Below are 72,089 nucleotides of genomic sequence, written 5' to 3' on the forward strand. Positions count from 1 at the left end.
ACCTGGGAGGAGCCTGGTTTCCAATATATTCTTTCCTTCTTCCATTATTCATTCATTTACCAAATTTTTATTTCATGTCTACTACGTGCCAGGCATTGCTCCTGATACTGGTAATATGACAGAAAACAAAACAAAAAAATCAATCCATGTCCTTGCGAAACTTGTATTTTAATTTGTTTATAATAAAACAACGAGTAAGTCAAATACCTAGGATGTGAGATGTTGATAAAGGCTATGACGAAAAGTAGAATAGGGAGGTGGTTAAGGAGTGTCTGTTAAGGGGTGCTTTGGATTTTATATAGGGTGATTAGGAAAGTTCTTGATGAAGAGCAAAGAACTGAGGGAGAGGAGGGGTTAGTAGATTGGATATCTGGCAGTGTTTCCAGGCAGAAGCAACAGCAAATACCAAGCCCTGTGGTGGGAGTTTGCTTGGCATGTTGGAGGAACTCAAGATGGCCAGAGTGGCTGGAGTGCAGTGAATAAGAGGATGAGTAGGAGGAGTCCGAGTTGGAGAGGTGATGGGGGCCCAATGGTGTACGGCTTTGTGGGCGTTTGTAGGGCTTTGGCTTTTACTCTGGGATGGGAAAGCACTGAAGGATTTTAAGCAGAAGAGTGATACAATCTGAGTTAACATTTTCTTTGAAAGTTGGATGATAAGTATTTTAGCAGAATTGACACCTTGACACAGATTTCAGGGCCATGTACATTCCCCCCCCCTTTTTTTTTAGTTAAAAAGTTGTGTATTTGCTAATTATAAAACTTCAATGCTCTGGGTGTAATCTGGACAGTATAGTTTTTAACCATGTTCTTCTCTTAACTGTGACTGAAATTTTCATCTTCTCTTTTGTAAGCCAAATCACAACTGACTTAGAGTTAAGCTTTGTGGTCTTTTATCTAAGAATTGCTTCTAAGTCAGTCTTTTATCTATCTAAGAGTTGTTCCGAGAACTCCCTATCCTGAGCCAATGCCTTCATTTAAAAACTAAACCAAGCGTAGGATTTTCTTTTTTTTTTTTTTTTTTAAAGGTTTTATTTATTTATTTGACAGAGATAGAGACAGCCAGCGAGAGAGGGAACACAAGCAGGGGGAGTGGGAGAGGAAGAAGCAGGCTCATAGCAGAGGAGCCTGATGTGGGGCTCGATCCCAGAACGCCGGGATCACGCCCTGAGCCGAAGGCAGACGCTTAACCGCTGTGCCACCCAGGCGCCCCCAAGCGTAGGATTTTCTGCATGTATTTATTTTAAATTATACCTGTTTTGCAAGGTTCTTTAGGTATCTTGAATGCCAATCTTTACAGATATAAACACACACACACACACACACACACACACACACACACACCCCCATACACCCATAGAAGTGTTTTCTAGCCTGTGGCTGTCTTTCCTCTGTTTATGGTGACTAAACATTTTAAAGGATGACTCTGGCTGCTGGGATGAACTAAATTAGGGGTTGAGGGAGGAAGGAGGGCACATAGAGAATTATTGCAAAAAGTCATTCAGTCAGTGATGGTGGCTTAGACCAAGAGGCAACAGTGTGAAGGTGGTTGAGAAGTTGTCTGATTCTGGATCTCTTTTAAAGGTAGTCCTGACAGGGTTGATTTGTTGATGGATTGGGTATATGGTCTTAGAGTTGGAGAGGAGTCAGTGATGACTCTAAGGTTTTTGGCCAGAGCAAAGGAAGGATGGAATTGCCATATATTGAAGTGGGAAGATGCAGGAGGGAAAGATTTGGTTTTGGGTAGTTATATTAGAGATGCTTGTTATAAATGTAAATTAGGCAGTTGATTTATAAGTTGAGCTACATGAAATCACACAATTTTGACCTATAAGAAATGGCAGTTTTGTACGACTCAACCTATATAAGTCTGAAGTTCAGTGGAGAGTTCTGAGTTGGGTTTGTACATTTTGGAGTCATCAGCATTTGATGTTATTTGAAACCATGAAACTGGATGAGATCATTGAGGATATGGGTGTAGATAGATAGGCCATGCCAAACTGAAAACAGTATGCCAGCAGAATGGCCCTCATCACCATACTGGGAAAACATATTCTTGTGTCTTCCTCAAACCTTGAGAGAGAATGGTAGAATTTTGCATCTGTGGGCATCATCATAGTTTGGTACTGGTATTTGAATGGCTTCAGGATGGAGCTGCTCTCTGCTTGGCATGTCACATGAAGTCATGTCCAATTGGCAGAAAAATAGTGGCGAATGTTGGATTTGTTTCAATTCATTTACTTTCTGAGCATCTGCAAGCATTGCTTCCTTTTCATTCTTTGCCTCTTTTATCCCCAGTATTGAAAACTTCTTAATGAAATATAGCATAAAAATGGAAAAGTATATAGATAATGAATGAATAGCTCAATGAATTTTCACCAAGTGAGCTTTGAAGTGTAACAGCAGCCACATCAAGAGTATACCTTTTACTGGCATCCCAGAAGTCTCCCTTATGCTCCCTCTCAGTCATCACAAGCCCTACAAACATAATGGCTGTCTGAACAATTAACACCATAATACAGTTCTCCAATGTATGAATTATGCTGTTGATCAGTATTTGGGGATTTTCCGAATCATGTTCTTGTGATTGTTCTTGTCCATGTCTTTTGATGAATATTTGTATTTATTTTTGTTGGATATCTACTTGGGGATGGATTACTGAATCAGAGGGTATGTGCTTGTTCAGATTTAATAGATACAGCCAGTTTTTTTTTTTTTAAGTGATTGTATCATCTCTCTAGCAGGTATGAGAGAGTTCTGGGTACTCCACATGCTTACCCCTCACCAATAGTTGGCATTTTTGGTGTTTTCCATTTTAGCCACGTTGTGGTTTTAATTTGCATTTTTTTAAATGACTCATGGTGTTGAGCATTTCTTCATGTGCATACTGGCCATGTGGATATCATTTTTTGTGAGGTGGGCTTTTTATTGGGTTACCTACTTCCTTCTTGCAAGTATTCTTTAAGTGTGATATGTGATATGAGTTCTTTGTAGAATATATGTATTTGAAATATTTCTTCCCACTCTATGGTTTACATTTTCACTGTCTTAATGATATCTCTTGATGAACAGAATTTCTTAGTTTAAATGGCATTCAGTTTTTCAATTTTTTCCTCATTTTACAGTACATTTTTGTCTTGCTTAGGAGATTTTGCTTACTTCAGGGTTGTGAAACTATTGTCCTTTTTTTTTTTTTTCAAAAGATGCATTATTTTATTTTTTATGTTTGTACGTATAGTCTATCTGCAGTTGATTTTTGTATATGGTGTGAGTTATGATTCTAGCTTCACTTTTTCTCTTTATGGATACCCAATTAACCTAACATCATTTTTTGAAAAGACCACTTTTTCTCTTTTGCACTTTGATGTCATCTTTGTCAAATTGAGTGAATGTGGACATAGGGTCTGTTTCTATATTCTGTTTCGTTATTCTGTTTTTCTCTGGTCGCATCTATACCACACTGTTAATTACTGTAGCCTTATAATGCCTTGCTATGGTAACTTTTAATATCTGATAGTATAAATCTTGTAATATTGTACTTCCTTTTTGTCATTATTGTGGCTATTTATAGCCCTTTGTTTTATATATAAATTTAAAAACTAGATTGTAAATTTCCAAAAATAAAGCTGCTGAAATTTGGATTTAGATTTTGATATAGATTACATTAGATTTACAGGTCAATTTGTGGAGAATTGACAGATTTTTAATATTGGGCCATGCAATCCATGAGCCAAATATCCCTCGATTTATTTAGGTCTTACTAAATTTCTGGTAGTAATATTTGGTAGTTTTCTTTATAGAAAAAATCTTGTATATGTTTTGTTCGAAGATAGTCTTTGTCACTTGAGTCTTTTTATATTATTGTCAATAGTGTCCATTTGAGAATTTCATTGTTTCCTCCTTTGTTCAACCTCTGGTCCAGACCCTGAAACCCCAGAGGGTAGGGTTTCATTCCTCCATTCCTTATACTGTGGCAGGAAGTGAGGGTAAAGGAGAGGGAGATACAGAAGGCAATTTCCCCACTAGGATAAAATATTTAGCCATTTGGAAAATGGACTGAAATGATGCAGGATCAAGTGAGGGCACTTGAAAACTCTTCACAGTGACTACTGTTTGCAAAGTTCCAGACTCGATGGGTTCCACACCTGTGATATTGTGACCATGTCTTTTAATACAGAGCTGGTTAGTTCTGCTAAGACCAAGCAACTTCTCAGAGCAACCTCTTAAGGAATGACCAGCCCTGAAAGTGTTTTGTTTTTTTTGGCTTAATTTTTACTGCTTTTGATTTTTTTTCTGCTTGAGTTCTTCCGCAAACTCCCCATGGTCAAATTTTAAACCTGTTGGTCAGATCATTTCAGCTTCAGAGACAAATGCTTCTGACCCTCAGCGTAAACCAGGGCCCTTCTCTGCCTCATCCTGATAACGTTTGAGAAGCATGGAGGCTTCATCCTTTCCTCTCGTTCGCTCCTCCAGTCAGTTAATTATTCTTAAGCGGTTGGATAAAGAATGGCAATATATATTTGTCTGTTTCTTTGAATACAAATATGACCTCAAACTTCAGAATTTGTGTCTTCTTGTTCCTATGCCAGATTGCCTGTGCAAACGCTGCCCAACAGGAAGTAATCAGGATGATAATGCAGTCTTAAAAGACCTGGAACAAGACACTATACTTAGGCAGTGGTATGAGAGATAGTATCATGGTACTGAATAAGTTCTTGTTCTCACTCATGAATGTGGTAGATACATTAATCTGTGTCTCCCTGCATCTAATCAGCCATTTTTTTTTGCACAGAACTCTTTCTCATCTAGGCAACCATTTCTCCTTCACTATTAATCTGTTTGCTTTGGATGGAGTTGACTGACGCTCTGGCCCCATGGGTAGGCATTTTTTTTTAAAGGTCTTTTTAATTTATTTGAGAGAGAGTGAGAGAGCACAAACAGAGGCAGAGGGAGAGAGAGACAGGGAGAAGCAGGCTCCCTGCTGAGCTGGGAGCCTGATGCAGGACTTGATCCCAAGACCCTGGGATCATGACCTGAGCCGAATGCAGACATTTTTTTTTTTTAAAGATTTCATTTATTTATTCGACAGAGATAGAGACAGCCAGCGAGAGAGGGAACACAAGCAGGGGGAGTGGGAGAGGAAGAAGCAGGCTCATAGCGGAGGAGCCTGATGTGGGGCTTGATCCCGGAACGCCGGGATCACGCCCTGAGCCGAAGGCAGGCGCTTAACCGCTGCGCCGAGGCGCCTCCGAATGCAGACATTTTAACTGACTGAGCCCATGGGTAGGCATTTAACTCCAGCTCAGCTGACCAGAGATATGTATTCTCATCATAGTGACTGCTTTTAGAGATGGGCGTGTTGCTGTGTCAGAGCCAAGGGGACACGAGGAGGCATTTCTGGTAATGTTGATAGAGAAGCACACTCTCCTCTGTGTTGGATTTCATACTCAGAGGTTTCGTTCTGGGAAAGATGGCTGCTACCATATCACCGCACAGAGTCTGAGAATGAAGCCAATGTGTAGGAAAACAGAGCTCAGAGATGAATAGGTAGCTATCAGGTACCAGTGACTTTCTTCGAGTCCCTGAAGTTGAGATACCCTAGACTTTCAAGTTTTGTGAGCCAGTGCATTTCCTTTCTTGCTTAAACCAGTTCATGGTTTATTTTCTGGTGAGTGTGTATGTGTATGTGTGTGTGTCTGTATGTGTAATGAAAATATTTTTTTATTTTATTTTATTTTACTTTATTTTATTTGAGAGCGAGAGAGGATGAGCAGGAGGGGCAGAGGAAGAGAGAGAAGCAGACCCCCCGCTGTGCATGGAGCCTGACATGGAGCTCAATCCCAGGATCCCATGATCACGACCTGAGCCAAAGTCAGACGCTTAACTCACTGAGCCACTCAGGTGCCTCTTTATGTGTAATGAAAATATTTCTAACTGATACAGTGTTCGAGGATGAAAACAAGAGGCTGAGCTACAAAAATTTCCCATAAGGTTCCTTTACATGGATCCTGACTCAATCCTTGCCCATATTATCATGCTATGTTAAGGTTGCTGGAAGTGTAACACAATAATTTTTAATTCAAATGTAGTGGCATTTCTAAAAGTACCTCCTTCCCCCAACTTCCTCATTCTCCATTGCTATGCTGAGGCCAGAATTTACACATAGGCCAGAGCTCTTGGGTCAGTTTGAAAAGATGCAACAGTCTCCACTGCATTTAGCAAGAAGGCGTGACAAAAGAACTAAAAAAAAAAAAAAAAGAAAAGAAAGAACTGCACTCTTGTTTTTATTTTCCAGTGTAGCCGAATATGACCTTGGACAGCTCCTTTAATCAGGGTGGGGCTCAGTTTCCTTGTCAAGAAATGGGGTTAGTAATACCTGTCCTGTCTCCAGGTTATTGTGAGACTCAAATGAGATTGATTTAGAAAGGTTTCTAATAAGGATCTATTCAAATTTAATGTGTCAATATTACTATTGTTCGTAAAAGTAAAACTCAGGAATGTCTTTAAACATACTTATGTTTCTAAGTCCCAGAGAAAAAGGAAAATTCTTTTATACTAAATTCTTGAAATGTTTACTTACATTCCTAATCTAGATAGTAGTATATTTTTCCAAAGCAAACTTAATTCATCTGGTTTTGCTTCACTGGGATTTATAAACCAACCAGAGTGGGTTTACAGTCTTATGGACACACTAAGGGCAGCTTTTCCATCAAATCAATGGCCTATTTGAATAAAAAATTAAAGAACCCATGATAATTGTTGGTGGGCTCTGTTGGCGTACTCAGCATTTATTCTCCCTAATCCTGTCGAGTCCCTTTTTTGTCTGTGTCTCCATTCCATCCCTAGCTCCAGGACGATCCCTGATTTCCAAGCTGATAAGCACATGGAATTCACATAATGGCAGTTATTAATCCGGGGTGGATGGATGTTCTGAGCTGGCCCAGTCAGGGGGAGAGGCTTTACTTCCTCTCCTACTCTGTGTAGACAGGGCTATATTTAGCCCCAAGCCTCTGGCAGTCATGTTGCTACCATGAGGGAAAGCAGCCCCAGAAGAGAACAGAGAGAATCCGGGATTTTATGGCATCGTTGTGTTTTGGGGCTTCCAGTTGTAGGCTTTCCAGCATTTCCTTCAGTTTGAGTCTGTCTTTTCTGTTACTTGCAGCCAAAGATATTTTCAATGACCCCGTATATTTTTAGAGGCTTTCTGGGAATTCTTGAGATGGGATTACATTAAAAACTGTGTTGGGGTCCTGTTTTACCATATTTGCTAATCTGGAGTCAAACTTCTTTTCCTTTCTTAGGAAGACCAGAATGAAGACGTCAGTAATCACTTGAATTCAGAATTGAGAAGGGATTGATCATTGGCATATTACTATGCCAATCTGTTATTGCCATTTGAAAACTTGTCAATGTATTTTAGAAGGTACTTATTTAATCTGGGGACTGCTAATAGGCAGTGAGACTGGAAGCACCAGGGAATAGGGTTTCCAGATTTAGCAATTAAAATACAGAATCACCAGCAAAGTTTGAATTTCTGATAAATAATGTATATTAAAAAAATATAAGTATGTGCAAATACTTAATTGCAAGTTCCTTGCAATATTTGGAATATACTTATACTAAAAATTATTTATTATTTATCAAAAATTTTGCAGCTAAATCAATGACTGAAGTATTTTTTTAAAGGTTTATTTTAGAGATAGAGTGAGCGAGCAGGGGGAGGGGCAGATGGAGAGGGAGAGAGAGAATCTCAGCAGACTCCTTGCTGAGCAGGGAGCCCAATCTCATGACCCTGAGATCATGTCGTGAGCCAAAATCAAGAGTCAGATGCTTAACCAACTGAGCTACCCAGGTGCCCCAATGACTGAAGTATTTTTAAATCTATGTATACAATTGCGAAGAGGAAACTATAGGCTTGAAGGGCAAATCTCGTTTCCCCCAAGCTTGTGCCTAAATGTATCACTGGTGAAATACACATCAGGATTACCTAACTTTAGAAGTATTCTTAAAACAAGATGATGATTAAGACAAATCTATAATTGACTCTTTAATATGAGACTTTAAGGTACTAGGTGAAGGGGATACTTTCACAGCTTCTCCCATGTTTATTATTACATAGCTAACCTCTTAATTGTATTTTGGGGAAAGTGGGTCCAGAGCATAGAACAATTATTCTGTTATTCTTTCCAGAAAAACATGAGTCTGAGCTAAATTGCTTGATGTGTATTGAAGGGATAAGTCAGGGAATTCAAGATCAGTCAACACATGCAAAGAAGATGAGTAGGGCTGCAAATGGGAGAAAGATTCGAGGGTGAGGACATAGCACGTTGGACAGAAGCATTTAGGGAATGCAGCAAGGAAGGTCCTGCCATGGCTATAAACCTGGCAAAGCCTCCAGTATCTGGGTCACCTTTTGGGTCATTCTTATGGAGTGTGCATTATTCAGGTTATCGTTCAGGGTGCAGGATCAGAAAGGACACGGTTATACTCAGAATTCCCAATAATTGTTCCCAGTCTTTCTTAAAATAATAGATCTTATGTACGTCTCTTCCTGTTGTCTCAGAGTTTGGGCAGAGGCCCTATAGGGTGAGAAAAACACAGTTGGGTTTCTAGTAAAATGCCAACCTAAAATGAAGTGCGAAGCTTTTGATGCAGGGCTTGCCAGTGGGGTTGTGAAGGGGGTTTTGCTGGCACTGGTGACCATCCATCCGCCTCTGGCCCATACAAGAGGCTTGGAGAGAGCTGTATGTGCTGTGCATTGCCCCCACCACACGGGGTGTTGCTTCTCTTCACCTTATGCATAAAGAGAGGGGCTTCAGAGACCCTTGGAAAGCTCAACATGCAGTCTCTGCAATTTAGAAAGCCTGAGTCCCACTGAATACTCTGTGAGTGAAGATCAGAGGGAATTCTCTGGCCGGAGCTGCTAGCTTGGCTGCATTGAAGGTGAGCAGCATGAGGCAAAGGTGCCTCTGTGTGTGTGTGTGTGTGTGTGTATGTGTATGTGTTATATGTATGCATGTGTGCTTTGAGGGCTTCCTCTGTAAAGGACTGCTTGGAGGAACAAACAGACCCTCTTGGAGGGAGTCTGTGGAATAGACAGATGGAGAAGAGGCATCTTCCTCCTCAAAACAGTGTAAGAGGTTCCCAGCAGGAGGATCTCTGAAAAACCTGCCAAACTGTCCCATGGAAGAATCAGCTCCATACCCTGGGGGACCCAACACCACATTACAATGTTCTTTGCCACAAAGATTGTAACTACTGTGCCCTTCCCTCTCTCGCTCTTTCCTTCGGAGCCCAAACCTAGAGAGCCCAGGTACCATTTCTAGAAATATACTGTGTGGGGAGGAGTAGAAGGCACTAGGATAGAGGTGGCCAGCTGTGCCCCTGCCTCCACCGCAGGCTCCAAGCATGAAGCTGGGGGACAGAGGGGAGAGATTTTATGTTGAATGAAGTTTTGATTACATCGGGTAAGCTGTTTTAAAATTATCTATCTATCTATCTATCTATCTATCTATCTATCTATCTATCTATCTACTTAAGAGAGAGCAGGGGGAGGAGGAGGGGGAGAGAGAGAATCTCAAGCAGACTCCGCGCTGAGTACGGAGCCCGATGCTGGGCTCCATATCATGACCCTGAGCTGAAATCAAGAGTCAGACACTTAATGGACTGAGCTACCCACGCACCCCAGGATAAGCTGTTTTAATTGCTAAAGTGAAGTTGTTCTTGACTTGATGGGACAGGCAACCCATGACACCTGTCTGACTGCTGTTCCAGGCTGGGGATGAAGGGTTCCGAGTGAGCTTAAGTAAGTAGGCATAGGAGAAAGATTACAGTCAGTTTATGATTGTACCCTATCCCATATTGCCCATTAAGTATAGTGATTACCTTGGTAATTCAATATCCCTCTGTATAGCAATGCTATGAAGGTCAGATGTTTGCCGGAAGAGGGATTTAGGTCGGTCTCATCCCAGTCTGTGGGTCTCTATGGGTTCTTCTAAGTCTTGTTGTTCACACTCTGTTGGTGGTGAAATGGGCAGTAATTGTAATCCTGCAAACTAGAGCTCTGAAAAGACAGGACATTTCTTTATTTCTGAATTTGACTGTCATAAGAAATGAACAATTTGTAATAATCCTTATAAAGATCAACAAAGATATGCAAAGTGTGTGATCTGGGTTTGAAACAGATGCAGTACTCCCCTAAATTTTCTAGATTACATCATAGATGGCAGGAATTAATATTCACAATAATATCCACAGGATACTATAGAATCCTGAATCTTACACTTAAATACTTCTCAAAAGTCTCCCATTCCCACCACCATTATTCTGCTGAGTCTAATCCAAACTACTGTGATCTTGCACTTGCACTCTATGGCAGCTTTCTAATTAGTTTTCCTTCTTCCAAGTTTGTCTTCCTCTCATCTACTCTTATCATGGCAGCCAGGATGAAGTTATACACATACTCTTGTGGGATTGTGAGTACTAACTAAGGAACTGCTTATCACAGAGTCTGGCTCATTGTAGGTGCTCAGTAAATGCCCACTGTTGCTGCAGTCACATCCACCACCACCTGTTTCTCCTATAATGACCAATAGCTGCCACTACAGCCTACTGTTATCGTCATCATCACCATCACCACCATCATCATCATCATCATTTTTGCCTATATCTTTCAAGTCTTTTTAGGATCAAATGCAAGCTCCCTAATGGCTTACAAGGTCCTTCATGATCTTTCTCCTGCTTATTTTTCAGGACTCAGCCCTAACCACTTGTCTCCTTGTGCCCAGTACTTCAAACAAATTGAATTTAGTTCTTCAGAAATTCCATGTTCTCTTTCAAGTTGATATCTTTGTACATGCTGTTCCTTCTGCATTGAACAGTCTTAATCTTCAAGCCTTATGTTTGGACATCACTCTTTCTTGGAAACTTTTCCGTTCCCTGAATCCTAGGTTAGGCACTTTATCTTTGTGTTCCCATGCCTTGTCATGATGTGTGTCCTGCTATATTGTGATTGCTCTCTTACTTATACATGTTCCCTTTTTACCATAAACGTGGTGAGTGCGAAGACTGTAAGATATCTGTGTATATCAGTTCCACAGCTCCAGGGTATCCTGTAGTGGATGCTCAATGAATGAATGAGGAATGAATGAATGAATGGATACATAGTAGTATAAAATAAGAATTAGTATTTGTTGTGATTCGGGTGTGGCATTACAGAATTCAATGGACAGAAACACTCAACTCTTTCAGTAAAGCAAAGAAAGAAAAATTATTGAAGGAAAAAAATCATTAAGCATTGAAATAAAAAGCCATTTTCCTTGACAGTTGATCAGAAGGTCCAAATATGCTGAACTCTGCATCCCCACCATCCCCCTGCATTTCTGAGTATGTCTGCTAACTAGAGTTTGTTTATTTGTTTGTTTTCTGTGAGTAAATATGATTGGGTCTCTGATGTTTACCCCTTCAACCTCAGAGACTTTATCACTGAATTTGAATCTTTGCATGACCTTTCTCCTGTTTATCTAATACAGTTTTCTCCATTTTCACAAGATGAATGGCATGGTAAAAGCCCTTAATATAGAATCTGAGGATTTCAGATGGCATGAGACTCTTTCTTAAAAATACTGAGAAAAATAGTTGAGTACTACAGATTCATGGAGCTGGATGGGAAATCCAGTGCTCTGGCTCCCTCCCCGCCCCTCCTGCTGCTGGACACTTCTGTTTTCACACATTGGCAGAGGTGTAATGGAAAATGCATGGATCTCTGGAATAAAAAGCTATGTGTCTAAATCTTAACTCATCCACGGAAAATTACTTAATCCATTTGATGTTCAGTTTCCTCACTGGTGAAAGTGAGATGATAAAGTTTACTTCAGAGGTTAATTATGAGGATGACCAAGGTCACACAATTAGGAGGTCTTGTCCTTGTAGGGGTCTTGATTACAAGTAACAGAAACAACTTCTGGGTGATTAAAGCAACAGGGAATTTATTGGAAGGACATGGGAGGACTCAAAATTGATGAGGGACTTGAGGGGTGAGTTCAGGATGAGCAAGAATTGAAGGATTTCTGGAGAGCAAGAAACAGAACCCTTTATCTAGAATTGACTAGGTAATGCGTAGCCTCTACTATAACAAATGCTCTGTAAGCATTCCTTTTGCCCTTAGAGCACTCTTTCAAGATTCAGAGTCCCAGGAGAGAGTGTCTTATTGTCTGCATTTAAGTAATGTGCCCTTTTTCTGGCCAAGGAAAGATCTACAAGAAGAGACCTAGGCAGTGGAAAGCAGATATCTGGATTTACAAAAAATATAAATGGTGGTGATGGTGGGATAATTCCTTATAAGGAAATTAAAACTCCAGAAAGGGGATGAATGTTGGATAACCACAACACAACAAATACTAAATTAACTCCTTGTCTGTGCTATATCAATTAGGATATTTTCAGTGGAATATACCAGAAAACCTGACTCAAACTGTACTAAACAGTAAAGATGTTCTACGTCCTCATAACTGAAAACTACAAAAGTGTACCTGCTTCAATTGAGATTAGATTCAGTAATTCACTGATTGTCACCAAGGATTTGGTTTCATTAGGTCTTGCTACTCTGACTTCTAAGAGCCATTTCATCCTACAGCAGGCTCCCAGGGCTATTCCAAGGTAGCTTCCAGCAGTGTCTAGAATTTCATGTTTGCTATTTCACACCCGGTAGCAGAGACCCACCTTTGCTGGAACATTTCCCACCATAGTAGATAATAATTGTAATAGACTTGGATCCCATTTCAAGTGATCGATACCAGTGTTATCACTTGTCCTGTTATATATTCTTCTTTTGCCTTTACAATCACCACTGCTATGACCACCACTTACACCATTTCTGGGCTGAGAACTTTATGTGTGTTTTCATATTTAATCATGACCAATGACTGCCTCCAGTAAAAGTCTGATATTACATTGTTAAACACCTGCCGGTACCTTTTTATGTGTCTTTGTCCACTGCTAAAATTGTCAGCTAGTTGAGGACAGCACTTAGTCTTCCTCCTCTTCATATCCCCAGGCTTCAGTGCAATTTTATTTCCCGGAGCTAAGTCTCCTCAGGTAAAATAAAGAAACAGAGCTGAATGACCTCTAAGGAAAACATTTAGCTTCAGACGTTTTGTATCAATTTCGGGTGAGTCTTACAGTAACTGTCACATTGTCTTTTTGGCATATTGAGAGTTTATACTGATGGAAATTATTGTTGATATTATAATAAGACAACAACATTAGCCTTTATCTTTTTTCATGGCTGTTTCAGCAGCACCCAGAATATAGCTTAGCATATAGTAGGTGCCCTAATAAATATTCATTGATGACAAGAAAGAACTACTTATTACTGAGAACCTTTGGTGTTATCCTGCGTAGGGGCTTTACATACATTACCTCATTAATCCTCACAAGAACTCCAAAAGACAGGCATTATCCTACCCACTTGAGAGATCATGAAACGGGGACTAGTGAGGCTTTAGGAAACTGCCCAAAATTTCACAACCAACAATATGCAGAACCAAGATCCAGGCTTAGTTTGGACTAGCTCTGAAGCCCGTGTTCTTTCTACAGTAGCTGCCTACTTGTAGCATTTTATCTCCCTGATAATCTCCAAATTGCAGTGTAGCTGACTTCCTCATGGGGTTTCAGATCTGTACCATTTTTGTACCAGAGATGGGAGTAGGGAGAAGCTTTGGGGAGAAGGAAATAGGAGATAATAACTGTCACCCTAAAGGTCCCATTGTAAAATAAAGAGATTAAAAAAAAAAAGATGGAGATATCCGTAAAGATAACAAAGATTTAATCCAGCTCAACAACTATAAAAATCTCCTCAATGTTACTGTCTTGCAAGAAATAACTCAGATTCTCCCAGAAAAAATGAAGCCCGTATTTCTTCTGCATGTGAGAAGAGACCAAACAGACAGTTGTTGATATTCCTTATGAGCAAGCTAACAGCTTTGATACCCTTTCCTTTTTATCTCCTCTCCCATTATCCACAAGTCCGATCAGAACCAGAGCACTGGGGATATCTTTTTTATTTTTTTTTCCCTTTTACGATACTGTTGTTATCACATAGTTTATGGTTCCCCTTGTATCTGCCATGCAAGCTGGCATAATTCAGCTGCTGCATTACTTTTATTCATCTAAGGCCTTTCACATTTGCTGCGAGTTCTCCACAATGGAACAGTTTTGAAAGAAAAGAAATTAACTGAAAAAGTTTTACTTTTTAAAAAATTGTGGCAACAAGAAAAATTTAAATTACACATGGGGCTACATTATATTTCTGTTGGACATCCCTGGCCTGGACCCTGACTCGGCAGCATTCTTGGACCTACCACCTGCAACAGATCATATATTGTTTCTTAGAGATGCAGAAGCCCCCGGTTTCTCTGCCTCTGTGCCTTTGCTCATGCTATTCCATTTTGGCTGCCCAGATTGTGCCTCTTACCCACATAAGGAAATCCCGCCCCCCCTTAAGGCCTAGCTCAAATACGATCACCTTTGGAAATATTTTTTAATCCCCCCTCTTCAGACTTCCCATGGCACTTTATTGATAGCTCCAGTTTGGAACCTTTATTTTAGGGCTAACCACCCCCTGGCATCTACGCTGATGCTGTCATATTTTTTGTCCATGGCAGACATTGCTAATCTATCATAGCAACTCCTATGGAACCTGATCTTTGTATGAGCATTCTCAGTACAGCACTCTGGGCAGCAGCCACCGAAGGATCAGAGTAGAGACATGGTTTGAAATGCTGAAGCGTGTTAATAGGCTGGATCCCCCAGAGGTATAATATTAATTATATGAAGATATCCTCTTCAAGCAGAATTCTCAGGGAGGGATCCAGTATCATTGCTCTCGAGAGAAAATGGCTGTAAGGGATCATATATTTGCATTTTTTTTCTCTCTTCTGATATTCTAAGTAACTTTTACAATAAGCTTGCTGTATTCTGCATCTTTCCTTAGGTGTTTCCACAAGCCTGCTGATAATATAAAATTGAGGTAACCTGACTCCCTCTAAGCAGATTGGTTGCTGAGGAGTCTGCGGAGAACTGTTTTGGGATGTCCTGAGCAATGGAGTACCTCCTGATGATGTGGGACTCGGGTAGTACAAACACAGACCTCTCTTTGTTACTTTGTGATGAAAGGTGTCGAGGCAATGGGGAGGGCTAGAGTCCTGAGAAGACTAGAGAAGGGAGAAACGTTTTATGAAAGCTCCTTTTTTCTTTTCTTTTAAAGATTTTATTTACTTATTATTTTTTCATTTATTCCTTCATTTATTTATTTAGAGGACACATGACTTGCAGGAGGGACAGAGGGAGAAGGAGAGAGAGAATCCCAAGCAGACTCAGTGCTGAGCGTGGAGCCCAACGTGGGGCTCAATCTCACGACCCTGAGATCATGACCCGAGCTGATACCGAGAGTCAGACACCCAACTGACTGAGCCACCCAGGTGCCCATGAAAGCTCCTTTTTACAACAGTTTTGGGCATTGCTTATTTCTTCCTGTGGAGTATTATGTGGTTAACATAATTTTCCAAGATTTTTTAGCTAACGATCGACTGTTATCCTTCTGGGAGTTTAAGGTACTATAGATGCTGAGTGTCACTACCCAGTAACAGAAGCCTATTTATGACTAATTCTTATTTATGCTAATCACTTTTACAATATAGGAAACTCATGGGGGCAAAGACTATATATGTCAGCAATTACAGGTGTTTTATTTTGTTCTTTCATCTGTGTGTGTGTGAGAGAGAGAGAGGGAGAAAAAGAAAAGAGGAGGAAGAAGAAGAAGGAGGAGAAGCAGAAGTTGGAGGAGGAGGAAAAGGTGGAGGAAGAGTGAGATTTTAGATTAGCGACAGATAAAGGCAGAGAAATTCTAGGTGCTTTGGCTGAATACCACCACCGAGACCCTCAATGCAGATGACGACATTACACAATTTGTTTGTTTGTTTTTTTTTTTTTTGAGTTTGCCCTTTTTATTTTTATTTTTTTTAATAATTTTTTTTATTATTTTATGTTAGTCACCATACAGTACATCCCTAGTTTTTGATGTAAAGTTCCATGATTCATTACTTGCGTATAACACCCAGTGCACCATGCAATACGTGCCCTCCTTAATACCCTCACCAGCCTATCCCAATCCCGCAACCCCCTCCCCTCTGAAGCCCTCAGTTTGTTTCCCAGAGTCCATAGTCTCTTGTGGTTCATTCCACCTTCTGTATACCCCCCCTTCCTTCTCCTACTGATCTTCCTACTTCTTATGTTCCATAAATGAGTGAAACCATATGATAATTGTCTTTCTCTGCTTGACTTATTTCGCTTAGCATTATCTCCTCCAGTTCCGTCATGTTGCAGCAAATGTTGAGAAATCGTTCTTTTTGATGGCTGAGTAATATTCCATTATGTATGTGGACCACATCTTCTTAATCCAGTCATCAGTTGAAGGGCATCTCAGCTCCTTCCACGATTTAGCTTTTGTGGACAATGCTGCTATGAACATTGGGGTGCATATGGCCCTACTGGGTATTTACCCCAAAGATACAGACGTAGTGAAGACATTACACAATTTGATTTCCAGGAATGTAAAATCTAGTTGGTGCAGTGAGATAAATGCAAGACAGATTACCAAAGAATTACATAACAGGGTGATACAACAACAGAATGGATGTGCTAGGAAACAGTTGTGTTGCCAAACATGTTATGCAGACACTGTGTGTGGTGGTTCATCAAAGAGTTCTCTGAAGCTTAACCAGTATTTTCCAGGTGGCTGGATGAGAGTGGACAGCACTGAGAAAGTGAAATAGAGAGAGAGAGAGCTCTATCGTAAGGGAGTCCTGACACTGATTTTCTTAAGACAGAGACATTGGGGTATCTAGCCAGGGAACTTAAGGGTTGGAGGGGTCTGGACACAACTCAGTCACGTTTTCCCAATCACAGGGAGAAACGAAGTTATCAAATACCAGAGTAGCTGATCCTTGGACGGAAGTTCTGACTGGTGGATTTGCTGATCCCAGGCAGCCTCATTGCCATGTTGTGACATACTTTATGTTTTCCTCCCATTGAGGTAGCTGGAGGCTAGCCATGTCTTTCTCCCAGACCCTAGCCCTGCGGTTTTGGAGATGGACACTTGTTCTCCCTGGATCATCTCCAGGCACTCCAGGGCCTACTGGTATTCATTCTGGATGTCTCATGCCCTGGCAAGTAGTCACTTCATCCATCAACAGAAGCAGGGATAGCAGAGCATCCTGAGGGTTCACCCTTACAGTGTCTGTGTTAGTATTTGCTGGAGTTCACACTGTAGTTTGGCTGTGCACTTTAGTGAGGATGATCCAGACCCAAAGTGGATAGCACTCAAGGGGATGACGATGAATCCCTCCAGCACCGTTTCCACCTCTGCCCCCACCCATGTGTCCTAGTAGCCTTGGAGTCAGAGGGTCTGATTGATTTTTGGCAGCAACCGTGAGGATCCTTGTGTCGATGCAGCTGGCGAATCCAACTTGGCTTCGAGATCTGACAGCCTGATTCCCACCATTATTCTTCTCTATCCTGGACCCAGGAGGTACCTCTTTGTTGACTAAATTCAGGCCAGAGGCAGGGATCAGGTGACATTTCTCTTTCACAGTGGAAAACCCTTTATCTTTGACAAAATACCTGTGTTTGCCAGAGCCTTAGGCATTAAGATGAACCCTAGTTTATTCTCACCAGCCTTGAAAAGGAGGACAGCCTCTCTCATCCTGGAAGTTTCCATGACACCAGCACTTCTGCCAACATTTTTCCTTACATACAATCACTAGTGGTGTTTTATAAAATGGTGATGACTACTAATAAGAGTCTTTTATTCTGACATAACACTTTATACTTTTCAAAGCACTGATACATATATTATCGTATTTGATTCTTATGTTTTTAAATATATAGTTGTTATTCTTTTCTCACCTTCAAAGCCAAAACACTTTCACACATACAGCATATCAATGTCTCAGAATTCTTAAGCTTTCATCACATTCCTTTTGCCTTTTCCATATTCCTCTCATCTGTGTAGTACTCAATCCTTTGGTTGGCTGTTTTTTTTAAATGAATTTTACATTTTCTTGTTCCCCAAATGATTTAAGTATCTTAACAACTTCAATGCATGGGAAGCAAGGTAAAAATAAATACAGAAAGTCCAACCCCTGCCCCCCACCCCAAAACCAGTTGAAAAGAACTAGGTAAGGCTATAGTTCCTTAGACTTTGAAAATGCTTCTCTTTGGACAGAGTGATTGCCCCAGACTCAGTAGAGAAGGAAAGAGAGCAACCTAAGAAGCAAGATAAGCTGTTAAAAACACAGCTGAGTTTTCCTGAAGGAATAGGGAAATAAAAGAGGAAAGTAGACCAGAGGCTATCCTAATTCTGCGAGTAAAGGTGTGACATGTGAAAATATTCCTGCTGTCATTGAAATGGTTATTCATGGTTTAGGCTTTTGAAAAGAATGATGGCAGAGGTTTGGTTCTCACTGAGCCCTTAGGGGTACAGGCTTCTAGAACCATCTGTGATGGCTTTGGTTCAGGAATCTGTTGAAGGGGATTCTCCAGCAGAAAAATAATGTGGAGATGAGGATACAGGTTTCATGGCCTCAAACAATCCCAAAGCCTTTGGGATAGGACAAAAAGCATCTGTTTTCAAGGCTAACTCACTTGACAGAGCTCTCTCTCAATTAGCACAGAGGTGCTTGGGACCTAGGCCTCAAAGAGGAAATATAAATGAAGAGGACTCATATCTACTGAATAAGACAGTGAGCATCTCTGATGGAAAATCTGGTGTTTGGGACTGATACCATTACACATCCTCAAATTTTACACAAAGATATGAATATCTCAAATGTTATTCTCTGAGAGAACATCATCCCCCCTTGTGTGGTCGACCAAAGGATTATAGTCAACATCTTAATGTGTGGTTTCTCATACTTGAGTGTAGGGTCAAATGTAGAAATCAAAATGACAATAGACTACCTGGCATCCCAATGAGGTTGAAACCAAAGGATCATCTCTGTCCTTTCTCCTTCCCTGAGACACCCCTGAGACTCTGTTCTGGTCTTTGTCAATGGTAGCATGAGATTAGATTCCTCCAAGTATTGGTTTGGGGAATGTCAGTTTGCAACTGTGCTAGGGGCTGGGGTTGACTTGTGTTCTATTTAATGTGGGAGTATAATTTGGACTCATGAGAATTTGAGATTGAGTAGATTCAATTTCAGAAGTTCTTACGGATACCATTCCATTGGAAGGTATCAGGCAACATTTGTTGAAGGAATTGCAGCTATTTTGAGACACTTCTGGATGAGATTAACAGAAGTTCGGGCTTTAAAGTCTTTGGCCTTTAGAATTACTATGGATTTTAATTTACAAGAAATGAAGATTTTCATTTTTTAATTTAAATTTATTCCTTTAAATTTGGTAATGGACAGAGGTCGTAATTGACCTTTTGTTTGTTGATATTCCTGATATTGGAGGGTCTTTATAGTGCCTCTTGATTTCTCTAGGACATTCGAGGAGCTATTTTGAATAGAGTAACTGCATAATTTGGGATGAGAATTTAATTTAGGGTGAGGCATAGCCTTGTATTTAATTTAATTGTGATATTACTCAGCTATTGCTGTAATAATGTATATCAAACTAAACTCAAGACTCAGTGACTTGCAACAATAAGCATTTATTTCTTTTCTTCATGGGCCTGCAGGTCTGCTGGGACATTTCTACTTTGGGCTGCTGATTGGGTAGATTTTGTTCCAGGTTGAATTTGGGTCCATTCCACGTGTTGGCGTAGTCTGCCCGAAGGAAGCAACTGCCATAGTCTCATGATCAATGGCAGGTGCTAAAGAGGGAGAACGAAACAATTTGTTAAGGCTTTAGTTCAGAACTAGACACTGCTATCCTGTCCACATTCCTTGGCCAAATCCAGCGTCAGTGGAGTGGAACAATACACATTGCTCACTGTTGGGCTCTGCAAGGTCTAATAACAAGAGGCTGTGAAGAATCGAGAATAATGGTCTAATTTACCGCAGTAATATTATTGTTTTGTTGCACTTTTTTCTTTCACTTTTTATCCATTCAGAAGTACGGTCAAGAAAGTACCCAGCTTCCGTCAGAAATCTTCCATGGTATTCATGAGGACTTACCCTAAAGTTACTGAATTAGAATCTCCTTGGATGGACTTCAGGAACTTGTATTTCTTGTGATCTTGGTAGATTCTTTCAACGTACTGCTAGATTTTAGTAATTAATCCCCATAACTCAGGAACTCTGCTTCTATTCAATAATGGGGTTAGTCTACTTAATTTATCAGCTATTTTTTAAAAGTACTAACTGGCCAAAAAACATTTTTTTATTTTGTGTTTGGGATTAGCTCTACCTACATTAGACCTCTCGTAGTTCTTTAATTTTCTGCCTTGTCCATGTTGCTCCCACTCCAGAAAACCTTTCAACCAAGCATTCCTGCTTAAATTCTGCTCCAGCCCAAACCCTATATATCTCAAGGTTCATGTCAAAGGCTACTTTTTCAATTCACGGTTTCTTACTGTGTCTTCCTGTATTAAGTATCAGGTCCTGCTTTTTATTAAAGGTAATTGTATATAGATTTCAACTTCCAGATTAAAAGCATCTTGGTGGCAAGAGCATGCCTCATTTATCTTTGTGTCCTTTTCGAGTTCCTTGTATGTTACCTTTTCTCGTTTTCAAAACTTACCTGTGGTTCCCTTTGACTGCTATCCCCCCTGTGACTGTTTTCCTCACCAGCTCCCCATCCACCTTCTCTCTCTTTGATCTTGCTGATTTTAAGCCCCTGTAGGTGGTGTCTTTAGGGGTGTGAGCCATCCTTCTTCTGTTATCCCTCTGTGCCTACACACCCTCACTGGCTCTTTGATTTTCACTATTCCAGCTCCAATTTTGCCATTTTTGTCTCTTCTGGTTCTTCACTTCACTAAGTATATTGCAGCAGGGGATATAGATTTTTCTCTTTGAAGCCTCTGGCTTTAGTCTTCCCTTGAGAGCTTTCTCTATATTATTTTGAAAAACATGTTCTGATGTTCTCTACCCTTTGGAAAAGGGGGAGGCCTTCCCGCTTCAGTTTTGATCATTGGTTTTAATCATATTTAAAAGTGTCTTCCTAATGCAACTGGAGAATTTGCTTATTGTATATACATTTGTGCTAAATTCTCCAGCTCTTGAGCAGTTAATCCTTGCTATTTCCTTGGTGTGACCTGATGGGGGTTCTCTTTCACTTTGCATTTTGCTGCTTCGTTCTTGCACATCAATCTTAGTGATCTGGAAGAGCCTGTTCTTCTTTTGGTAAGTACAGTAGGGACTGTTAGGAATATGTCTTGTCTTCTGTAGTGTGAGCTCCAGATATTTGATTTTCCAAGATCACTTTTGGATCACTTCTGGCTTTGTCACTTTGCACTAAAATAGAGTTTATAACCCCTTCCCCAAACAACAGTTCTTGTTGTCCATGGGGAAAGCATCATTCCTTTAAATATATTTTATTTCTTTCCAATTTTGCATAAAGATATGTTTAGGTGGGCACAGGTTTCCCCAAATTTGATGTAATTGGTCTTTTGAACAAGACAAATGATGATGTAACACAACTACATTTTTTTTAATGATTTTTTTGTGTCTTCCATAGTCCCTTTGAAATATATTCAGTGTGGGAAAGCTTCCTTGCCTCCTTATGCCTTTGACTTTTATCCCTCTTAGGTAATAGAAGGTTCTCAGCTTGCGTAAGTTTCAAACAAGACTTGAACACAGAAATTAGAATGTCAACTGGAAGATGTTAAATAAGGAAGAGTTTATGTCAAGTTCTCTGCCTCTTTACATTGGGGGCTGCCTCAGGCTGACAGCGGGCAGGGGGTATGGTTGGCATCTTTTCTGTGTTTCCACCTTGTACTTCTTCTTTCTCCTAAGCTTGCTCGCTAGCTGCTGACTCCTCCTAAAGTCAGAGTGGTGAGAGAGAAGCATGGAAAAAGGATAGGAAAGGTGGTACTTGGACGAGTACCTCTTAAGCTGGTTTCTCACTTATTGGTGTGGTGGCTGCTTCGAGTTGATTCTTTCTGTAGGGCAATAGTGCAGTTCGTTTCAGAGATTCTCATCCTGGGGACCTTGCTCCATGGCTGTTTTGGCTGAGGAGCATACATTTCCCACTCCATATGGGGGTCCTTCTGCAGTCCTTAGAAATCCAGCATTTACTGCCAGCTTTTCAGTGGTTCCTCTGCCCTTCTGGGCAGCCCTCTTGGACGAAAACAAAGGCGACCTCAAACTGGTGTTCTCCTATGAGTGGTGCCATCTGGTCATGCCGGCCAGTCGAGTCCACCACCCATATCACTGCGGGCTGCTTCACTTTCTCAGACCTGAGTCAGGTACAGCCCTCTGCTTCCAACCTCAGAGATCACATCAAGCCCCTAGCTACTGATTGCATGGTCAGTTCAAGTGTGTGATAAAATTTCTCTTTAATCACTGGTTTTCTGAGAACAAGAACACTGATTTGTAAGGATTGTAGATCTCCATGGTGTCCGTACTCTCTCCTGGGCCAATATCAAACTACCAATGTGATAGCATTGAGCAGAGGTAGGAAGAGATGCTAACAGTTGGTTTACGCGAGCCTGTGAGAGCTGACTCCAGCACACCCCTGGCTTAGCAGTCTCAGCAGAGAGAATACACTGTACGAAAGCCCCGCTTCTTCTGTTGTTTTGTAAGGTGGTTTAGTACCAGTTTTGCTCATCTCTCCCTTTGGGACCAGGCTTTGAGCATTTCCTTTATAAAGTCACAGCAGTCACTGAGGTAGTTCCCTCTCCGTACAAACACCCACAGATGAATAAACAGACAAGAAAACAAACTGGTCTTTTCCTTAAGGTGGCTTCTGCGTCCCCTCCAGAGGTTTAGAGATGGCTTTCGATTTCAAAGTGGCACTCTGTTCTTTTCCTTTTGGGTTCTGTCCCACATGGCATCTTGCATATCTTATCTTCCACTTACCAAATCCTGGCTTGCCATTCATCTCTGCTCCAAACCCTTGACAGTCTGAGCAATGAATGGGTTAGCTTACCCTCAGTCAACTCCATGATGGAAAAAGAAAAAACGAGAGGTCCTGTAGAGATGAGAGCCTTGCAGCTCTCCTCAGGTATGAGGTCAGCGAACACCCTTTATATCCTCCACTGAGTAAAGCTGCTGTTTTTGGATATCTTCTTGAAATAATATTAAACCAAACAAGCAGGTCAGCATACATAGAGAGTCATGGACTTGGCGATATCATCAGAAACATGGGGAATTATAGTGGGTGGTTCTTCAACTATGTAAGACCGACAGTTCTTACTCTCAGGAAAGTATGCTTTTTTTCCGCCCCTGAAAGCAGACAGAATGTCAAACACAATTTACATACAGATTAGTCCATTATTAGTCTAAGTGCGAATCTTGACTCGGCAAGGTGATATTTATCATCCAATTGCTTTGCTCACATAATCCAAGTGACTTTGTAACTTTAATTGTATTGCATGTTCTGAAAATATTACCCATGATTACACCCTGTTTGAAAAATAATTAGGTGGTAATTAGCATTACAAGTTTCTTTTAAAAATACTATCATTAGAGAGATTTCTAAATGAATTACCTGGCACTGGGGACTAGGTTTTCTTGGCATCAACACCTTTCTCCACAGAAGGGGCAGTGATGTTCAAAGGCATTCTTAGGGAGAGCCTGTATTAGTTTGAAATTGCTACTGTAACAGATAACCACACATTTAGTGGCTTAAAACAACACAGATTTATTACCCACTGTTTCTGTAGGAGAGAAGTCTGGCGGACCTGACTGGATCTCTGTTTAGACTCCAGAGGCCAAAATCAAGGTTAGCAGCCTGTATTCCTTTCTGGACATGCTAAGAGATAAGCCTGTTTACTGGCTCATTCAGGTTGTTGGCAGAATTCAGTTCCTTTCAGTTGTAGGACTGAGCTCCCTGTTTGCTCACTGGCAGTCAGCTGAAGTCCATTCCAAGATTTTTGAGGACTCCCGCATACCTTGCTTCATGCATCCTGCATCTTCTAACTACCAGTGGCAGGTTGAGCCCTTCTAATGCTTTGGATCCCTCTTGCCTTTTCTTCTAGAGCATTCCTTTGACTTCAGCTGCAAAGGTTCCTCCACTTTTAAGTGCTCATGTGATTAGATAGAGCTCACCTAAATAATCCAGGATAAGCTCCCTATTTCAAGTTCTTCAACCATAATGACATTAGTAAAGTCCCTTTTGCCACATAGGGTAATGTACACAGGTTCCGGGGATTCGGACATGGACTTCTTGTGGGAGGGGTGCATTGTCAGCCTCCCGCAGAGCCAGAGACGCACAGGTGTTTCATTGAGCCTATTGCTGCTTCTCAGAGATGGTAGTAGTATAATAGTAATCTCTCGCTTTTGGGTGAGAGTACCCACCAATACCTTTTGGAGTATTGACTCACTCCATCAGAAAAAGGAGGACAACTGAATGCTTTGATGTCTAGGATATATCAAGATGCTACAATAGACAGAGAAAAGCTAATTTCTATTAAGTAACTTGTCGATATTTTTGGGAGAGGGTATGTCATAATGAGCTGTTGATTTTTAAAATATTGGCTTATATGTTGATTGCACATTTATTTATTGAAGAAATTATGAAGAAATACGTAATTGCATGTTGTGTATCTCTTGCTGGTCAAACGTTAAGTCCATGAAAACAAAGACAATGCCTGTCTCATTCACAGTCGTATCCATAGAGCCAGGAAGAGGGCCTAGCATGGAGTTGCTCAGTGATCACTTGATACATATTTATTGCTACTGATCTAGCAACCCCCTTGATAGCACTTGGCAGTGCTTGAGAGTTCAGCAGTGAAAAAGACAGACCTGGTCCCTGTCTGCCTGATTAGACATTAAACAATTATAAATGGGAACAAAACAGAAAATCTTAAAAGTAGGATACATACCCCTTAATCATTCTGTTTTAACTTAAAGGATACAATTGTCCATTAATATTTTGATGTAGGGTCAAGACATTTTCTTTGAATAAAGTTGGCTGAGTGAGTTCTACAGCTTCCTTCTTAACATAAACCATACCCCAAATGCATCTTCTGTGATTTGAGTTTTTTCTTCTCTAAAATGGAGTGAGGACTCAAGATCAGGGGTTGGCAAGCCGTGGCCCAAGCCAAATCCGGCTTACCATCTGTTTTCATGTGGCCTCAAGCTACGAATCTTTTTTAGTTTTTTTTGAATGGTTGAAAAAATTGAAGAATAATGTTTTGTAATATGTAAAAATGATATGGAATGCAAATTTCAGTGTTCATAAATATACTTTTATGGAGCATAGCTACACTCAGTCATGTAGCTATTGCCCATGACTGATTTCGTGCTATAGCGACAGAGTAGAATAGTTGTGACAGAGACCATATATATCGCTTGCAAAGTCTAAAATGTTTTTTTCTGGCTCTTTAGAGGAGAAGTTTGCTGACCACTGCTCAAGATAGGTGAAAAGTAAATTGAGGGCAGAAGATTTTTAGTAGATTCCTCCCCCAATTATTTTCTTGGTGATTTGTGTATATGGAGAGGGCGTGTTCATGGGGGGCCACCAGTAAGATAGGATTTTACCTATCAATAACTTTTTGATGATTCTTCTTTATCAAAGTTTTCCAAACATTCAGTTTATTTTTCATAGGAATAGCTTCTTTTTTTATTTAATTAATTTTATCAATATACTCTATTCTTAATTAAATTATGCAATGATGCTAACAGGTACACACTGCCATAAACCAGTTTGGAGGTATATATGTATATCAAAGCGCCATGATGGGCACTTTAAATATCTTAAAATTGTGTATGTCAATTATACCTCAGTAAAGCTGAAATTAAAAAAAAACCCCAAACTCTTAGAATTAAAAGAAAATCATTGAACACAGCTGACTCCTGGTGACTGCTCATCTCTAATGATGGGGCAGCAGCGAGCACTGTCCTGGAGCGGAGTCTGCTAGCTTTCAGTTACAGACGTAGTGAGGTCTTCTGTCTCTACATTTTATGGAGCAATGGAGAGGTCTGCTTAATAAGCAGGCAGGTCAAGTGGAGGTCATCGATGAGGTCTTCTGCCACATGTAAGATTTGGCCCAAATTAAACATAAGTTTGCATATTATAACTAAAACCATGCTTTGTAGATGGCATGTAGGTATTCCTCACTCAAGGTAACTTGCATCTAGAATTTTGAAGTTTTAACATTATTAATGTGTGGAAGTATTTCATGTTACAGAACCTCACATCTTTAAGAGAGTTTCTTGCTAGAGTTCTCAGAACTCTGATTTGACTTTCATAGAAATCCTGTCTTCTAGCCAGTACCAAAGTGAAATACTTTACCCCACTCTGTGCAGAATGCAGTCAATAATCGTAGTTGTTTTCAGTGTTTTCCTCAGAATAGTCCCCCTGTAATCTCCTAATTCATCAGGGAGTAGACATAAAATCTCCTTAGATTTTTTTTAAATATGCTCAGTCATATACTTCTGTGCTTCCTTAAATCAGTATTCTTTCTCCTGAATATTAATTTTAATTTATTGAAATGAGGACAATCACTGCAAAGTGTAACGGAGAATTAAAAGGTAACATTTCAGCCAGAAACAGGTGTTAAAAATAGCATTGCTGTAGATTTGATATCACTTTCAGTTTAGAAACTTTGTCTTTGCATCTTTCAATGGCTCCTTTAGCCCTGAAACGTCACCACTTCAATGAACAACTGGCCCATTTTTATGTTTTAAGGCCCTGGGATTCCAGAGGCAAAAGCAACCTCTATCCATCTTTTCTAATTTGCTTCAGTAGGTGCAATATGAAAAAAGCAGAGCATTAAGGAAGGATCTTTTCTTTCTTTTTCCTTTCCCTCTCAGGAGCTGAGTTAAAATGGAATACAGTCATTAAAAGGTTATCTAGTGTAACAAGCTCCCTGCCAAAGGCAGAGCAGAGGCTCTATTCCTCTGTGAGTTGTTTTATGAAGTAGCTCATGGCTGACAATCAGTGAACTAAATCCTTCGACAAGGAGAGATTTACAAGGACTTGTCTACAGAGATGAAGTGTTTCTACGGACTTGAGCAGAGCTGGGACCAGGGATTAGCAACCCTGCACATAAATACAGCTTGTGGCTTCAGGATTCTGCAGCTGGGAGCTTTCGATAGCCACTCTGTAAATATGCCTATGGAATTGAGTTCTAAATACCACTGAGTTCAAAATACTGACCGTGCTGCATACAGGATTCAGGTCTATGGATGGGTTAAAAACGTATTCTCCAGACACACATTCCAACACTGGGGTTCATTTTTCTGATCTCTTGGGAAGCTACACTGTTTAAACCTGTACCCCCTGTCACTAAGGAAGGCACTATCCAATTTAAGTTTTCATCCCAATCTCCTTTCTTCTGGCTCCCAACTATATATTGTCCTTTGTAGTAGTTGTCTCTTGGTAAGTAAGTTTGTTAGGTGTTAGGAGTGGTGATAACCCCACATGGTGCAGTGTGCCTATGGACGTTGCCTATGGTCTGAATGTTTGTGTCCCCCCAAGTTCGTATATTGAAGTTCTACCCCCAGTGTCCCGGTGTTAGGGGGTGGGGACTTTGCAAGGTGCTCAAGTCGGGAGAGTGAAGCCCTCATGAATAAAATTAGTGTTCTTCTGAGAGAGCACACAGAGCTCCCTAGCTCTCTGCCACATGAGGATATAGCGAGAAATTGCAGCCAGCAAGAGGGCCCTCACCTGACCATGCTGGCACCCTGATCTTGAGCTTCTAGCCTCCAGAACTGTGAGGAGTAAATTTCTATTGTTTATAGGCTTCCCAGTCTATGGTGTCTGTTCTAGCAGCCCAGATGAACTAAGACTACTTCAATTACACATTCTTGTCTTGGCTCTGAATATTCAAGGGTTAATTTTGTTAGGTCCGAGGGAGAGAATTGATGATCAGAGATGAATTGTACTGGGGACTTACATGCATATGACAAGACAGCTTGAAGGGGTATTAGGGCCATCTCTGTTGTTTTTTAGATGACAAGACTAAGACCTACAGAGGGTGAATGATTTGCCCATGGCCACAGGAATAGTCTAGTCCAGTATGGGGGCTAGAACCTTCACACTATAATAGACGATACTGCTTATATGGTATCTGGACGTAGTAGGTAGAAGCACATGCTTTGGAGTCAGATTATCTGGGCTTAAATTGCATCTCTGTACTAGCTGTACAATCATGGGGAATGTGTTTAACTTTTCTGTGCCTCAGTGTCCTCAACTGCAAATGGAGACAAAGGGACTACTCCATGGGGCTGGTTTGTTTATTGAATTAGTAAAGTTATGTAAATCACATGGAAGAACAATGCCTGGGAAATAGTAAACACTCATGAAATGTTAGCTGGTGCTACCATTACTATCACTGCTACCCTACTACTATACTACAGTATGTGACCGACTTCCCCCAACTCAATGCGATCTTAATTTTAAGAAAGACTTAAAGAGAAGAAATATACTCAGTTAAGCAATTGGATCCGAACACTACATACGCATATGTGTATATGTATGCGTATGTGTATTATCTAGATGTTTGAATCTACTGTGTTTATTATTTGTGAAAAACTATTAAATAAGATCATCCAATTTGTCCCTGAACTAAGTAGGAACTGATTCACATCTCATCACTCTCAAGGTGCCGATCTGCATGTATCACTAATCCATTTTGAATTTGCATGTGATCTTGTGGGGTGCACATGATGATATGTATTGCTGGGGCATGGTCTGGGGAAGCCGCTTGTTTTCAGTACATTGAGACACAGAGCAGACCGAGTTTTCATTTTGTCTATGTGTAGTAGGCATGCAACACGAACTTACAAATATTAGTTACTCTCAATGTTTTATCTTGGGAAGAGTATGAAACTGGTTGAATGAATCCGCTACTGTGCTGATTCAGTGTCCGCTGGCATAATGAATTCAAAGATGAGATCCAGTAAAGAGAAGGCCGATGGTTTATCCCAGTCTTCCTTAGTTCTAAAGACCTCATGTTTCTGCAAAAAGTATCTATTGAGAGTAGCTCTGTTAATGATCACAAAAAACTTGAAGCAACCTAATGAGCATTGAGAAAAAAAATGGAAAAACAAATTGCGTGTATTTATACAGCAAGATATTATGTAGCAGTAAAAATGAATGAACTACAGCAATATGCAACCATTTAAATGTGTCTTGGTAGCATAATGATGAGTAAAACCACAAATTCCAGAAGTCAGGTATGGTGTGCTTTTTTAATGTTTAAAAACAAACCTAAACAATGTATTATTTAAGAATGTGTATATGGTAAAACTCTCCTTATACCTATATGTACGTTTATATATTCATTTCTAAGTGATAAATAAATGAATAAATAAAAATAAAAGAAGACCATGCATTGCCCAGTGACAATATTATATCATGATTAACCCAAGGCTATGTACCTGAGGTCCAAGGGAAGAAAAAAAAAATATTTTCAAAAAGAATGATCTCATAGAGCCACTGTTTTGCGAAAAGGAAGACTCTAGGGTGCCGTGTGTGCTGAGCAAAAACCACAGAGTGTGAGCCAGGAGTGGGAAACTGTTATTTAAAAGTCCTTAAATGTTTTTTGTTTTATTTGATAACATCTGTCCTCTGTAGCCTTTTCTGCTCTGTGATTTCCTGCAAAGACATTGCTATTTGTATTTGAGTCCACGGGGTAAGGCTATGAGATAGCCTTTGTAGGACTTTGTTGAAAAGAAAGAAAGCCTGGGCACATGTCCGTTCCTTCCAGTCCNNGAAGCCCAGAGTGTGAAAAAAGGGAAAGATTCTGAGGCTCATCCTTCAGATTCATGGAAAAAAGCCCAGTTAATCCTTTCTTCTACCCCTGGCTCTTCTTTCATGTCTGCTGTTTGTTTCCTTTGCTCTGGTGAGTGAGGAGGGATGGGGCCTAGAGCCTGGGATGGGCCAAGAGAAGAGGCACAACTCAGCCCCCTGAGCCACCTGACAGCAGCAGGACATATTTGAAGCCATGTCTGGGCTTCTCTTCTTCTTAAATGCCTGGCCTTTGTGGACCTGAAGTCTGAATAATAACCAGGAACAAACTTGCATATCATAAAGTGCAAGGGTGAACTTACAGGAAAGAGCTGGAGCTCAGACGTGTTTTCTCTTTGTCCTTATCTCTTCTGATGACAAGAAAGGCATACTTGTGAGATAAGCTTGGCGCTGTGAGCTGCTTCTGATGTTTTGACTTGGAACGTTCCAACTTGCAAAACCTTGTTCTTTGGGTCTGATGCGGAGAAATTTGAACGAATTACCCCTACCTCTGTGCAATGTTGAGTGAAAATACCCTTCCCAGGGCTTAGAGGAAAATGAAGCCAGTGCCCCTCAGACTTTTCTGCCAGAGTCCCTTTAGCAGCAAAGGACAGAGAACTTGTACCTCCAGAGGTCTGGCAGCATAATAAGCCAAAGGGGTTGTTAGCAGTTCTACAGTTTTGGGAAGCATTATGTTTTATTTTAGCTAATGAAAGCTTGCCTTCCACTTCATTATACACCTTTTTTTTTTTTTTTTTTGGATGAAGTGTAATTGGCACACAGTTTCAGAGGTACAACATAGGGACTGGACAAGTGTATACAGTGTACTCTGCTCAGCACGAGTGTGGCCACCACCTGTCTTCCTACATCACTGTGCCATATCCCTCATCCATATGACTCATTCATTTCCTGTCAGCCTGCATCGTGCACTCCCCTTCACCCGTTTTGCCCATCCCCTTAACCCTCTACCTGTGGTTTAATAGAAAAACATTTTTTCCTACCAAATTTTTCAAAGAAAAACAAAGCTGCTTCTTATTCCTCCTTGGGTTATTCTGTGACTGCTGGTGTTTCTGGAATGCATCACTACTATCTCCAGGAGGAGGCATACTTCAGTTTGAAAAGTACACGGAGACTGTATCAGAAAGTGGCGATACATCTTTCTTTCTTTCTTTCTTTCTTTCTTTCTTTCTTTCTCTCTCTCTCTCTCTCTCTCTTTTTTTTTTTCTTCGGATGCCTGGTGGTTTCACAAAGATAATTTTTTAAAGTTAAATTGATTAACTCAATTTAAATTGATTAATTCCTCAATAATTATTTGACTAAGCTCAAGATCAAACCATAGATGTGTAACTGGTGGCTAATTATTACTTTGTTGTATGGATGAGATACAAAACAAACTAAATACTATTGTAATGTGTAGAAGTTCTTAGTATATGATACATTTTTGGATGTAGCCTTAAATTCATTTTTTTTTGAATTTAGAGAAGTATAAATAAATAAAACACACATAAGCATGAAAGGAACAATTACAATAATGCTATATGACAAGGATTTATTTGACTGAATTAATAATCTAAGAGCCTTACTAAAATTGATAGTCTGCTTTCCTTCCACATTTCTTCCCATTTTTTTTTCCTCTTCATCATTAGAATTATCTAAAAAAGCAGTTATACCACATTCTATTTGTATGGAGCTCCTAAATTTGTATAACCAGCTGTCACCTCTCTTCTGAGCCCCAGAGTAGCATATTCCATTTAAATATCTTTACGATGTTTAAGAAATGTCTCGAATTTAATATGGTAAATGCAGAACTCTGTTTCCCATTTCAGTAAATGGCACTACAAATTCCCAGGTACCAAAGCCTCAGACCAGATAGGCTTTCTTTCTGGACAATATCCTGGTTTGTACTTTTTGTCTGCCCATCCCTTCTCATTCCCCCAGGAGCCGGAGTAAATTTATGAGTGTAAATCACATTATGTCACAGGCTTGCTCAAAGCCCTCCTGTGGTGTCCATTCCATTGCACTCTGTGATTTCCTTATTATTCAGACAGTTCTGTGGGATCCATTCATGTCCTAGTGAGAAACGTTGACATAATAAGGTTGGAAATGTCATTTTAAAACATTTACTCTTGTCTTTGTCCAGTGGTGTCTTTCTTGGTTCTTTCTACCTAGCCAAGTCCTGCTTATCCTCCATTCAGTAAACAGAAAGCATCTTGAGCACTAGACTTTATCTTGGTGGTGATATTTAATAGAGGTTATCCAGCCACTCTTTGGCTTAACACCATATGAGCTCTAATTCAGGCTCTGTTGCTTGCTAATTTTGTGACCCCAAATCTTCAGATCTCAGTGTTCTTATCGGTTAAATGGATGTAATAACAGTATGTACTTCCAAGGATTGTTAGAAGGATTAAACAATGTAGTGCCTAATAAGCCCCTAGCCTAGAATGTAGCATTTGATGAGTCTTCAAAGCAGCCAGCTATTATTCTTTTCTGTCTTTGTGCTTCTGGTACCTAAGCACAGACCTGGCATCGTAGTCATCTAAAAATCTTGGCTAAATGAATCCAGAGGCCATGTCATCTTCTAGATCTTTAACAGATTTGAAGTAGTTTTATCCCTGTCATCAATTTCCTGAAGAATAAACTGAAATCAAGAATTGTCCCTCTTGCTTCCCCTAACATTTGTCATACATAGCCTAACCAAACCCAGTTTCAGCCCTAGAGCTATTTGGCAGAATTTCCAACATATATGGATTCTTTCAACCTTAAATTATTGCAAACATGAAATGTGTATTGTTGAGAGAACCTCTGCTTTCCGCTTAGATTTTAAATTGTCAAGTTCTTATTTATGGGATAATGATGACACCCTTTCTAAAAGCTGATCTTTTTTGTCTCAGGCCAAATTATCCACTATCAGTCTCTCTCCTGGGCATCTGCCTCTTGATCCTAGCAGTTCTGTTATCTTGTTTGCTGTGTTGATGGAAACATATCATTTTTCAATACTGCCTTTAAGCTGAGACATTCAAAGATTTGCATAGATTTTAGGAGTCAGGAGGATATATGCCATCTGCTGCCTTCTTTTGGATTTGGTGCTGCTGAAGGGGAAGCCCAGCACGTTTTCTGTTTGCCAATTAGAAGGGAAGTAATGGGGGACTCTTCGGAAACAAATGAAGTGATCATTTCATGGGCATATGTTGTTCACACAGAGAATCTCCATCTTTTATGTTATCAGTTTTTAGTATCGGGTTTGAATAAAGCAGAGATACTGATGTGGCACTAATCTGGTCAGAAGGAAGTATGATTTTGTTATCTAAGGTGCTCACCTAAAAAAAGACAAAAAAGCGTAGGGAACTTAAGTGAATCAACAGTGAATCCTCTGTAGTACAGAACCCTGTGTTTTTAACCTTTTTTTTTTGTTTATCAGTCCATGTGCTGTTTCCGTATGTGGAGTTCTTTTTCTTTACAGTCACAGGCTCTGTGGGAAGATAGCTTCTTTTTTTAGTTGGATGATGGAAGGAGAGTTTGTCAAGCGTTAGAAGAATGATACTGGGTATCAATTTTTTTTTTTTTTAAGTGGGGAGGTGCTGAGGGAGAGGGCGAGAGAGAGAATCTTAAGCAGGCTCCACGCCCAGTGCAGAGCCTGACATGGGGCTGGATCTCACAACCCTGAGATCATGACCTGAGCCAAAATCAAGAGGCAGGCACTTAACTGATTGAGCCACCCAAGCGCCCCACTGGGTAACCAAATTTTTAAAAATGTGAATAGTGACATCAGGTAAACTGGGGTATATCCACCCTTGATCTTCCCAGAATCATATCCCAGATTAATGAACTCATTTACCTGTGAGGGTAAGAGGAAGTGAATTCATCAGAAGCCCTCTTAACTGAGTTCTCCTCACTCTGCTCCCCATGTGAATTGAGCTATTTCTCCACGAAACATATCTGACCTACCACATGCTGCTCATTCCTGGGTAGTGGGCCGTTTGCTAGACCCCCTCACACCTACTGCCCCTGGATTGAGTGGTGTGTTTACCAGGACTCAGTTGTGCTTCTTCCACACCTGTATCTGCCATTGTACTTGTGTTGTATTACGAAATTTAAGGTCATGGAAACCAAAAGTATGATTTTTAGGAAAGGGGTTATTGTTTCTGTGGAAAACAAGCTGCATGATTTGAAAACCATTGATAAAATGAGTTGATAAGAAGAAAATTGCTGTTGAATTAAATGTCCGACCACTTTAAAGAATTAGAAACATAATAAAAATTAGGAGAATGTCATGCTTGATTCCTTTGCAAATGTCTTCAATCAGAGCTTTATTTCAAAGAAATCACACTGTAAGTCTTAGATGATCCCTATGATGATGTGTTGTTCAAGAAAGAAGTTCTCTAATCTATGCGTCCATCTATCTAAAGGAGCACATTGACCCTGAATAGAAGATTGGAGAATGAATGTACATCTATATGTTAAAATAAAAAGTCAAAAGTGTGTATGCATATTTTGGGGGTTTATTTTTCCCTACTTTTCCAAATAATTGACTGTCTTTAGGCACCAACCAGCCAGATAAGAGGGTTTTTACTCGTAAACCCCATGGGATTGAAGGTGGAAATGTAACAAAGAGAGATGTGAGTTGTCCAGGGTCTTGTGACTTTCCTTCCCAAGGCCTCAGTTTCCTTCTCTGAAATGAAACTGTTGGACTGAACAAACCTCTAAGTTCTTTCTCCTTCTTATATTTTATGTTTCTTCATTTCAAATTGGCAAAAGTAATGACCTTTGCTATTTTGTTGCCTGTTGGATGGTTCTGCCATTTCCTGTACTTGTATCAGCTATACTTTTTTGAACATTATAGTGACCCTAAACGTTTATTTGATTTTCATCATGATCTCTTGTTAAACATTCCCAGAGATACTTGTCTGGAGGAAAAATGCAGATTTGGTTCAGTTTGGCTTATACCCATATTGGAGCATCTTACTGTCTTGCTTGAGATCCTCCAAGAGGTCACCCATAAATACAGGGCCTTGTCCACGTTCCTTAGCATGCATCTGAATTCATCCATCATCACATGCCTGTAAGTAGTACCCATGCCTGACTCTGTACTTCTGTTACTACTGAATTGACTGTTTTATGCCTCTAAGACTTTGCTCATATTGTTTCCTCTGTCTAGAATGCTCGTCCTCTCTTTTTTAACAGGTGAACTCCTTCATGTCCTTAAAGACTCAGTTCTGGTGCTTCCTCCTTCAGGGAGCCTTTACCTGATTCCCCCAGGCCAGGCAGTTGCTCCTTGGAGATCTAAATCTCCTTCCACCATTTTAATATTCTGTTTCTTCCACTAAGCCGTAAGGTCCTTGAAGAAAAGCACAATGTCTTTTTTATGTTTGGCCCAGCACTTGCAGTTTCTAGCATGAGGAAGTGGGTCAAAAATGTTGGATCAAATGTGTTGTTGAGAACGTGGAAATTTGGAACTGGAAATAAAGAAAATATCCAGACCACCTAGCTCAAGACCTTCATTTTATGCATGAAGAAACTGAGGCCCAGAGCAGTTCACAACTTTGTCTGGTGTCTGTTATCAGCACCGGAAGCTACAATTTGTCCTGCTGTGTCTTGGCATTAGCCTCCCTCCATGGGATTCCCCAAACTCAAGAGCTTCTGGCTCACAAATTTACAGGAAAATTTATTTATTGAACAAGACATTAAAAACTGGCATCATGGAGAGGGTGTTGGAATGTTTTTATCCCAGCTCAGATTTCAAAAATGAATAGAGGTGGAGGCCTAGTCAAATAAGCCTTCCCTCAGTTATCTAAATGGGCATCCTTCTGTCTCCATCTCATAGTAGCTACCACAGCCATTACTGAGAGAGACTTCTTGATGTTGCTCTTCAGGGTCTCACTCTGGAGGCTTGAATCTTGGTGATATATGGCCAGTTATCACTTGAATGCCTTCATCTGGATCAAAACTGCTGATATTGATGACCAGGTAACCTCAAGGTTACATCAAAATCGAGGATTCTAACTTTGACTCTCTAACTATACCCCAATCCTAAATGGAAAGTTGTAAAATGTTTTAGTAGAAGGGAAGGCAGGATGTTACTGAGCAGAGGATTAATCATTAGAAAGGCAGTGCTCAAAAGGAAATTAAAGAGGGAGAAGAATGATGGGCAAGGCAAGTTTTAAAAACCCAGGCCTTAAAGGTATGTGTCACTTAAGCTTAGTGCCCATAAAGTTAGAGAAAATTTATTATCCAGACTGGGACACTTGTGAGAATGGAAAAGAGGACTGTTAGTAGTGACGCAAACATAAACCAGACTGCCCTGGTGAAATCAGGATATATGATTACCCTAAATAAAGTTCACCTCCATCTTTCTCTGGTTTCATGGCTTCAAGAACATTCTCCCAGACAAGACAAGCTCAGCAGTTGGGCCGAGGTTGTCAGATGAGCTTCTGATCTACTTTAGGCCTTTTCCCACTTCAGCCTGGTCCTGATGTTCTACTTCTGTAGGTCTCCACTTCCTGGCTGCCCATGGCTTCATTCTTGCACTTGTTCCACGGTTTCTGACCCCAGTGATTTTCAGACTAGTTTTGGGGTAATTCTACATTTTAGGTCTTTTATAAGTGCCTGATTTACATTTAAGTTTTGGAAAATATGTTTTAAACTCATCATTACTTAACCATCACAGCCAAGGAAAGACTGGGAAGAGGAAACATTCAGATTAAAATGGTGCTTTTATTTTTAAAATTTTTTTAAAATTTAAGTTTTAGGTAGTTAACAGGCAGTGCAACATTGGTTTCTGGAGTAGAATTCAGTGACTCATCACTTACATACAATATCCATTGCTCCTCACAAGTGCCCTCCTTCATACCCATCACGCATCTAGCCCATCCCCCACCCACCTCCCTCCATCAACCCTCAGTTTGTTCTCTGTCGTTAAGAGTCTTATGGTTTGTTTCCCTTTCTCCTTTTTTTCCTTTTCCCCCTTCCCTTATGTTCATCTGTTTTCCTTCTTAAATTGTACATACGAGTGAGATCATATGGTATTTGTCTCTCTGACTTTTTTCAGCGTAATATGCTCTAGCTCCATCCATGTCATTGGAAATGACAAGATTTCACTCTTTTTGATGGCTGAGTAATATTCCATTGTGTATTATATATTAAAATGGTGCTGTTTTAAATCACTACATTTTGGAGTAACTTGTGCAGCAACAGATGACTAACATGCTGTCCCCTCCATAAGGCCAATTTCAGTCACAGCCTTGGTCCTTTTTCTTTTAGCTGGGGGTGGTGGACAAGTTACCAAGATTGCATAGTTAAGGGCACTATGACTGAAATTTGGTCTTCTTACTCTTAGATCCAGGTTCACTTCTGTATCTCATTACTTACGGGCAGAACTCTGATAGTTTCAGAGAACCCTTGCTCAAATATTTGAACTAATTCAAAACTACTGATTAGAGACAAAACAAAATAAACTTTGGCTTTTCTCTTCTTGCCATGTACCGCCTATATCTGAGTCAGAGGACAGTTTAAGATTTTTAATTCTTTAGTGAAATACTAGTGATGCTGTCTACATTGAGGAACTTATGCATTTCCTTTCAGTGAGCAGCACAGGGCACCTGCGTGGAAGGACCTCAGTGTGAATGTGACTGTTACACTTTGCTCCACCAGAGTCCTGCTGAGAAAATTGGTATTCCAATATCAGAGACAGTTGAACTGTTTGTTTTGCCAGATTTTCTAGGGTTTATCATGGTATCAAAGCACACCATGAGTTAGCTACCTACTGGAATTTGTTACTCTGATTTTGTGTAGAAATTCCTTGATGAAACTACAATTTGAAATTATTCCCTAAACTTTGAAATGAGGAATGGTCATGAGTAGAACTACCTCTATTAACTTTTGTGAAATTGTTGTCAGCGGCGCCATCAGTTTGTTTTTCAGTGTTCTTTCCTTATGATAAATTCTTTTCCGTTCAAAGGCAGGAAATGGATATATTTCCCTAGTGAACTGGGCACATATCCTTTTAATAAACAATAAGAAATTTGTAACATATTTTTGCTTTGCCTGCTAGGAAGCACAGCCATTTTGTGATTGGTTATATAGTAACTATCTTTTTGTTTGCTGCTATGTTTCTTTTTGGAACTATATTTTATTACTTGGAATTTATTTAATTAATTTTCTTTTAATCTTTTTTTTTTTGGTGGTTGCTTAATTTCTTTCAGTAGTTCTGTGGTTCTGTTGTTTTTATGTTTCTATATTTTAAACTGCGCCATTTTTGGAAGTAAGTGGCAAAATGCTATTTCTTAAGGGTTTGAGAAAAGGTTTTTGCTAAATTAAACGGAATATTTATTTCATTTTTTTTTCACCTGTATTGTGAAAACTTAGTTACAGGAGATTGAAATAGTTTCCTTTGATAACTTTAGAATAAAATAGGTAGGTATACCTTATTTGTCTTCATCCATGTTGTTGAATAAAATTTTGCAGCTGGGACCAGGGCCTGGGATCCTGGTTCTGCCAAGCAGAACTGGAGTGGGAAGTGAGCAAAGTAAGACAGGGGCAGCATGAGGGAATCCAGCTTGCGCACGGAGCCCTGGTGGGCATGGTGGTTTCTGGAGGGGAGCAGGATGGGGCCACATGTGCCGCTCTGGGCACTCTTGCTGCTAAGTGGGGTCTGAGTGGTGTTTTTAGTGGAGAAGCCCCGTTCTGTGGTTGGCATTGTTCCTGCTTGAGGAGCTCCTCAGTCTGTGCCTCTTACCCTCTCCCTCTCAGTTATTCTATGAAGTGCCCAGTATCCTTTAACAAATGCTGTTTTATTTCTTACTTAACCTGTCACAACAGATTTTATATTGTGTAGTTAAGAAGTTAAGAAGCTTGACCAACACAGGCTTGTCAACCTCCATGTCTCAGGGGCTAGTCAAATAACAAAAGTGACTGACGCGGGTCAGTGTAAGCCATCAGGGAGCAGGGGTGCAGGTGGGCAGAGGAAAGTGCATGCCTTCCTATAAAGGCATTCAAGTCCAATTTTTAAAAACATTCTCGTCACCAAAACAAACTTGGTTGCATCTGCTCCCTGCATTTGGCTCATGGGGCTACCAGTGTGTGACCCTCAGATTGAATGGAGTGGAGATTATGTTATTTATATAATTCCTTACTCATCTTCTTTTGAACTTTGTGTTTTTCCACCTCTGTATTTTGCCCTCATAGCAACATGACCTGTGATTCTGTGGATACTCTGGAATTTCTCAGAGATTAGCTTGCACTGATTTTCCTTGTGGTGAGGTCAGTCATGATCCCAAGTAAGAAGAAAAGAATCATCTCCTATGTTGTTGACCAATGACAGCAACTCTTTTCTCTGGAAAATCCTTGTCTCTATGTCCTAGAGAAGGGGCTCCCTGGAAAACTCTGTGTCCTAAGTGTAATTTAATGTCCCAAATAGTTCCTGACTTGCAACTTCTTTTAAGACACAAAACTGGAAATCGAGCTAACATTTCTAATCCTAAGATACAGCAGAAATGGGGGTTCTGTTGCAAGGATTTGCCTGAAACTGCATCTGAAAGAATGATTACCAGGGGATCATGTGGGCCAGTTTTTGGAGTGACAGGTGTCTGGGATGATGCTCAGGAAAACTGTCATCTGTTTCATCGCTGTCCTCAAGGGCAGGTTAGGTTTAGTCCTTTGAAGAGGAAGATTCAGCACCTAATAGTCTTCTCTGTGTTTCATCCAGAGAGATGCAGTGCTTTAAGCCAACATTTTATTTGTGGTTTGAAAACCGTATTTGTATTGCATTCTGTCTTGTGATTCATATGTACATAGCGTCCTTCCTTCTCATTGGAACGCTGCATCTACTAGCCTCATTATCTCTAATAGACCTTTTAGCTCTCTCAGGGTTATGTGGTTTCAAAGTATTACAAACTCATTCATGTCACTCTAATTTAAACACGATATTGTTGTTATTACTGCATCTGTTTTATGAACTACCCCTTTGGCTTCCTTTTTTACATATTGTGTGAATGAGAAGTGGAAGATAACATTCCAATCAACTTTGGAGCTAAAAAGTCTGGGTAATTGCATTTGACAAATGTTGAAACCTCAGATCTCAAATACTTGCAACGCTTTCCTTCCTGACACGGAAACATCGTGGTGCTAATGAAAAGTTTCTACCGCAGGCCCTTGAACGTGGTCCAAATAGTCGTCGTCAGGCATAAACCATTCAGATTTCTTGGTATTTCTTTATATTTTAACTCAAGTCAGGCATCCATTTTTTTCGGGATGACAAAGATATATTTGTTCTAGACATAAGTCCTGGAATCTTTGAAAAAAGGCAAAAACAAGGCGGGGGATAGAGGGAGTGTGGGAATAAAATGAGTTGATAATGGTTGTGTGTATAGGAAAGTCAATCTATGTGGTTGATTTTCTGTAGCTCCCACAGACACAAGAGGAAAGCTGACCACCAGGGGTATCATTCTTGAACAGGGAAAGTGTTGCTTTAAAGCTATAGATTCTCAGGGCTGGGAGGAGGTTGGAAATGGTCTCGTCCAGTCTCCTTGATTGGCAGGCGGAGCAATGTGATTGAGAAAATCACAGCAACCTGCCTGGGAAGGGTGTGGTTGTGAGGTAGGAGAAAGCTGATAGAGATTCTCCATGAGAATAGAACTTGTAGCTTCTTGGAAGAGAATAACAAAGAAGTGAAAGTAAGTACCTTTAACGGGGGACATTAATCACCAGCGGCAGAAATGTAGTAGAATTATGTTTTTTGAAGTATCTCCTGACTTAATTTTTTTCCGTCCCTCCCTTCTTTCCTTCTATCCTTCCTTCCTTCCCTCCCTCCTCCCTCCTTTCCAGCCTCCCTCCCTCCATTCCTTCCTTCTTTTCCTTCTTTTGTTATTCTTGTGTTTACCCCCTGCAGCACCTTTACCATTAATTATAAGGCATGATTTTCAGCTGGGGTAATTTTTCCCCCAGGGCACATTTGGCAATATCTGAAGATTTTCTGTTGTTACAACTGGGGAGATTGCTATTGGCATCCAGTGGGTAAAGACTAGGGATGCTGCCATGCATAGGACACCCCTGACTCTGCCCAAATGAAAGAATTTCTGATCTAAAATGTCAATAATATTGAGATTGAGAAATCCTATCTAAGCTGATGCTTATTGGAAAAGGTAAGAGGCTAGGGGATCCTTGGAGGGAAGAAGTTATGCTATGAGCACTTATCAGTGTCTCTGATGGAGAGTACGTCACTGCGCAGGACATTCAGCTACATTTCTGAATCCACCAGGGCCCCAGTAGGAGACATATGCAACTCTCAAATGCCATATGAGACAAGTTTAATAAAGGACCTATTTACAAAGCTGGGAGCAGGGTTAACAGAAATAAATAAGGGATGGAAAAGTGTCTTGGAGACCACAGTGATCTGAAGTAGGGAAGAAGAGGGGTGGTTATTGGGACCCACTGATACCTCTAGCTATAGGAAGGGTCTTTAGTAGAGAGAGGAGTCCCTGCCAACCTGTAGCCCTGTAGCGGGGAAACCAGGGATTACACACCCTGATCTTGGTCTCTTCGTGTCCTCTGATCGCTTGCTGATAATTCCTGTTAGCTCAACTGGAAATCAGAAGGCAAGAGAGCTTAGTTAACAGAGTCCATAGAGGTTAGCCTGCTGAAACACAGACGGGGTAGAGACAGAGTCTGTAGGGGGAAATGGAGAATAACCAAAACAGCTATGTTTGTGGATTTTCTTCGGGTTTGATAATATGGAATCTGGGCTTTACTACACATAATATGTGTGACCTTGAACAGGTTACTTAACTTTTCTGTAAATTAGTTTCCTCTTCCGTATTTTGTTCCACCTTATGTAGTTGTTGTGAGGATGAGGGGTGATAATGCCTGTGAAGTACTCATTATTGTACCAGGCATATAATAAGTGCTCAGCCAATGTTAGTGGTTAATTTTCCTGGTGATTTGTTCTACAGCAGGACAGATAGCAGGGGCTGTGATTTGAGGATGTTGTAAAACAGAATTTATTCTCCATATTCAGGAGTATGCCTTGCTAGGGGAATCCTGAACATGAGTAGGAGAATTGGTTAAACTCTCCATTATTGTACCATTGATTTCACACTTAGTTAATTTTGCATGTAAGCCTGCTACCATCATCTTTAGAGGATGACATTGAGAATCGCCCTCTTAAGAAAAATTAGTCACAATTAAAGCAACACTGGCTTTGTCCAGTTGTAAATTAAGTGACTAATTTTAGGCTCTCAAAGCTTTCTAATGTTCAGATTGGATTGGGTGGCTTAAACACATAACTGGGCCCTTTGCTTAATTTAGAAACAAAAACTGGTCTGTATTGTTGTTTGGTGAATGGATGCTTTGGTGTCTTCCTGCATCTCCCCTGCATCCTCTCAGGATGGAGGCACCTATTTCTTTATTTCTTACGAATCTAGAACCTGGAAAATCCATGGTCACGTGCAGCAGATTTGCTGTGTGGTGAGGACTTCCTGGTTCATAGACTCTCCCTTCTTGCGGTGTCCTTACACAGAGGAAAAAGCAAAGGAGCTCTTTGGGGTCTCTTTTATAAGAACACTAATCCCATTAATGAGGCTCCACCCTCATGACCTAATCACTTCCCAGAAGCCCCATCTCCCAATACCATTACACTGGACGTTAGGACTGCAACATACAAATTTTGGTGGTGCACAAACATTCAGACTGTGGCGGGTTCCCACCAAAGAACCGCCATTCTAAAGACCAATTTGACGTGGAATTGTTATTATGGACTTATGTATTCCCATTAACCAGTGCGGAGGCAGTAAAGCTCCATTTTGTACACTGCACAGTGAATCCTTGAGTTTGTGCCGGATTTTATAGTGTTAACGTGTGCTTAGAGCCCCTTAGGCAGAAATGTCCACCAGAATGAGGCACAAGATGACAGTAGTGCCCTTGCCTCATGGCCTCGTGTGACTCATTAAGGCTCTTACTCTATGTTAACATTGCTTTAGGAGCGTTGCTTTGGCATATTCTGTTATGATGAAAAGAAAATGTAGCTCCATTAGCAAAGTCTACCTGAAGAAATAGCAGCGCCGTGGTAGCTTGCAGATGTCCGAGGCATTGGGTTGACTTTGCCCAGCCAGGGACACGCTTCAGTTTTGCCAGCTGGTTGCAGCAGGTGTGATAGCAATGGCGTTGCCCACAGCGCATGCTTTAGAGTGTGAGCCATGAGCTCTCCTTTTAATGGCACTAACTTGATTGTACTCATGGCTTTTATGAAGATCTGCCAGGCTTTCAGGGCAGGTTCTGTTCATGTGCAAGTAACCCAGTAATGCTTTCTCATATGGCTAAAAGCTGGTCAGACTCTGATTTTTCTACCACGGCACCTGTGCCTCAATTCAAGCTCCTGCATCATAATTAAGTTACATCATCCAGTTTTTAAATTTAAGGCCTACAGCTGCAACTAAGTTAGGAGACATTGTGGGAGACACTGTGGCAAAGTCTTACTGATAGGGATATTTTCCTGGGGGCATACACTTCAAAAGGAAATTCTTCTGTGGAGCCCTACCAGGATAGAGTCTCAGTGGGTTGGCCTAAGATTAAATGAGCAAAGGAATTGAAAACACAAACTAAACCGTAAAAGGTTAAGGGTAGTGTTAAAATAAGCCAAGTGCAAATATCCTCATCCAGTGAGTGAAGAGTGAGCCCTGCCCGTTAGGCTGATGTTTCACACCTCTTAGGATAGGAAGCAAATATACCACCTCAATTCTGGATTAAGGCATCCTTAATGAAAAGGAGGGATCAGGGCAGTATTTCTAAAACACTTAGGGCTTTTTTTTTTTCCTTTCCAGTTTTGCTTTCAATTAGTATGTTGGCCTCCTTTAAATTTTTGGTAAGACATGCACAGTCATCCACATTTTAGAGAGGATATATATAAAATGTTTACTTTGAAATGGGCAACTGGTTCTGACTGGGATCATTTTCGAAAGAAATATTTACAAAAAAGTTTGTGATGGGAAAAGAATACAATTGAATTCCAAGTATACAGGACCCAAGCAAACTTGAATTGTCCCCATGGCTCTCAGAGGGAGAGATGCTTTCATACCCATGGAGGGTTTGATGAGTCAATTGAAGTGTATACACTGTGACTAATATGGTCTGTTAGACCAGGGCACAGATGGGTGTTTCAGTCAGTAGAAAAGACACATTCCTATGCAGAGTGAAAAGACTCACAGGAAAACTATATAGTGGTTGAAAAGTTAAATATTCATCTAAATCTGAACGTGATACAACTGGCATAAAAAAGATGAAGAAATGCATCATAGGCATACCTGAAATGAAATGTAAATATTCAGACTCTGAGAGTCACATTTAAGGACTGTCTGGTCATGGTTGACCCAAGGAGACAGGGAGGGGTGTGGTCTGTTATGAGAGCTGATCCTCAGGCAGAATCAGGGCTTGACCTGGACCAGTTTCAGAGGTTTATCTAGAAGTTCCGTCTGGGGACAAAGTGCCATGTCTAAAGGGAGCACGATAATCATTGTTGGTAGTCTAGGCAAACAGTGAACGGTGAGCAGGAAAAGATAGTAGGGGCTCCAAGGAGATTTAATGAGGCCTTAACAGGAGGGTGGACCCTAGAGATGGTGAATTCAAGGTTGGGTGCTACTTGGAAGTCTAGAAAGACAGTTGCATCGAAAAGGCTGATCAGGACTCCTGTCACAGGGCAAGGCTTCCCAGGCAGACTCCAGTATGTTGGAGAGTACAAGCAAGTGCAAGTTAGAGTCCCAGTTTTGGAAGATATCTTGGAGAACCATGCAAAGTTTAAAAATAGAGACACTACACCAGAATATGAGGCTCGAATCCAGATAGAAAATAAACTGTGATTGGATGGTGGGGACATAATCACTCCCAAGATCATCAGGAGTCTATTTCTCACATACTCAGGCACCCTTTGAGCAAAGTTTCCATAGATATACTTGCTATTGATAGCAGCAGGCTGTCCTAACAACCAGCTGATTCCAGCAGAAAGGCTTATCTAGTGGTTCTTAAGTCACCAACTCGGTAATATAAGCAGATATAATCTGATTTTTACTATATAATTCACTCTTTAATCTTTTCCATTAGTCCTTGGGATGCCTGGAGACTCATTTACTTTGCATCTGTTTTCATTATTCTTGCAAGTAGTGAATCACTTTGCTCCATGAACGGCAGATTCTCTTTCAAAATCAGATCAATATGTCTAACGGGTTTTCAGAATGGTTACTTATGATCCATGCGCATTATTTATCACACATTGCCTGTGTGCACTTTTTTCTTGAAATACTTTTTAAAAGGCAACACTCTAGGTATGCATGTAGATAATATGCATGGCGATCAGAAGATTAGTAATTTAGAAATTAATTATTAAATTGTATTGAAATTAAAAGAAACTCTTCTTCCTTCTCATCCCTTATGATATTCTCTTATTGTTTTAAATGATAATGCTTTAAAATAGATCAGTGATAACAGAAATGAAGATAAGTCTATATACTTCTGTATTATTTAAAGATAGGTAATACTTGTGAGCAGAAATATATACATTTATACATGGCAGAGATCATAGACATGAAAACGGAAGTTAGAGATCATACAGGAAAGGCGAAGGTTAATGACCTTGTGACCTAAATTTGTGCATGAGCTTCCTGGCTGTCAAGTCAAAAAGGGGAAGATATCGCTCTCTGTGATGAAAGCTTGCAGGAAGACTTTTCCTGGCACTGAAATTGAGATTGTATAGTGTGATGGTTAAAATGGTGGGTTTTGGACTCAGTAGAAGTCATTTTGAATTCTAGCTCTCTCACTTATTAGTGTGGATCCCTGAGTTGATGATTTCAACTTCCTGAGCCTTAGAGTCTTCATCAGGAAAGTGGATACAGCAATACCTATTCCTTAAGGTGACTGAGAAACTGGAAATAGGAAATGCATATGAAGGGCCTACGGTAGCACATACCGCATGGTAACTGCTTAATAACTCTTAGTCAGAAGTTCACAACACATGGGAATGATCCAAACCATTAAATTCTCCTTCAGGCAAGATACTAGTTGAGGAGAAAATGGGAAAAGCAACAGTATTTATAAAACAATGTGAAAACTTCATAAATACAAGGAGTATAATTTTTTCTCCCTGAAGTTTTGTAAAGGTAAGATGAATCCAAAGTGGGTGTTCAAGGCTGATGATAATTAGTAACTGTTGCTAGTTTCTCTTTGTATACTTGTTTCAACACTCTATAGAGGTGAAAATATTCGCTATATCCCGCTTATTGACGAAGACTCCTATTCTGAGGTCAACACTTGAGCTTACCCGTTACTTACGAAGGCTATACTGACAAATGTTTACAGCTGAGTAGTTTAAAAAAAAATGTTTATCAGCTCCAAGTTAGAAGTTGGAGGCATGCTTAGTGTTTGGGAAGCTCTAAGACTTCCTCTCCTTGCCCTGGATGGACTAAAGCCTCGAACGGTGTGCTTTTTGTGTATGTGGCTATAAATATTGTGTTGTGTTGTTGATGTCATCTCAGCATCACCACTACCCCTTGTACAGTCTGTGCTGGATTGTAGAGAATCCAGGAACGGCGTTTCCAGACTCCTTTTCCTTCATGGTTCTGCTACTCCTTTGACTTTAATCCCCCTGGCTGAAATTTAAGCTGATGTTATTTAAGGCTGGCCTCTGGTGAGAAAGACTAGCCTTTTGATAAGAACCATCTCCCCACTGATTCTCTTGGGCTCACTTTTGCCTTTTTTGTCCTCTTGGTTGCTGCCCTGTGGATTTTCCTAGTGCTAGGGGAAGAGTCTTGCTAGTGCTCACCAGCCTTACAATCTGCTCTCTGTATAAAAGCTTTCTTTCCTGACTCATTTTCAGTCTCGGACTAACTAGGTGATGAGGGTAGCGGCGATGTGGTGGTGGTGGAGACTTTTCAGCGGAGTTGGCCAAAGCCAGCTAGCCACCCTTTACTTTTACCTATTCCTTGCTAGGGTGTTGTACCTTAAACCTAAAGAGATGCTCTCAAATTATGAGTCAGTCCAGCACCTGAGTGAAGACTTCCATTCATTCAGAAAATATTTATCAGTGTGCGTGTGGTCCGTGAACTCTGCGAGGCCCTGGGGAGAGGGATGGGTTGACTACAAGGTGAAAGAGCCACATCCCCGCCCTTAGGTTGTGTGAAGTCTGGTGGAGGAGATTGGTCAGCAGATCAGCGCGGCAGGTGCTGTGATGGAGGGAAGCAGAGAGGGCTGCGAGGCCCATGCGGGGCGCCCAGCCCCGGGCTAACTTAGCATCAGAATCAGGGAGACTTGCATTTGAAATTGGGTTCTGTCCCTAGTAACAGTGTGATTTTTGAGAACATTTTTGAACCTTATTTTTTTTATCCACGGTAACTAGAAATGTAATTCCTATCTGTGCCATTGTATTGAGCATTACATGAGACAATTTGTACAAAATGTTTACTGTAGTGATTGCTTCCAGTAGTCAATAAATGGTTATTTTGTTATTATTATTTCCTTAGACTGGCCACTTCTGTGGTCTCTGCCTTCTGATTTGATACTCCTCCGCCCCCACTTTCCTTGCTGGTATACATTAACAACTGTGGGCCCAGTATTCACAAGAATAGTGCCAGAGGCTCAATGACACCCAGGACACCACCCCTTTGTGCTGTCACATTTGTTGCCTTGCTTTTCCTATTTTGTTTTATAAAATTATGTCAAGCATTGTTGCTTACATGGCTTCCCTTGCTTGGGATTCTCTTCCCAGTCTTCTCCATCTACTTAAATCCTCTGTGCCTTTAAGTTTTCCTTAGGAAGCCTCTTTTTCTTGCCATAGTCCTCAGCAGCCACCCCCTCCTGGGGCTCCCATGGTAGCCCCTGTCAGCATATTCAGCTGATCCCACCACTTGGCAACCACTTTATCACAATTTCCCACTTTCTTCTAATCCTGTGAAGGGACTTTGCCTTATACATGTTCTGTATTCCCTCCATGCTTTGCAAAGAGTATGTAGTTAATAAATAGTTGTTGCTTGAGGGAGAAAATCCTACACACCTTCTGCCTCATTTTGTCCTGTGTCAGTTGGGAATAATTTTGGCTGCAAGCATCACTCCCTTAACAGTGGATTGACTCAAAGAACACTTGTTTACCAAACAAGAAGCCTGGAGGGAGGCAGTCCTACTGTTCATTCCTTGGCTCCATGATGTCAGGTGTTGAGTTGGCACCTCTCAATTCCTTTGGCTTATCATATTTCTCATGCTTACAAGATTTTTTCTGTGGCCCTAGAAACCTCTTCTGTATGCAGCTGTGTCCAGAGGAAAAAGCAGGAGGGTACCTGCATGTGTGTGTGTTATACACATACATGTACGTACACACACACACACACACACACAGAGAAATTGAGATCTCATTGAGGGTCATTCTCCTTTCTTTTATCAGGGATGAAAAAAGCTATCTCAGAAATCCTCTTATGTCTGTTGGCAAGAATGGGCTCCATGGAACATTTAGCAGCAAGAGACACTAGAAATACAAGTGCCTGCCTTTTTCTGTTTCTATGGTAGGAGGAAGGCAAGGGGTAAGGCTGTTGATGGTGGCTTTAGGTAGCTGAATGCTAGTGTCTTCCATGTGCCCTTGGCATAGAGTTGGCATAAATTAGTACTGCTGACATTGTGACACACTGGGGAAGAGCTCAGGGGAAGAAGCACTTGGGAGGAAAACCAGAGAGCTTTTGAGAATAGAACATGCAGCAGACTTCATCCTTCGGGGGGAAGCTTAGAAATGTTAAGACTAAGGGAAATAAGATGGCACGGAGGGAATGCAGGATTGAGGAGAGGGACTAGTTCTGGGAGAATCATGAAGGCAGAGGGTTGGTATGAGTTTGGGGGTGTGGATCATGGTCAGAATCATTTCAAGCCAGATATAGGACAAGGGTAGTTGCTTTGGGAGTGTGGGGCTGGTGTGGGTAAAATGTTCCCTTGACTATTCCCTTTGTTTTGTTTTTACAAAAACTGATCCTGAGATAAGGATTTGGGTGCAAATAGTTTCTTTGAGGAATGATCTCAGGAGACTGGGAAAGAAGTGAGAAGGGAGGGGCAAAACCCATAAAGGGGATATTCATGAGCATATTACCACTGGAGCAAGTGGGGTTCAGTCCCCTGTGGATCCTCTAAGAGACCATGTAGCAAACACCCCAGAATTGTCCCACCTACAAAGTAAGGAAATTGGAAGATTTATCCACAAATTTCCATTCTCGCTCATGGGGGCCAGTGCTGTAGGCATGATCTCCTTCTGGCCTATCTTACCGCATAGAGCTGAACATGGTCCCACGGCCAGGGAATTCCTATTGCGGTGAGTCACGGAGGTCATTGGCAGGTATGTGAACTGATCACAGGTGGGATCTGGGATACATTGAAATAATACGAGCACAGGGCACCAATATCTTTGGCCACAAGGAGCATCCTCCTTGAAGGAGGATGGACAAATCCCCAGCTCTGTGGGAGTTTTGCTGATCTGAAAGAATTCAAGAGAGGGGGTTCGACAGCCTCTCTATTGCAGGCACAGAACAGACACTTCAGTACCACCCAAGGGTGGAGGGAAGTACAATCAGTTACTGTCTCCTGAATGGCGTTTTTTTTTTTTTTTTTAATTTAAATTCAATTTAGTTAACATAGTGTATTATCAGTTTCAGGGGTAGAATTTGATGTGTCATCAGTTGCATGTAACACATCAAGTGCCCTCCTTAATGCCCATCACCTTATCACCCCTTCCCCCCACTCCCCTCCCCTCCCCTCCCCTCCAGCAACCCTCAGTTTGTTTCCTATAGTTAAGAATGGCACTCTGAATGGATAGTGCAGTCTGTAGACACCTGTGGGTACATCTGGAACAGCTGGGTGGACTTAGAATGGAATGAGTTGCAAAAATCTCCTTGACGTTTGTGCATCCAAACTTGAAGAGTGGTACAGGACATGGATGCATTGCTGGCCTGCCCATAGTCCCCTCTTAGTGAAACGAGCAAGCCCAGAGTCCTGCTTAAGGCATGATTTATGAGACCAGGGTGGGTGAAAACCCATACTTGGGTCAGCCACCCGTGGCATGAGCTAGTATGAAAAAAAGGAGGAACAATCAGATACTCTTCTGAAAATTTAAACTTGAAACTTGGAAAATCTTCTAGTTTAAGCCAGTTTCTGCTAGGATTGAACTGAAGTGGAAAGAGAGACCTAATAATCCATGTATGTTTATTTTCCAGTAAATGAACACCCTTCATTTTTAAGGTATAATCTCCGTGAGTCTCTGTTGCTTGTAACTAAAAGAGTGTAACACAAAACATGTAAGTGTGGATTCATTTTCCATTTAAATAGTTGATTAAGGACGTATTGGCTTCTTTACCTTGAAATATCTTGATACTTTTTTTTTAAACCAGAGGGATAAAAGAGATCAACTGATTTGAGTTAATGGCATTATAAAGTGAAAATAGTTTTTTTTCCCCCCTCTTTCTCTCCCCTAAGAATATTCAAGATTCATTTGTTCTCTTCTTGAACTCTTAGAAACAGCTCCATCCACTCACCCCACCTCTGTTTTCAGTCTCTACAAGTATCAAGGCTCTGTGTTTTATGTAAATTCTTTTAGGTTGCTATTTCTTGAGTTTTTCCAGGGCAGTCGTAATTTCAAGTATTTTGTCCTCTTGTTTCCATATACTATCAATGTCCCAGAAATGCCAATATTTTGACATTTAAACTACATCTCTCAGACAGCTTAATTCCCAGAAGTGGAAAAAGTCCTTTGCTAGACTTCGTGTCCTGATTTTTGGTCTGGAAAATAAGGTCATCATAGCCTTATTAAGGTCAGGTCTTGAAATTTGCAAGTTGTCATGACTTCTCCTTGAGCAAGTACCGCCCATACAGCCTTCGTCATCAAAGCGCCATATTATATGGGATAAGATGTGCATTAGAATTTATTTATTATTATTATTTATTATTTTCATTCTCCCTTGGGATACTTATTTCTGGGGGTCAGCACACCCGATGAAATCTTCACTGAAGGAGAAGGTGCAGTGTGGACATTAGTCCCATGTAGCCAGTTGCCTCACCCCAGCAAGGACTGGTTGGGAGGAGAAAGCTGACTTAAGAATGATACACCATTTTAAGGACTTGTAAACACAATTTTACTTCTTCCAAAAGCTTTTTGTGTTTGCTTTCTGTGGTTCTTGGAGACAGAATAATTACTCTTATTTAACCAAATGGTCAGAAGAAAAATGTACTTTGTACATTGCTTCCTGTGATTGCTGTGACCTGATGAAATTCACTGTATCTGTCAAAATATCATGTTCTAATTGACTTTCTCCCCCATTGACTCCAAGGTTCATAAAGGCAATGCAGTGCTTGTCTAGTTCATGGTCATCCTGCATGTCTGGATTGGTACTGATTCATGGTGGGTGATAAATATAGATGCAAAATGCATGCATGAATATGTTCTTAGTGTGTTAGCACTCCCAGGAGTGCTCTGGATGAATGTAACTGTTGGATGGTACGTAGGAGACCCTTGGTCTCTTGCTGTTTTTAAAGAGTTTCTGGCAGATGATGGCCAGTTAAACCAAATTTATGGTCACAACTATCTTGCTGCCATAATGATTCTCTTTCAGATTTTCCTATAATCAGGATAAATGTTTTCTTGTGGGCTAAAGTTGGTAGTCTAAAAGAACCATAAGTAAATTAAGTAATTAATTAGAATTATCAGATTTCTTTAGTCATTTGAAACAATGGTTTGTTTGGCCCTTTTCTTACCAATTAGTGTCCCGAATGCTTGTTAAGAGATACTGATGTATATGTGGGTTCCACATTTTATTCATTTTGCTTTGGATTGTGGGATCTAATCTTTAAGAGGGGAATGATGACTCCATTTTCACTCAGTTGGCTAACAGAATGCTGAAATGATAAATTAGAAACTAATCATCCAGAGAGATTCCGTATGATGATGATGACTATAAAAAATAATGGCTATCTTATTGAGAGATAAATATGTGTCTGACACCATGATAAACTTCGTACTCGTAATAACTAATTTAGCTCTTGCACAACTGCGTTACAGATGAGGAAAAGGAGGCACAGACTGGTTAATTAACTTGCCCAAGGTCACATACAGAACTAGTAGATGGAGAAGTAGAGCTTGATGTGCTACAAAATATGGGGATATATTATGAATCAGAAGAATTAGTTGTGTTGCATTCCCAGGTAGGGGGACCCTGACAGGTTCAGGGATGGGGAGTTGTTACTTCAAGAAAATTCACTTACTATAAGATGCAAGTTGTATGAACTTCAAGATGGCAGTACACTTGGCTGTGGGATTTCTATGATTTGGTTTTTAAATTAGATTGATAATTAAAGGCGGAGTGAACCTTTGGAGAGAAAAAAAGAATCAAGACATCCGTGTAAGCATCAAATTCAGCCCAGTAGGAATATGGTAAAAACCAGGAAGCAATGGCAGTTATAAACCCTTCATCACCTTCTCCTCTACGCAGTTACTTTCCCCCTTGGTTCTGTCACTTTTCTAAAGACATTCCCATGGGACTGTAGCTTACCTAAAAAGGTCGGGTGGATTTGTTCCCAAGGTTGAAGCTCCTGGTCAGTGCAGCCCCAGTACTTACGCGAGAATCACACCTCTGCCAGGGAGCCTGCATGGTTTTTTTAATGTGCTTCTACCTTAGCTTTTCTCAAGCTGTGCCTTAGAACATTCGTTACAAGATATGGGAATGGGTGTTAGGTTCCAAAAGGGGTTTCTACGGTCAAATAAATTTGAGAAATTTAGGTCTAACGAAAGTAAACTCATTTTCTGACCCAGGGCTCAGGGTTCTGAGGTAGTTTGTGAACGCCCACAAGGAGCATGAAGTAGGTAGCATCTCTCAAACTTATTGATGGCTTTTTTTCCCCCCTAAAGAATCTTATTGGACTTAGTGGTCCCTAGAACAAACACGCTTTTGGTGATGTTTTTCTTTCTACGTTGCGGAAAGAAATATATTTATAAGCATCAGAATGCGTATAAGAGAGAAGAGAACTCAAATAGTTCCTAAGGCAGCGTGGTCTCGTGGAAAGAGATGGAAGCCCAGAGATGTTAGGGTTTGGTTTTGATTCTGTCGTTAATTAGATGTGCAGTAACGAATGGAAACATGAACATTCTACATCTTAGTTGTCCTGTTTAAAAAATGAAAGATGCAACAGGGTAGTGGTGGGCAGGTAGGGGAGAGGGGTTGGGAAGAGATAGGGAAATGTACTTGGTCCCAAAAGGAAACATAGTATCAAGTGGCTAATGATCATCATTTTGTCCAGTTCATTCACTGGTTCATTCATTCATGTATTGCATGATGATTTTTTTGTGCTTACTGTGCACTGGGGACAGAGGGATGAACAAGCAAGTTTGCTGCCCTCTCCTACCTCTTCATCTGGGCATGGGGAAATGGAAAATAAATAAGGAAACAAACTAATAAACACACAACAACAAGCTGTGAAAAGTAAAAAGAAACGAACTGGGTATAGTGATGGAGGCTAATAGAACTGATTCTGGTTTCCTAGGATGTAAGGATATATTCTCCAAAAACCCAGAGGGGAGCAGGCTTCCTATTGGCCCCTGTTGGGGGGGGGGGGGATGACTGATCTCTCTTACCCTCACATAAACCTTCGCGGGGCTTCCCATTATGGCTTTAAAACAATGAAGCATTTCATTGGTGAGTCATAGAGTAAAAATGCGAAGCTGTGATTGTAATATATTTCTGATAACTTCCTGCCCAGATGTGCTATGAAATATTTCCAATTCCAGCAAATGTCCTGACACTGCATTACTATTCCCATTTAGGTGGAGTGGAGGAGTCCCCGTGCTGGGTGCCAAAGAATTTGTGTCTCAGCTCTGCCACTGACACACTAAGCCATCTGGGCAATTCATTCGACCTTTCTCGGCTCTATGTTTCCTCTTTTGAAAAATGAGGGAATAGGATATCTTGTGTCAGAAGCCGTCTAGCTCTTAAACGTCTAAGTCTTGTTTCACTCTTTGTCTTTGGCATTTTGGATCTGATCCTGAGGCCGTATCCTTTTCTCCCAGACCGTCATTTGTGATTTACCTCATTCCAGCAAGTTTATAAGCTTCAAGGAACCGGCAACTCTCAGGCTCCTATATCACACAAATAGGAATATTAAGAAGTCATCCCCCATGCCGGCCATTTGAGGGCTGTGAAGGGCTAATTCAATACTGGAAAATTTAGGTAACTTCAGAATTGGAGGTGCCCATTTACTCACTGTCATGGGTCAGGCAGCTCAAGTTAATATCCACACTAATTGAACACATGAATCAGAGAAAATGATGATTGGTCACAAGCATGTGTGTGCTTAAAAAAGTGGGAATAATGAAAAACTAACACAAGACAAATTGAGCTGTAAGAATTTGGTAAATGGAAATTTCTGCCCAGAAAAAGAGTAAGAAATATATTGAGGAGCCTTGAAGGTCCCTAGCGAGCTTCTCATTTTTCCCTGGCTGGGCTCTTTTTCTTTCCAGGTGTAATTCAATATCATAAATAAAATTGTCTCTGCTGGAAAGGCTCCGAAGGCCTAGGGAGAAAGGAAAAGCTGCTGGATAGACCTAGTTGGAATGAAAAGATGACACTGCCTCCTAGGAATTCTTTATTTTTAGACCCTGGTGCGTACACATACGTGCACACGTGTGTGTGTGTGTGCGCACGCACGTGTGCGCTGCTGTGCAAATCGCTCTCCCTGGCTCTACACTGCTGGCAGGTCATCTGAGGCCTCCAGCTCAGAGTCCTGGTCTCCTGGTGGGTTGTTACCATGCTTTGTCTTTAATGGGAAAGATGTGGTGGACATGGAGAGGTACCGCCCAGATCCCCTTTCAGCGAAGGACTTAACCTCTGTGTTGGGAGTGTTACCTTCAACATCCTTCAGCTTCAGCACTACTGTGCCTTGCTACGGAGGGGACCCAAGGTCAGTGCCTTCACTCAAGCCCAGTCCCTTTACCCAGGATGGCCCACATCCAGTGAATGTTTGAGGCAGGGAACAATGTCCTGGCTTTCTCCTCTCATCTTGGGGCAGCTCTGAAGGGCATTCTGGCTCCTGGTCATCCTGAGGGTCAGGAATGCATCAGAGGGGTAGCCTGACTTCTCCCTCTGCTCAATCCTGCTTCCACCCTCCCTTTTTTTTTTTTTTTTTTTTTTTTTTTTTTTACAGGTGTTGATCCCATGGCACTCCTTAATAAAGATCTGCAAGCTATTCTCCGATTTAGAGTCCTTTCCTGGGATACCTGACCTGCAACAGAAGACAATCTTTATGAAATGCAAATCAGATCATGTTATTTTCTTGCTTAAAGGGTCCCCGGGATGAAGTCCAAACTTGTTAGCAGGGTTCAGAGGTCCTTTATGAACTGGGGTTTATGAGGGGCTCTCCTTCTCAGCTCCATCTCCCATCGCTGCCAGACTTGTACCCTGGATTCCACTTTGTGGTTCCTTGAATGCCCCAGTCTCATGCTGAGACTTTATAAATTATATATATATATATTGGCCTTAATCTTACTTTCCTTGTTTCCTTGGCAAATTTCTGTCTTCTGTCTACAGTGATGATTGTTCACCTTCATTGACCCTCGTCATGTGCGAGGAACTGTGAAAAGTGCTTTTTGTGTATCACCCACCCAATCCCCAGGCATTTGTGGGGTAGGTACCGTCCTCGTTCCAGTTTTACTGATGAGGAAATAGAAGCACAGAGAGTTTAAGAAACCTGACGCAAAGTCATGGCACTGGTAAGTGACGTGGCCAGGACGCAGGTGGAGGCGGAGTGTGCCCTTCTCTCGTGTGCTGGCCCGCCCGGTGCACACCTTGAGGTGAGGGGCTTTCTGTTAGCTGTGCCCTGGGGCTGGCGCCTAGTAGACCATCAGAGTGATTGCTGAGCGGATGAACACACGTCAGGATTGCTTCCCCTAGTCTTAGTCACATGGAATGAAGGAGGGGCGCCTCCTTCTTACATGGGTGTCTCTTACTGAGGGACATGGCGGAGAAGGGTGGCCTGCGGTGCGGTTACTGCTTCTGTGTCCATCTTTGGCAGCTTCCCGTTAGTCTGTTTTGGCTAAGGCTTTGGCAGTGACCTTTTCCTCCTCAGACGTCCTTTGCTGCGTCTGAGACTGGCACCTGCTCAGAGCTGTCGCCGGAGAGCAGCTTATCAGCGTCTGTGCTGGATCCTCTGTTGTGATTCTAGAGTAGGGAGGTCTGGTTATCCATTCTGCTTTGTTATATTCTGATTCTGGGGTTTTAATCCTCCATTTCTTAATTGCACAACAGAGGCAATCATAATTCACAGGCTTTTTAAGAGAATTAAATGAGTTAGGGTGGGTATCAAAGTTCTAAACACCAACAAGTATTACTTATTGTTAGGATGGTTTGCTTAAGTTCATTTTTCAGTTCCTTCCCAGCCTCATCCCGGGCAAAATCCTCAGTCCCACTCTATCCCCCTCACTCTTCCTTTCCATTCGCAAGCCGCTTCTCATGGTGCTCCAGTTTCCTTCTCTCACCAACTACCAGCATAATTCATCCCCAACACATCTGTTCTCTGTGGTAAGAGTCAAGGCTCTGATCAAGTGTCTACTCTGGACACTGACTACCTGGATTCTTACATCTTCCAGGAATGATAAAATATCAGAACTTGAAAATACCAGCCAGATGAAGATATTAGAGTTGTGGAGTATCTTGTTTAAGGTCCCAGAGTAAGCCAAGAGTCCCAAATCCATTTCCATGGCCTCCTGGTCGAGACTCTTCCCTGTTCCTTTGGGTCTTATCCTCAGACTTGATTTGCATTTTATGCATTAAAGGGCCATGGAGGAGCTTACGTATTGCTTCCTCAAGCGGCTTTCCCTGGTTCTGCAGGTGGCTCAGGCGGTCCTTTTACACGTTCCTGAGCATTCCACACCTCCCCTTAGTAGCACTTACATCATTTTAAGGATCTGCTGGATGGCTGTTGTCCTTAATATGCTCTAAGTTCTGTGAGTGCAGGCACTGGCTTTGTCCCGTTTCACTGTGTATCCCATGTGCCTAGTAACTTGCTGTCATATACAAAGTAGTCAGTAATATTTCTGAGAATATGGTAAGTAGCCAATAAGTATTTGTCCAACTGAAGTGTGTGTACTCTATTATAATTTTTCTTGTGTCTCTCTAGCTGCGCCCATCAGGAAGAGCAAGACATGGGGCTATTTATGTCCTCAGGCTCCAACAGTCTTCTTCTCTCCTTCCCCTTGGGGCATGAAGATTCCATTTTCTCAGGTACATTCCCAGTTCAGTCCCTGAACTATTTCCTGCATATCCCCCTTGTCCATTATTATCCGAGCCAGTAAGTGAAGGAAAGGAAGTTGGCCATCAAATGGCTCTGCAGTTTCCTTTCAATCTTGAGCTTTTATGATTCTTGTCATTCATTCATTCTCAACAATTATTTATTGAGAATCTCCCATGTTCCAGGCACCATACTAGGTGCTAGTGATACATTGGTGAACAGAACAAAAACCAACCCGTGCCTCGTGGAGTTTACATTTTATTGGGGGGGGGGGAATATGACAGTATACATTCACATAAATGACTGTGGTGTGTGCTATGGAGGTAAACAAAGTGTGGCAGGGGATGAGGGTTCTAGGAAAATGGGGTGTTTTAACTTATAACATTGGGTGTCCTAAGTTTTTTATGGAGATCTCAAGTGACCCAGATCTGCCTTAAGCACATCCAAGACCAGGGAAGGATGAAAATCCTACTCACATCTTCCCTGCACCCCCTGCATAACCTTTGCTGTTTGCTCGAAAGGCATTTATTTCCATTTGAGCTGATCTGAGGCTTCAGAATTGGAAAAAACTGAGGATGAGGCATTAATTTCTAGGGAAAACACCTCCAAAGGCTAATCTGGTGTCAGAGTGATTTATATGTTTCACCGACAGGTAAAAGTTCAGGAGTCCCAGGGACTTCAGTCACCTTAATACCATTAGAGCTATAAATACCCTTTAAAGACATAGACTGTTGGTATTGAAATATCAGCCAAAATGATCTATAAAGGCTGTGGAAATGTACCACTTCCCTTGAGAAGTGACTCTGCACATAGCCTTCTGAGCCCGTGGAGGCTTCTAGAGCTGTTCCTCTTATTCACACTGCACATTATCTACCAGGATCCTCCACAGTACCCTTGGTCATCTTGGAGGGAGGACAGACACTTCTAAAACCATTATTTAGGAGGACGAGGAGGGCTATGCTTTGGGTACCTTCATTAATTTTCATTATTTGCTTCTGCATTTATTTTTTCCTGTGAAAAAGCCATTAATGTGGTGTCAAGATCCATTTGTTCCAGCCGTTTTCCTTATTGTGTTAATTCTGCATACCATTAGGATCAATTTCTTCTAATAGGTTCCATGGGTCTTTTGACAGGACATAGGCTTTTGTTCAAGGGGAAACTCACAAAAGCAACCAAGCTGGCCAGCATCACGCAACACCCCAGCTCCTGGGCTTGTTACGTCTTTATATGTCCTGTGCTGCACTTTGGGGATTCATAAATCTGAGATGATGGAACACAATCCAGGAACATACATTCTTTAAGGGTAGTGCTGCATTGTTCTAATTTTTGAATCCCTAGTGTCTAGACCTATGCTCAGGGTTTGAAATGAATCATTTAAAATGATATACACATGTGGAAATGCGGTATAACCTATGCTCTGCCTATTTTCAGGGTTAGGCATGCCTGGGAATCAGAGATCTGGGGTGGCAAGGTGAGGGTAAGAGGGTGGAAAATAGGGCAGCTAATGGAGGTCTGTTTGTATGAGGAGCATCTGGGGTGAGAACTTAAAAGAAAGAATACCTGTGCATGATGAACTTGACTCATTTATACAGTCTTGGCCATTAGTGTATATATGTGTGTGGGGGTGTGATTATGAGCCGAATGTGGTGCTGGTCCCTCAGATCTGTGCCCAGAGCAGTCTTATGGACCTGTAGCTCAGCTGGGGGGAGAGAGAAAAACCTGCAAACAATTTACATTAATGCTCTCTCTACTTGATATTATGCTTAATGGGAGGGTTCTGGCAGGACTGATTTTCCTATCTCAGTATGCCACACAGCACTTCTCAGTTTTGGCTGTTCCAGAGTATGAGTGATGACGTCAGCTGGGAGACTAGTACCCGGGAGGAGACAGAAGCAGCGGTAGGGTGGCAGTGTGGCCAGAAAAATCTGCATGGTGCTGACTGGATATGCACATGTACTTATAAATGGACCCCGAGACATGCTCATGAGGTTTGGTGGTCTTTGCCAGAGGCCAAGGCGCTCTGCATTATCAGATGAGGACAAGGATGGAAACATTTTATTATTACTGTTAATGTAATGTTGCTTGGACCCACAGTCTGTGGAAGCGTATGTGTGTGTGTGTGTGTGTGTGTGTGTACATTACACCAACTCAAGCACACTCAATTAGGACTCCAGATATCCTTGGAGATTGGAGGCTCTTTCTCAGCTTCTCTGGTGCATATTTGACATATAGCTGGGGCAGCATGTCTGGGTGACTTTCCAGTTGGTTTCCCAGGGGGAAGAAAACAGCTCAGAGTACTTGTTAGTCCAAAGGTTTGAATGCACTAGAGGCAAGATAATTAAGGATCTCCAGGAGAGCACGGAGAAGAGTAATTGAGAGAAGCCAAGTGAAAAATAATGGGGGGGAAGAAAGGGAAATGAAGGGCCATAACTCACAAAGAGTTTGGCTGGTCGTTGTTTAGATGATAGAAGGGCCGGTTTGAAAGCTAGAAAGGATGGGATGAGTTGTAGGCAAAGGAAGTTGCATTTGAACATTTGTCAGGATGTCTAAACTGAGGGATCCATTAAACTGGGGGCACAAAAAGTGAGGCATCTGACTCCTTAGGAATGAACATTCTCCAGGAGGGTGAGCAGAGATTATCAGGCTGAACATCTGGTTAAGAAAACACCTTTCTGGGGGCGCCTGGGTGGCACAGCGGTTAAGCGTCTGCCTTCGGCTCAGGGCGTGATCCCGGCGTTACGGGATCGAGCCCCACATCAGGCTCCTCTGCTGTGAGCCTGCTTCTTCCTCTCCCACTCCCCCTGCTTGTGTTCCCTCTCTCGCTGGCTGTCTGTATCTCTGTCGAATAAATAAATAAAATCTTTAAAAAAAAAAAAAAAGAAAGAAAACACCTTTCTGGTCCCCAGTGCTTCTAATCCTGAGTCAGAATGAGGCTAGCTTTGGAAGACAGAATGATCCCTTGAAGCCAAGACTTCCGTCCTGCTGTGCCAGTGCTATCCAGAGATGGGAGCAGTTAAAGACAGAGGTGGAACGGAGCCAGGAGATTGATATTCTTTGGCCAGACGACGTGGCTGAGGACAGGCAGTCCACAGGGGGTCTCTTTGTTAAGTACTCCACTTCCCTTCTTGTCAGGAGCGGCTTGTAGCTCAGGGGAGTCCAGAAGGTTTCTCCTGCTTGTTCCTTCAACTTGAAGGTGTAGACAGACAGAAAGGAAATGCAATTTACTGGAAACTCAAAACTGCTCCTGGATGAGTGACAGTTCTATATTAGGACAATTCCTTTCTGAAGTTGAATCACTGACATTGAGACTTCCCCATTCAGTCCAAGCCGGGCCTGTGTTAGATAATAAAAATGAATCTAAGAGAAACTGCATGATGACTCCTTGTCATTAGAATAGCTGTCATGTGCTACTCAGCACTGTCTGGATGCCCATGAATAGGATTCCTGCCTGTTACCCTTCCTTTGGCATTACGCCACGGGCATTGTGGCCAGCCATCCTGGTTTGTCGGAGACTGAGGGGTTTCCCCGGTTGTGGGCATTCAGTGCTAAAGCCAAAAGAGGCCTTGGCCAATCGGGACGATTGATCACAGTTGCATGGGAGAGCCATGTTAGCGACGCCCTATGCTGAGCTGGTTTATTTCATGCATCTCCTCTACCACCTCCGACACAGACTCTGTTTGCTTTTGCTTCCATTTTATCAGTGAGCGGAGCCAGGCAAAAAGAGGCTAGCTAACTTGCCCAGCAAAACGTTAATGTCAGTTATCTTTGGATAATGAGATTTCAAGTGAACTTTGCTGTTTTTCTCTGTTCTACATAGTGTTTGAATTTATTAAATGAGAACACATTATGTAATAATAATAATAAACTCAATAAGCCTGTTTTCCTTGTGGAAAAGTAACTAATTTACCAAAGTCATGTATTTAATGAGCTGACTCTGGAACCCTGCTCTAATGGATTCCTAAGCCCCAGCTCTTTACCACCACGCAGGCAGGTCTGGCTTAGAGGAGAGACTCCCTTATATAAGGTCCTTCTTGTTCTTTCGGAAGTTTCCATCCTCACTCCCTACCGACTTAGAACCATCCTATGCTGAATTCTCTATAATGAAGAATGTTGTAAAGAGTTTTCATTGTTTAAATGCTGCTCAGCTGGGCCGAGGCTTCTCTTTTGTGATGAGCAAATCTTTTCAGCTTTGTGATTGCAGATATGAAAATCTTATTCGTAACATATTTAATTAGCACCCTGGGGCAAATACTGATAAAGGTCTTCCGTTTCTCATGAATATGGGAGAGTAAATTGGAAGCCCAGTGGAGGGCTCTTAAATTTCTCTATTTTGTCACTAGGGCCGTCCGTCCCCTGCTGTCTGGAGCATCTGTCCACTTTGCATTGCTGCCTCAGAGAGGAAGTGTGATGAGGAGGGGTCGGCCAACTGACCCCACCGATGGGGGAGAAGGGGGAGGAGGCTTTGAGCCCAGCCAGACTGCGGGCCTCAAAATTATTTAGAAAAGTACATGCTTTTCTGTACAGTCCAGTCTGCCTTGAATGTTCCAAATTAATGGGATTCATGCTCATTCTAAAGCAAATTTCTTTGTTTGCTGTTTCTCTTCTTTAAGCCTGAAACATGTAAGAAAGGACTGTAAGTTTCCTTGAAGTACTTCTTCCATTTTGTCTTGTACTTATTCATGATTTGGTGGAAGACACTTCATATAGTGATGAGGCTTCGGAATCAGACTTCCTGCATTGGAATGACAGCTCGCACCCCCCCCCCCCCCGTTAGCTGTGTGTTGTGGGGTAATTCACTTCACCCCTCCAAGTGTGAATGATTTTATCTATAAATGGATAGCAATCATACCTACCTCATCAGATTGTTGGGGAGAGTAAGTAATATATGTAGACAGCTTGCTGCAGAGTAAATGCTGACACCTGTATCAGGCAGGATTTAACCAGGATGGGCTAAGATCAGGGGCAGGTTTGATCCCACAGGCACGGGCTGAAGAGGGGATGCATGGCTCTCAGGAAGGGAGCATGACAAGCAGGCTGGAAGTTCATGGGTGGGTGGGTGTGTGTGTGTGTGTGTGTGTGTGTGTGTGTGTGTTTAAGATTTTATTTTTTTGAGAGAATGAGCAAGTGAGATAGCACAAACAGGGGGAAGGGCAGAGGGAGAGGGAGAAGCAGGCTCCCCGCTGAGGTGGGAGCCCGACCCAAGGCTTGATCCCAGGACCCTGAGATCATGACCTGTGAGCTGAAGGCAGATGCTTAACCGACTGAGCCACCCAGGCGCCCCTCACAGGTGTGTTCTGAAGCTGTTGTCCTACAGGCAGGATTTCTTCTCTCTCTAGGGCAAGTCTAAGTCCTGCTTTTCGTTCTCCTGACTGAGATAGCCAGGCTCACTCAGGATACTCTCCCTTACTTAGTGTCAACTGATCAGGGACTTTAATCCCACCTGCAAAATCCCTTCGCAGCAGCACCTCTATGAAGTTTTGGTTGAATAACTGAGGACCGTAGCCTGGTCAAGGCGACACATTATGAGGCTGTCACCAAAATGTTAGCTGCTTTTACCTATATTAGTTTTTCAGGCCTGCTGTCACAAATCACCACAAACGTGGGTGGCTTAAAACAACAGGAATATATTCTTTCCCTGTTGTGGAGACAGTATCATTGGGCTGAAATCAAGGTGTCAGGAGGGCCGTGCTCCCTCTAGAGGCTCCTCACCTTTTCCCGCTTTTGGTGACGGCTGGCATTCCTTTGTCTTGTGACAGTATTGGTCCAATCTCTGGCTCCATGGTCACATTTGCTTTTTTTCTCCTCTAAGGGCATCAGATCTCCCTCCGCTTTTCTCTTATAAGAACACTTGTGATTATGTTTAGGGCCCACCCAAATAATACAGGATAATCTCCCCAACTTAAGATACTTTAATTATATCTTCAAAGGAACTGTTTTTCCGTATACGCTAACATCTATTGGTTCCAAGGATTAGGACTTGATATCTTTGTGGATTATTACCCAGTCTATGACACGACACCAACCCCATATTTTTTAGAGGCTCGCTTTGTGCCAGGGACTTGGCCAAACCATGGGGAATACTAAAAGAGAATAGTTACAGTCTGTATTAGAGAAATGGAACCATAAATACATAAAATAAGAAAGCGGCTCATGTGATTATGGATTATGGGTCTGAAAAGTCCCACAACCCGGCATCTGCAAGTTGGAAACCCAGGAAAGCCGGTGTGGTAGTCCCAGTCCAAATGCAAAGGCCCAAGAACTAGGGGGAACTGATGGTGTTAGTTCTGGTTCAGATCTGAGGGCCCGCGAAGACCAGTGTCCCAGCTCAACAGGCAGGCAGAAAGTGAATTCTTCCTTCCTCCACCTTTTTGTTCAATTTGTGCTCCCAGCAGATTGAATGATGCTCACCCACACTGAGAAGGGCGATCAGCTTTTCTGAGTCCACCAATTCAGATGCGACTCTTATCCATATACACCTTTCCGTTCTCAGAAATAATATTTAGCCAAATATCTGGGTATCTGTGGCCCAGTCAAGTTGACACAGAGAATTAACCATCACATCGTCCTGCTTTAAAGAAGCGAGCCAGCTGGTAACAGAGAGTCTTCAGGCATGTGAATGGAGTAGCCATGATACAAAGAGGAGAGTCAGAGTGCCTCAATCCCGGATGGTTATCTGAAATATGTTGCAGGATTTTCGAGGAGGGAAGAGATCACTCTTGATTGTGAAGATCTGAGAGGCTTCATGGAGGAGGGAGCATTTGAATGGGGCCTGAAAGGATACGATTGTCAAGGCAGTCAGTCTCAAACTTGAGCATGAATGAGGATTACTGAAACACAGATCACTGGGCCCCACCTCCAGAGTTTTATATCAGTAGCTCTGGAGTAGGGCCCGAGAATGTGCAGTTTTAGCAAGTTCCCAGGTGATGCTAATGCGGCAGGTCCAGGGACCCTGCTTTGAGAACCACTATTCTAGACGTGTAAAGATGCTGGTGGAAAAGGAGAGTCTTCTTTCCCCCCTCAAATTATTTTTGGTCACAATGTAGATATCATTTCCTGAGAGACACTCCTCCTTTAAGATATGAAGGTATTTTTCATTTTTGCCCTGCTGTTTTCTTTCATATTACTTACTATCACCCTCACAGGTGGTTATTTACCTCTCTTGCTAGAACATAAGATCTGGGGGGTAGAAACTCTGTCTCTTCTGTTCCCAGCACTTAGAACAGTGCTTAGCACATAATAAGTGCTCCATAAATAAATACTTGTTCAGTGAAAGAATGAATGATCTCCCAGGTTCCACAAAGTTGAAAGTTCCTCAACTCCTCTGACTTTGTCTCTACAATACTAAACCAGTTACTTCATCCTGAGAACAATTATTTAAATAGAATTAAATTGGTCAACTTGGCTATTTGAGAGGAGTTTCATTTTTTTCGACAACATATTCTGGTTGACACACATTCTGCAGAACTGAAGATAATTCGGAATTTCCTTAAGCAGTGGAGAAATGCCTATAAAGTAATTAGGATGGTTTAAATTCATTTAATTCTTAATATTTCCATTTTTGAATAAATATTTCATGCATTGCTCTTCTGAGAGTCAAAGAGCCATGAAATCTCAGCAATAATATGTGTATAAAATTTCTTTTTTTCCCTGCAGTAGCACATTTTGAAAGATATCTCAACAGGTTTTGACAAGTAGAACAGGAAAATATTATTTTAATTTCCCTGGGTCAATTATTAGAATTACTGAAAAATATACTTAAATCACACTTTATCAGTGTGATCCACTCTGAGGAGGACGATAGGTGAGAAAGAACTGGACTGGTTTATCATAATTAAGTTTGTGCCCAAAATGCCAAAACAAATCAAATGCATTGGCTACATCTGTCTTGTGGCTGCTGGATACAGTCCTGGAAACGCGGGGTGGGGGGGTCAAAGCTGTGTAAATGTGACTTGCTACTATAAAGCAGGTGGTAAAATCTAAAGAAAATTATCAGCAAAGTGGCATTTTATGAGCTATGCTCCTAAAATTTTCCTTCAGAAACAGATGTCATATAATAAACACTAATGAAAACTTTGTGTGGAAGGACATTTTGAATAATTAGGAATTCATTTTAGTCATGCGGTCTGATGACACTGTAGGGCTCTAACCTAGTTCTCTTCTCTCCCGGCAGAGCTAGAGAGGTAGGAATGGGGGGCAGGTCAGGAGCCAGCACGTTCTAAGTGGAATGGTACAGTGAGTGATGAGCCCATCCTGATTTGCTTGGGACTTTCCCAGTTTTAGCGCTGATGGTCTTGCATTCTGGAAGACCCCTTTGGACTAGGCAAACCTGGACAACTGGTCACCCGAGGAATAGGCTAGCTCCCTTATTTGGTAACGACGCCCAATTACTAGGGGCAATAAACAGGTTGAATGGCCATTTCCCTGCATTGATAAAGAAGTGATTCCTGCATGGGGTGGCTCAATCTCTAATGGGCTTTAGAGGTCAACTGACTGCAATCATCTTATTCCAAAACAAATAAACCCTGACTTAAAGAAGCTAAGTGACAAATTATGTTTCTATGAAATAGTATTTACTTGAGTGATTTCCTATTTTATTTTAACTTTAAAACAAAGATGGGTGAACGCATGCATTTTTCATTCTTTCGGTTGACAGTCTTCATTTTTTAAGATCATCAGTATTTGACAAATAAGTCACCCCTGCCAAAAATGTATAGTTCATTGTTGTTAAAATCTCCTAATCTTGTATCAAGACCTTTTCCCCTTTTTTTTTGGTAAAACAGAGCTATTTTAAGTCTTTGTGTGTGTGTGTGTGTGTGTGTGTGTGTGTGTGTATGAATGAGAGAAATACTGCTTGATAGTTTTTTTTTCTTTCTCCCAGATTTTACCATTTATTAGCCCTGCTATTGATCCTCATTTGAAGCAAAGGTTAAACACCTTTTGTTCAGGAGGACATTTAACCTGTGGCTTGTTTGTCTGTTCTCCCTAGGGGCTGTGGATGATGTCTGGGCACGGAGGAATCTCAAACCAGCCTCACAGCCACAACCACAGTATTGTGTGGGAGGTTTTCTACGGGGGAAGGAGAGGCAGCCAGCACGGAGGGAGGAATGAGGTTCACTTCCTCTTCTTCCTGCTATCCTTGCTAATGGCAAATAAGCAACCAGATTTTTAGCTTAAATCTTGCATCTGTTCCAGAAAGGATGAAACAGTTCCTTGGACAGTCAATGTGCATACGTGAAGGGAGTGTAAACTGCTTACCTGATATTAATCTTCCCCTCACTCTTTGCTTACAGATTCCTAATTTAGTTTGAAGCAGAAATACGAGTAGTTCAAAACACCCCATTTCGAAGCCTCTCTTGCACATTGGCTGGCCCTGCAGTACGGTTCTGACCCAGTGAAGTACAGGCAGAGGAGCCCTTTGCTTTCCTATCACTCCTTCTCCCCACTGAAAAGAGGCTGTAATGCCTGGAGGTGCGGCAGCTGTATTGTGACCAGGAGATAACACACGTGATGAAAAGGCCAAGGAAGTGTCATAGCATTCGTCCTGGCATTGTTAAGCTGCTGAACGAAGACGTGCTTCCAGAATTTTTGTTAAATGCAATGTTGTGGTTAAGCTTGTTAGCAGGTACTGTGGTAAGGTTTTCTGTTTCTTGCAAGTAATTTCTTCCTAACTGACCCAAGATAGCATGATACGGCAGAGAGAATACTATAGCAGGAAGCCAGAAAAGTGTGTTCAAGGCTGCTTTTTCTGCTTTCCCCCCACCCCTTGGAAACTTTTGTTAAGTTATCCCCTTTAAATCAAGTTCTCAGTCCCCTCTTCTTGTGGCGTGGCACACAGTAGGACCTCTATAGATATAGTCAAATTTGGAAATAGTATAAAGAGTTACCTCACTGTTCTAATGCAGATGGAGGAGCTAGATGATCTCTGAGGTCTGGTGTTTTGTTTTTTAAGATTTTATTTATTTATTTGACATCGCAAGCAGGCAGAGCAACAGGCAGAGGGAGAAGCAGGCTCCCTGCTGAGCAGAGAGCCTGACGCAGGACTCAATCCCAGGACCCTGGGATCATGACCCGACCTGACCTGAATCACCCAGGTACTCCTCTGAGGTCTGTTTTAGGTCGAAGAGGTTTAATCCAGTTCCAAGTCATTTCTGAAGAGAATTTGCTATTTCAGAGAATTTGCTATGTATATGTGTTGTACGTGTGTGCATGTGTGATGTTTAGAATTAAAAGGTAAAATGCTTACTTTAAAAAAAAAAGATTTATCTATTTTAGAGAGAGAGAGAAAGCGAAAGCGCGCGTGCGCTCCTGAGCAGGGGGAGATGCAGGGAGAGAGGGCGACAAGCAGACTCCCCGCTGAGCAAGGAGCCTGATGGGGGTCTCAAACCCAGGACCGTGAGATCATGACCTGAGCCGAAATCAAGAGTCAGATGCTTGACTGAATCACCCTGGCACCCGTAACTTTAAAAAAAATGCATATATGTGTATATTAACACATATACAAGCCTATGACAGACAATAGTAATAGTGAGGGTTTTTTTTTTTTTTTTGGTTTAGAACAGAGCTGATTTTCCTGCTGCTGCTTTTTGCCTTTCTCTGGCAAAGATGCTTGTCTTCTCTGGCTGTTCTGGGTTCCGTTACAGCGGTGCTTTTCTATATTCTGCCTTTCGACCCAAGACTTGTGTTAAAATTGATTAACGCTGTGGAATTGCCTGAGCTTCATGGAGATCTAGGATTATTGCCACTTAAGGAAGGAGGGGCTGTGCTGTGTGACCAAGATAGACAAGTCTATAGCAGAATCTGTTCAATTTTTATCTTGTGATTGGATCCTGGTTCCTCAATCCCTGTGCCCCGGGGCACCATGGGGCTGAAATGCAACGAATTAGAATGCCTGGGCTTCATGTGGGATGTCACAGCTGTTGCCTAGACAGAGATGCAGGCAGGGCTTTGTGACTCCTGAGAGGTCATAAAGCATCCATGCCAGGGATGTCCTTGATGTCTTCGAGGACTCCAGGCCTCTGTTCAGTGTAATTGAATCCAGCCAGTGGAAGTTCTAAAGAAGGACAGCCTCTTCCTCTATATTGATGGGCCGTTAAGGAAAGCAAGCTGCCAATCAAGATAATTATCCATGCACTGCCAATAACTGAGTAGAGCTTTGAAGATATATGTCAGTGTAGTTGCTTGTAATAGATGAGAAAAACCCACGTTGATTGCCGTAGTTGCTCATACTGAGAAACAAACCGACACAGGTTGTTTCAGTCTGGTCATCCCTACCAAACCTGCTCATAAACTGTTCCTTCTCTCACCTCGTCCATCCCTGCCTCACCCTTCACTTCCTATCAGGCCCATTTAATAAATTTTTCAGGCGGCATCGGGGCTACCTCTTCCTTTGCTCCCCCCTCATGGGCTCGCTTCAAAGCTTGTTTATCTCTGAGTTCTTCTTTGGAGTTTCAGGTGGGACTTCTTGCAGTTAGTATCTAAAGGCAATGTCACTGGGGGGCTAGGACAGTTACTCTAGAGTCATCTTTGCCCTCTTGATGAGACTCAATGAAAACAGAGGTGTGCAAAGAATCTGTATAATATTCTCTCCCATTATTGTACCTCTAGTTAGGGCCAGCACAAGAGAACTTAGAATTCAGGTCAGTGCAGCTCAGCCTTTTTCTTTTTTTCTCCAGTGATGCATCTTTGTCTAAATGAGTTTAAATGTCAAGTGTGCACACCTTTAAAACTAAGCGATTATCAAGGTATGATCAATGTGTTACAGCACCAAGCTTTATCAGACTTTTCCATTATTTTTAATGTTTTCTTTGTGTTTTAGGTCGTTCTATTACGCATATTTCAAGAATGCTGGGCCTTAGCCTCTGTGAATCAAGTACATTTTATTATCCTAGAAGGCAATATCAACGAGGAGTTAAAAGCACAGGCTTAAAAAAATTATACATGCCCTACTTCAATGCCTGGTTCTGCCGCTTTCTAGTTGTCTGGTTTAGAGGAAGATACATAGTCCATCTGAAACATAATTTTAAAATGGGGAAAATAAGGGCACCTGGCTGGCTTAGTGGGTAGAGCACGAGACTCTTGATCTCAGGGTTGTGAGTTTGAGCCCCAGGTTGGGTGTAGAGATTACTTAAAAAAAAAAAAAAAAATCTTTAAAAAAAGAGCAAAATAGTTGCTATCTCCTGGGATAGTTGCTATAAGTTAAAATAAGATAAGTAGGAATGACAGTTTACACAGGCTTTGACATAGAGTAAGAATTTTATAAATGGTGGGTGTGTTGTGTGTGTATGTGTGTGTATGGGCTCCCTGACACCATAGAATCTGGAAATAAATTGGAGTCTAGGTTACATGATCATACATCTACACAGCCTCATTAGCACTTTACAATTATATTTATTTTTAGTTATCTGAAAGTATGTATATATCTGTGTTTATTTTAATGTCAGTGTGACTGTGTGTATGGGAACATTATTTCTATTGGGCATCTAGTAGGAAGTTGCTAAGTGGGATCAATTTCCAACTTTTCTTTAAGTTGTCCGTTTTCATCTTCTCTAGTCCGTCTTTTACAACAAACTAGTTTCATTTTTTTCAAAGCATCAGTGTGCTCTATGCTCAAACCTTCATTAACTGCATAGACCCTGCAGAGTAAGCCCTGCCTCCACGGCATGGCACACTTCCAGTTTGGCCCCAACTCATGATTCGAGTCTCAACTCCTTCCATCTAGCTGTCTGCACTAGTTCTGTGCCCTGACTTAGCCCTCTGTAGTCCTCAGACACATCTTACTATTTAATATCTCCATGCCTTTGCAGGAACTGTTTCATCCAGCCTCCGTCTTTTTTTTTTATTATTATTTCTTTATTTATATGAGAGAGAGTGTGAGCATGAGTGGGGGGAGGGGCGCAGAGAGAGAGAATCTCAAGCAGACGTCCTGCTGAGAGTGGTGTCCAACAGGCGGCTTGGTCTCATGACCCTGAGATCATGACCTGAGCTGAAACCAAGAGTTAGATGCTCAGCTGACTGAGCCTGTCTCTATCTTGGATTTGGGAAACTTTAATCCTTCTTGAGATGTACCTAAAAATGTCATTCCTTTCCCCTACAACTCACCCCCTCCAGGTTCTTATTTCTGTACCTTTATAATAGTCTCTATTTTGTTGGATTGTAACGATTTGTTACTAGAATTTCTCCTCCTCTAGTTTGAACTTATATATCTCCAACACCTAACACAGATCCAGGAACATGTAAGGATTCCAGAACATACTTCTGCTGAATGTTGGAATGAGTGTGTGTAAGCATAAAACACTGAACATGATGTTTACATTAAAATAAAAACAAGCAACAATTTTTTTTTTGTATTTAACAGATAATAAATAGGCATAATTCACTTTTACCATATTATTAAATAAATATTTTTACATTTACTTTAAAATGTATCTTGTAGACCTTGGTAGTAGTGTCAGTAGGACTTGATGCAAGATGAAATATCTAGGCTGCCTGATACGGTCCCCATTAGTCACATGTGGCTGAAGCACTTGGAGTGGCCATAGTGGTTGAGGAACTGAATTGTTAATCTTATTTAGTCGTATGTGGTTAATGCATGTCGTATGGGACAGTGAAGGTTTGTAGTATTTAGTGAAAAATTCTCAGAGTTCAAGTATAGGTTCAAGGGTTATTTTAAGGAGTCCGAGATTCAGAAGTAAATTGATATCAACCTGAGGCACCTGAAAGACAAAACGATATTCATTTGAGTTTACTAATTAATCATTTTTATTTATGTGAAATGTTAACTCACTTTTAGAAATTAATCTCTTATGCTAAGCTTCATTAAATACGATATAATAGGGACCAAATTAGGGAAGCAATATTTGCTTTCATTCCAGTAGAATTAACCTCTTTTTCTCCCTCAGGATTGGTTAAAAAATCTTTGGCTTCTAAGCTCATGCTAATAGGTAATTACTTTTAGTTCTACAGATAGCAACAGCAAACAGGTAAATTCTAGTACCTGAAGGGTACTGTCTAATACTACGGAACTCCAAGGTGCAATTTATTAAAGCTTGGACTCAGTGTAATCTTTTATTCCATTGGGATACCATTTGAGCCCGTGAAGCAATAATTTCCTAAATTGCACCCTTGTGGCCTAAATGTTAATTCAACTTCCAGAGACTTCTAGTCAAGAAATAGGTTTTACACTATGAAATCTGGGTCTGCTAATTTTATTTCCTTTAAACCTCTAGATTAAGAAATCACAGCTTTCAAAATGAAACCACAGATTAATAGATGGAGGAGGAGTCAACCTTGAATCAAAGGACTGAATTGCATACTTGTAAAATTTTTTCAGATGCTAAGAATTGTTTGACTCAGTTTCTAGGAACCTTGAAGCAAAGTTTTGTGGTTAATTTTGGCATTACCTATCTCAGGAGGCTAGTTATATCTACTTCTTTACTCATTTTAATTTCATTGGTCTCCTTTTTTATTGCCTTGTTTTACAATTTGCTTGGTTTTGTAAGCTATATCTGTTAGTGGCAAATTTCCCCTCTCCACACTCAGACGTGCTTAGAAAATGCATTTCTTTTCTGACTTTATTGACTAATAATATCCCATATGAGCCCCACATTTTGGGTGGGATAAAGGCAATTTATTTAGTCTAATCCAGAAAATTTAATAGTCTCTTTACATAAAGGTAGATTTGAGGTTTCCTTTACTTTTTTTTTTTTTTTTTTAAGTTTTAGCTATGGTCCAGTGTAGACTATCCACTGGGCTTTGGCCAGTGGAAGGACTCTGTTCATCCTGTTGTGTTTCTCAGCCAGATCTCAGGGCCACTAGGAAGTGTCTTTGGCTTTGGGATGGTAAGCATTGACCTTTGTCAGGGGTCAGGACAGGACTGATCTGGAAATATGGGACTTTTCTCCTTTTCCATTCTTCTGTTAACTTCTTTGACTCTCTCTCCCCACCACAACATGCAGATTTTGCTTGTGAATTTTAGGGAACAG

The sequence above is a fragment of the Ursus maritimus genome, unplaced genomic scaffold (genome assembly GCF_017311325.1).
Source record: "Ursus maritimus isolate PB19 unplaced genomic scaffold, ASM1731132v1 scaffold_23, whole genome shotgun sequence".
Lineage (NCBI taxonomy): Eukaryota > Metazoa > Chordata > Mammalia > Carnivora > Ursidae > Ursus > Ursus maritimus.